Source organism: Triturus cristatus, chromosome 1_1 (genome assembly GCF_964204655.1).
Source record: "Triturus cristatus chromosome 1_1, aTriCri1.1, whole genome shotgun sequence".
Taxonomy (NCBI): Eukaryota; Metazoa; Chordata; class Amphibia; order Caudata; family Salamandridae; genus Triturus; species Triturus cristatus.
The window spans coordinates 998,170,263-998,242,351 of record NC_140579.1 but is presented as its reverse complement, the minus strand read 5'-3'; positions in this window follow the sequence as shown (position 1 = coordinate 998,242,351).

The following is a 72,089-nucleotide window of genomic DNA, read 5'->3' as shown; positions in this document are numbered from 1 at the left end:
TATTCCTCAAAAATCAGCCGAACTACAAATTCCAATTTACTCACCTGTTATCAGGAGAGATCCCAGTGCTGCATCTTCTAGCCCAGCACTGACCCTGAAAAGTTATTCTAAGCATACTTACCTTTACTTGTCTTTCCTTCCATAGGAATCCATTGTGTGGTTTTCAGCTGAAAAGTTTCTAATTCTCCATTTTTGAAACATACAAATATTCCTCTAAAATGAGCCGAACTACTAATTCCGATTAACTCACCTGTTATCAGGAGAGAACCCAGAGCAGCATCTTTTAGCCCAGCACTGACCCTAAAACGTAATTGTGCGCGTACTTACCAGTAACTTGTACTTCATTCCATTGGAATCTATTGTGTGGTTTTCAGCTGAAAAGTTTCTAAGTTTCCATTTTTGAAAGGTACAATTATTCCTCTAAAATCAGCCGAACTACGAATTCCGATTTACTCACCTGTTATCGGGAGAGAACCCTGTGCTGCATCTTTTAGCCCAGCACTGACCCTGGAAAGTAATTCTAAGCGTACTTACCAGTAACTTGTATTTCCTTCCATAGGAATCCATTGTGTGGTTTTCAGCAAAAAAGTTTCTAAGTGTCCATTTTTGAAACGTACAAATATTCCTCTAAAATAAGCCGAACTAGGAATTCTGATTTACTCACCTGTTATCAGGAGAGAACCCAGTGTTGCATCTTTTAGCCCAGCACTGACCCTGGAGAGTAATTCTAAGTGTACTTACCAGTAACTTATATTTCCTTCCATAGGCATCCATTGTGTGGTTTTAACCAGAAACGTTTGTGAGTGTCCATTTTTGAAACGTACAAATATTCCTCTAAAATGAGCCGAACTACTAATTCCGATTAACTCACCTGTTATCAGGAGAGAACCCAGAGCAGCATCTTTTAGCCCAGCACTGACCCTAAAAAGTAATTGTACACATACTTACCAGTAACTTGTACTTCATTCCATTGGAATCTATTGTGTGGTTTTCAGCTGAAAAGTTTCTAAGTTTCCATTTTTGAAAGGTAGAAATATTCCTCTAAAATCAGCCGAACTACGAATTCCGATTTACTCACCTGTTATCGGGAGAGAACCCTGTGCTGCATCTTTTAGCCCAGCACTGACCCTGAAAATTAATTCTAAGCATACTTACCAGTAACTTGTACTTCCTTCCATAGGAATCCACTGTGTGGTTTTCAGCTGAAAAGTTTCTAATTGTCCATTTTTGAAACGTACAAATATTCCTCTAAAATCAGCTGAACTACAAATTCCGATTTACTCACCTGTTATCAGGAGAGAACCCAGTGTTGCATCTTTTAGCCCAGCACTGACCCTGAACAGTAATTGTAAGTGTACTTACCAGTAACTTGTATTTCCTTCCATATGCATCCATTGTGTGGTTTTCACCAGAAATGTTTGTAATTGTCCATTTTTGAAAGGTACAAATATTCCTCTAAAATCAGCCGAACTACAAATTCCAATTTACTCACCTGTTATCAGGAGAGAACCCAGTGCTGCATCTTTTAGCCCAGCACTGACCCTGGAAAGTAATTCTAAGTGTACTTACCAGAAACTTGTATTTCATTTCATAGGAATACATTGTGTGGTTTTCAGCTGAAAAGTTTCTAATTGTCCATTTTCGAAACATACAATTATTCCTCTAAAATAGGCCGAACTACGAATTCCGATTTACTCACCTGGTATCAGGAGAGAACCCAGTGTTGCATCTTTTAGCACAGCACTGACCCTGAAAAGTAATTCTAAGCGTACTTACCAGTAACTTGTATTTCCTTCCATAGGGAACCATTGTGTGGTTTTCAGCAGAAAAGTTTCTAATTGTCCATTTTTGAAACATACAAATATTCCTCTAAAATCATCCGAACTACTCCTTCCGATTTACTCACCTGTTATAAGGAGAGATCCCAGTGCTGCATCTTTTAGCCCAGCACTGACCCTGAAAAGTTATTCTAAGCATACTTACCTTTACTTGTATTTCCTTCCATAGGAATCCATTGTGTGGTTTTCAGCTGAAAAGTTTCTAATTGTCCATTTTTGAAACATACAATTATTCCTCTAAAATAAGCCGAACTATGAATTCCGATTTACTCACCTGGTATCAGGAGAGAACCCAGTGCTGCATCTTTTAGCACAGCACTGACCCTGAAAAGTAATTCTAAGCATACTTACCAGTAACTTGTATTTCCTTCCATAGGGAACCATTGTGTGGTTTTCAGCAGAAAAGTTTCTAATTGTCCATTTTTGAAACATACAAATATTCCTCTAAAATCAGCCGAACTACAAATTCCGATTTACTCACCTGGTATCAGGAGAGAACCGAGTGCTGCATCTTTTAGCACAGCACTGACCCTGAAAAGTAATTCTAAGCGTACTTACCAGTAACTTGTATTTCCTTCCATATGCATCCATTGTGTGGTTTTCACCAGAAATGTTTTGTAATTGTCCATTTTTGAAACGTACAAATATTCCTCTAAGATCAGCCGAACTACGAATTCTGATTTACTCACCTGTTATCAGGAGAGAACCCAGAGCTGCATCTTTTAGCCCAGCACTGACCCTAAAAAGCAATTCTAAGCGTACTTACCAGTAACTTGTATTTCATTCCATAGGAATCCATTGTGTGGTTTTCAGCTGAAAAGTTTCTAAGTGTCCATTTTTGAAACGTAAAAATATTCCTCTAAAATCAGCCGAACTACGAATTCCGATTTACTCACCAGTTATCAGGAGAGAACCCAGTGTTGCATCTTTTAGCCCAGCACTGACCCTGGAAAGTAATTCTAAGTGCACTTACCAGTATCTTGTATTTCCTTCCATAGGAATCCATTGTGTGGTTTTCAGCAAAAAAGTGTCTAAGTTTTCATTTTTGAAACGTACAAATATTCCTCTAAAATCAGACGAACTACGAATTCCGATTTACTCACCTGTTATCAGGAGAAAACCCAGTGCAGCATCTTTTAGCCCAGCACTGACCCTGAAAAGTAATTCTGAGCGTACCCTCCAGTAACTTGTCTTTCCTTTCTTAAGAATCCATTGTGTGGTTTTCACCAGAAAAGTTTCCAAGTGTCCATTTTTGAAACGTAAAAATATTCCTCTTAAATCGGCCATACTGCGAATTCTGATATACTCACCTATTATCAGGAGAGAACCCAGGACTGCATCTTTTAGCCCAGCACTAACCCTGGAAAGTAATTCTAAGCGTACTTACCAGTAACTTGTATTTCCTTCCTTAGGAATCCACTGTGTGGTTTTCAGCAGAAAAGTTTCCAAGTGTCCATTTTTGAAATGTTCAAATATTCCTCTAAAATCAGCCAAACTACTAATTCCGATTTACTCACATGTTATCAGGAGAGAACCCAGTGTTGCATCTTTTAGCCCAGCACTGACCCTGGAAAGTAATTCTAAGTGTACTTACCAGTAACTTTTATTTCCTTCTTTAGGCATCCATTGCGTGGTTTTCACCAGAAACGTTTGTGAGTGTCCATTTTTGAAACTGACCCTGAAAAGTTATTCTAAGCATACTTACCTTTACTTGTATTTCCTTCTATAGGAATCCATTGTGTGGTTTTCAGCTGAAAAGTTTCTAAATTGTCCATTTTTGAAACATACAATTATTCCTCTAAAATAAGCCGAACTACGAATTCCGATTTACTCACCTGGTATCAGGAGAGAACCCAGTGCTGCATCTTTTAGCACAGCACTGACCCTGAAAAGTAATTCTAAGCGTACTTACCAGTAACTTTTATTTACTTCCATAGGGAACCATTGTGTGGTTTTCAGCAGAAAAGTTTCTAATAGTCCATTTTTCAAACGTACAAGAATTCCTCTAAAATCAGCCGAACTACGAATTCCGATTTACTCACCTGTTATCAGGAGAGAACCCAGTGTTGCATCTTTTAGCCCAGCACTGACCCTGGAAAGTAATTCTAAGTGTACTTAACAGTAACTTATATTTCCTTCCATAGGCATCCATTGTTTGGTTTTCACCAGAAACGTTTGTGAGTGTCCATTTTTGAAACGTACAAATATTCCTCTAAAATCAGCCGAACTACTAATTCCGATTAACTCACCTGTTATCAGGAGAGAACCCAGAGCAGCATCTTTTAGCCCAGCACTGACCCTAAAAAGTAATTGTAAGCGTACTTACCAGTAACTTGTACTTCATCCCATTGGAATCCATTGTGTGGTTTTCAGCTGAAAAGTTTCTAAGTTTCCATTTTTGAAAGGTACAAATATTCCTCTAAAATCAGCTGAACTATGAATTCCGATTTACTCACCTGTTATCGGGAGAGAACCCTGTGCTGCATCTATTAGCCCAGCACTGACCCTGGAAAGTAATTCTAAGTGTACTTACCAGTAACTTTTATTTCCTTCCATAGGCATCCATTGTGTGGTTTTCACCAGAAACGTTTGTGAGTGTCCATTTTTGAAACTGACCCTGAAAAGTTATTGTAAGCATACTTACCTTTACTTGTATTTCCTTCCATAGGAATCCATTGTGTGGTTTTCAGCTGAAAAGTTTCTAATTGTCCATTTTTGAAACATACAATTATTCCTCTAAAATAAGCCGAACTACAAATTCCGATTTACTCATCTGGTATCAGGAGAGAACCCAGTGCTGCATCTTTTAGCACAGCACTGACCCTGAAAAGTAATTCTAAGCGTACTTACCAGTAACTTGTATTTCCTTCCATAGGGAACCATTGTGTGGTTTTCAGCAGAAAATTTTGTAATTGTCCATTTTTGAAACATACAAATATTCCTCTAAAATCAGCCGAACTACAAATTCCGATTTACTCACCTGTTATCAGGAGAGATCCCAGTGCTGCATCTTTTAGCCCAGCACTGACCCTGGAAAGTAATTCTAAGCGTACTTACAAGTAACTTGTATTTCCTTCCATATGCATCCATTGTGTGGTTTTCACCAGAAATGTTTGTAATTGTCCATTTTTGAAAGGTACAAATATTCCTCTAAAATCAGCCGAACTATGAATTCCGATTAACTCACCTGTTATCAGGAGAGAACCCAGTGCTGCATCTTTTAGCACAGCACTGACCCTGAAAAGTAATTCTAAGCGTACTTACCAGTAACTTGTATTTCCTTCCATAGGGAACCATTGTGTAGTTTTCAGCAGAAAAGTTTCTAATTGTCCATTTTTGAAACATACAAATATTCCTCTAAAATCAGCCGAACTACAAATTCCGATTTACTCACCTGTTATCAGGAGAGATCCCAGTGCTGCATCTTCTAGCCCAGCACTGACCGTGAAAAGTTATTCTAAGCATACTTACCTTTACTTGTATTTCCTTCCATAGGAATCCATTGTGTGGTTTTCAGCTGAAAAGTTTCTAATTTTCCATTTTTGAAACATACAAATATTCCTCTAAAATAAGCCGAACTACGAATTCCGATTTACTCACCTGGTATCAGGAGAGAACCCAGTGCTGCATCTTTTAGCACAGCACTGACCCTAAAAGGTTATTCTAAGCCTACTTACCAGTAACTTGTATTTCCTTCCATAGGGAACCATTGTGTGGTTTTCAGCAGAAAAGTTTCTAATTGTGCATTTTTGAAACATACAAATATTCCTCTAAAATCATCCGAACTACAAATTCTGATTTACTCACCTGTTATCAGAAGAGATCCCAGTGCTGCATCTTTTAGCCTAGCACTGACCCAGAAAAGTTATTCTAAGCATACTTACCTTTACTTGTATTTCCTTCCATAGGAATCCATTGTGTGGTTTTCAGCTGAAAAGTTTCTAATTGTCCATTTTTAAAACATACAAATATTCCTCTAAAATAAGCCGAACTACGAATTCCGATTTACTCACCTGTTATCAGGAGAGAACCCAGTGCTGCATCTTTTAGCCCAGCACTGACCCTGAAAGTAATTCTAAGCATACCCTCCAGTAACTTGTCTTTCCTTTCTTAAGAATCCATTGTGTGGTTTTCACCAGAAAAGTTTTCAAGTGTCCATTTTTGAAACGTAAAAATATTCCTCTTAAATCGGCCGTACTACGAATTCCGATATACTCACCTGTTATCAGGAGAGAACCCAGTGCTGCATCTTTTAGCCCAGCACTAACCCTGGAAAGTAATTCTAAGCATACTTACCAGTAACTTGCATTTTCTTCCTTAGGAATCCACTGTGTGGTTTTCAGCAGAAAAGTTTCCAAGTGTCCATTTTTGAAATGTTCAAATATTCCTCTAAAATCAGCCAAACTACAAATTCCGATTTACTCACCTGTTATCAGGAGAGATCCCAGTGCTGCATCTTTTAGGCCAGCACTGACCCTGAAAAGTAATTCTAAGCGTTCTTACCCTTAACTTGTATTTCATTACATAGGAATACATAGTGTGGTTTTCACCAGAAACGTTTGTGAGTGTCCATTTTTGAAACTGACCCTGAAAAGTTATTCTAAGCATACTTACCTTTACTTGTATTTCCTTCCATAGGAATCCATTGTGTGGTTTTCAGCTGAAAAGTTTCTAATTGTCCATTTTTGAAACATACAATTATTCCTCTAAAATAAGCCGAACTATGAATTCCGATTTACTCACCTGGTATCAGGAGAGAACCCAGTGCTGCATCTTTTAGCACAGCACTGACCCTGAAAAGTAATTCTAAGCGTACTTACCAGTAACTTGTATTTCCTTCCATAGGGAACCATTGTGTGGTTTTCAGCAGAAAAGTTTCTAATTGTCCATTTTTGAAACATACACATATTCCTCTAAAATCATCCGAACTACAAATTCCGATTTACTCACCTGTTATCAGGAGAGATCCCAATGCTGCATCTTTTAGCCCAGCACTGACCCTGAAAAGTTATTCTAAGCATACTTACCTTTACTTGTATTTCCTTCCATAGGAATCCATTGTGTGGTTTTCAGCTGAAAAGTTTCTAATTGTCCATTTTTAAAACATACAAATATTCCTCTAAAATAAGCCGAACTACGAATTCCGATTTACTCGCCTGTTATCAGGAGAGAACCCAGTGCTGCATCTTTGAGCACAGCACTGACCCTGAAAAGTAATTCTAATCGTACTTACCAGTAACTTGTATTTCCTTCCATAGGCATCCATTGTGTGGTTTTCACCAGAAACGTTTGTAAGTGTCCAGTTTTTGAAACGTACAAATATTTCTCTAAAATCAGCCGAACTGCAAATTCCGATTTACTCACCTGTTATCAGGAGAGAACCCAGTGTTGCATCTTTTAGCCCAGCACTGACCCTGAAAAGTAATTCTAAGTGTACTTACCAGTAACTTGTATTTCCTTCCATATGCATCCATTGTGTGGTTTTCACCAGAAATGTTTGTAATTGTCCATTTTTGAAAGGTACAAATATTCCTCTAAAATCAGCCGAACTACAAATTCCGATTTACTCACCTGTAATCAGGAGAGAACCCAGTGCTGCATCTTTTAGCCCAGCACTGACCCTGGAAAGTAACTCTAAGGGTACTTAACAGAAACTTGTATTTCATTTCATAGGAATACATTGTATGGTTTTCAGCTGAAAAGTTTCTAATTGTCCATTTTTAAAACATACAAATATTCCTCTAAAATAAGCCGAACTACGAATTCCGATTTACTCACCTGTTATCAGGAGAGAACCCAGTGCTGCATCTTTGAGCACAGCACTGACCCTGAAAAGTAATTCTAAGCGTACTTACCAGTAACTTTTATTTGCTTCCATAGACATCCATTGTGTGGTTTTCACCAGAAACGTTTGTAAGTGTCCAGTTTTCGAAACGTACAAATATTCCTCTAAAATCAGCCGAACTACAAATTCCGATTTACTCACCTGTTATCAGGAGAGAACCCATAGCTGCATCTTTTAGCCCAGCACTGACACTGAAAAGTAATTCTAAGCGTTCTTACCAGTAACTTGTATTTCATTCCATAGGAATACATAGTGTGGTTTTCACCAGAAACGTTTGTGAGTGTCCATTTTTGAAACTGACCCTGAAAAGTTATTCTAAGCATACTTACCTTTACTTGTATTTCCTTCCATAGGAATCCATTGTGTGGTTTTCAGCGGAAAAGTTTCTAATTGTCCATTTTTGAAACATACAATTATTCCTCTAAAATAAGCCGAACTATGAATTCCGATTTACTCACCTGGTATCAGGAGAGATCCCAGTGCTGCATCTTTTAGCACAGCACTGACCCTGAAAAGTAATTCTAAGCGTACTTACCAGTAACTTGTATTTCCTTCCATAGGGAACCATTGTGTGGTTTTCAGCAGAAAAGTTTCTAATTGTCCATTTTTGAAACATACAAATATTCCTCTAAAATCAGCCGAACTACAAATTCCGATTTACTCACCTGTTATCAGGAGAGATCCCAGTGTTGCATCTTTTAGCCCAGCACTGACCCTGGAAAGTAATTCTAAGTGTACTTACCAGTAACTTGTATTTCCTTCCATAGGAATCCATTGTGTGGTTTTCAGCAAAAAAGTTTCTAAGTGTCCATTTTTGAAACATACAAATATTCCTCTAAAATCAGCCGAACTACGAATTCCGATGTACTCACCTGTTATCAGGAGAGAACCCAGTGTTGCATCTTTTAGCCCAGCACTGACCCTGGAAAGTAATTCTAAGTGTACTTACCAGTAACTTATATTTCCTTCCTCAGGCATCCATTTTGTGGTTTTCACCAGAAACGTTTGTGAGTGTCCATTTTTGAAACGTACAAATATTCCTCTAAAATCAGCCGAACTACGAATTCCGATTTACTCACCTGTTATCAGGAGAGAACCCAGTGCTGCATCTTTTAGCCCAGCACTGACCCTGGAAAGTAATTCTAAGTGTACTTACCAGAAACTTGTATTTCATTCCATAGGAATACATTGTGTGGTTTTCAGCTGAAAAGTTTCTAATTGTCCATTTTTGAAACATACAATTATTCCTCTAAAATAAGCCGAACTACGAATTCCGATTTACTCACCTGGTATCAGGAGAGAACCCAGTGCTGCATCTTTTAGCACAGCACTGACCCTGAAAAGTAATTCTAAGCGTACTTACCAGTAACTTGTATTTCCTTCCATAGGGAACCATTGTGTAGTTTTCAGCAGAAAAGTTTCTAATTGTCCATTTTTGAAACATACAAATATTCCTCTAAAATCAGCCGAACTACAAATTCCGATTTACTCACCTGTTATCAGGAGAGATCCCAGTGCTGCATCTTGTAGCCCAGCACTGACCCTGAAAAGTTATTCTAAGCATACTTACCTTTACTTGTATTTCCTTCCATAGGAATCCATTGTGTGGTTTTCAGCTGAAAAGTTTCTAATTTTCCATTTTTGAAACATACAAATATTCCTCTAAAATAAGCCGAACTACGAATTGCGATTTACTCACCTGTTATCAGGAGAGAACCCAGTGCTGCATCTTTGAGCCCAGCACTGACACTGAAAATAATTCTAAGCGTACCCTCCAGTAACTTGTCTTTCCTTTCTTAAGAATCCATTGTGTGGTTTTCACCAGAAAAGTTTCCAAGTGTCCATTTTTAAAACGTAAAAATATTCCTCTTAAATCGGCCATACTACGAATTCCGATATACTCACCTGTTATCAGGAGAAAAAACCCAGTGTTTCATCTTTTAGCCCAGCACTGACCCTGGAAAGTTATTCTAAGTGTACTTACCAGTAACTTTTATTTCCTTCCATAGGCATCCATTGTGTGGTTTTCACCAGAAACGTTTGTGAGTGTCCATTTTTGAAACTGACCCTGAAAAGTTATTCTAAGCATACTTACCTTTACTTGTATTTCCTTCCATAGGAATGCATTGTGTGGTTTTCAGCTGAAAAGTTTCTAATTGTCCATTTTTGAAACATACAATTATTCCTCTAAAATAAGCCGAACTACGAATTCCGGTTTACTCACCTGGTATCAGGAGAGAACCCAGTGCTGCATCTTTTAGCACAGCACTGACCCTGAAAAGTAATTCTAAGCGTACTTACCAGTAACTTGTATTTCCTTCCATAGGGAACCATTGTGTGGTTTTCAGCAGAAAAGTTTCTAATTGTCCATTTTTGAAACATACAAATATTCCTCTAAAATCAGCCGAACTACGAATTCCGATTTACTCACCGGTTATCAGGAGAGAATCCAGTGCTGCATCTTTTAGCCCAGCACTGACACTGAAAAGTAATTCTAAGCGTACCCTCCAGTAACTTGTCTTTCCTTTCTTAAGAATCCATTGTGTGGTTTTCACCAGAAAAGTTTCCAAGTGTCCATTTTTGAAACGTAAAAATATTCCTCTTAAATCGGCCGTACTACGAATTCCGATATACTCACCTGTTATCAGGAGAGAACCCAGTGTTGCATCTTTTAGCCCAGCACTAACCCTGGAAAGTAATACTAAGCGTACTTACCAGTAACTTCTATTTCCTTCCTTAGGAATCCACTGTGTGGTTTTCAGCAGAAAAGTTTCCAAGTGTCCATTTTGGAAATGTTCAAATATTCCTCTAAAATCAGCCAAACTACTAATTCCGATTTACTCACCTGTTATCAGGAGAGAACCCAGTGTTGCATCTTTTAGCCCAGCACTGACCCTGGAAAGTAATTCTAAGTGTACTTACCAGTAACTTTTATTTCCTTCCATAGGCATCCATTGTGCGGTTTTTACCAGAAACGTTTGTGAGTGTCCATTTTTGAAACTGACCCTGAAAAGTTATTCTAAGCATACTTACCTTTACTTGTATTTACATCCATAGGAATCCATTGTGTGGTTTTCAGCTGAAAAGTTTCTAATTGTCCATATTTGAAACATACAATTATTCCTCTAAAATAAGCCGAACTACAAATTCCGATTTACTCATCTGGTATCAGGAGAGAACCCAGTGCTGCATCTTTTAGCACAGCACTGACCCTGAAAAGTAATTCTAAGCGTACTTACCAGTAACTTATATTTCCTTCCATAGGGAACAATTGTGTGGTTTTCAGCAGAAAAGTTTCTAATTGTCTATTTTTAAAACATACAAATATTCCTCTAAAATCAGCCGAACTACAAATTCCGATTTACTCACCTGTTATCAGGAGAGATCCCAGTGCTCCATCTTTTAGCCCAGCACTGACCCTGAAAAGTTATTCTAAGCATACTTACCTTTACTTGTCTTTCCTTCCATAGGAATCCATTGTGTGGTTTTCAGCTGAAAAGTTTCTAATTGTCCATTTTTGAAACATACAAATATTCCTCTAAAATAAGCCGAACTACAAATTCCGATTTACTCACCTGTTATCAGGAGAGAACCCAGTGTTGCATCTTTTAGCCCAGCACTGACCCTGGAAAGTAATTCTAAGCGTACTTACCAGTAACTTGTATTTCCTTCCATAGGAATCCATTGTGTGGTTTTCAGCAAAAAAGTTTCTAAGTGTCCATTTTTGAAACGTACAAATATTCCTCTAAAATCAGCCGAACTACGAATTCCGATTTACTCACCTGTTATCAGGAGAGAACCCAGTGTTGCATCTTTTAGCCCAGCACTGACCCTGGAAAGTAATTCTAAGTGTACTTACCAGTAACCTATATTTCCTTCCATAGGCATCCATTGTGTGGTTTTAACCAGAAACGTTTGTGAGTGTCCATTTTTGAAACGTACAAATATTCCTCTAAAATGAGCCGAACTACTAATTCCGATTAACTCACCTGTTATCAGGAGAGAACCCAGAGCAGCATCTTTTAGCCCAGCACTGACCCTAAAAAGTAATTGTACGCATACTTACCAGTAACTTGTACTTCATTTCATTGGAATCTATTGTGTGGTTTTCAGCTGAAAAGTTTCTAAGTTTCCATTTTTGAAAAGTAGAAATATTCCTCTAAAATCAGCCGAACTACGAATTCCGATTTACTCACCTGTTATCGGGAGAGAACCCTGTGCTGCATCTTTTAGCCCAGCACTGACCCTGAAAATGTATTCTAAGCATACTTACCAGTAACTTGTATTTCCTTCCATAGGAATCCACTGTGTGGTTTTCAGCTGAAAAGTTTCTAATTGTCCATTTTTGAAATGTACAAATATTCCTCTAAAATCAGCTGAACTACAAATTCCGATTTACTCACCTGTTATCAGGAGAGAACCCAGTGTTGCATCTCTTAGCCCAGCACTGACCCTGAACAGTAATTCTAAGTGTACTTACCAGTAACTTGTATTTCCTTCCATATGCATCCATTGTGTGGTTTTCACCAGAAATGTTTGTAATTGTCCATTTTTGAAAGGTACAAATATTCCTCTAAAATCAGCCGAACTACAAATTCCAATTTACTCACCTGTTATCAGGAGAGAACCCAGTGCTGCATCTTTTAGCCCAGCACTGACCCTGGAAAGTAATTCTAAGTGTACTTACCAGAAACTTGTATTTCATTCCATAGGAATACATTGTGTGGTTTTCAGCTGAAAAGTTTCTAATTGTCCATTTTTGAAACATACAAATATTCCTCAAAAATCAGCCGAACTACAAATTCCAATTTACTCACCTGTTATCAGGAGAGATCCCAGTGCTGCATCTTCTAGCCCAGCACTGACCCTGAAAAGTTATTCTAAGCATACTTACCTTTACTTGTCTTTCCTTCCATAGGAATCCATTGTGTGGTTTTCAGCTGAAAAGTTTCTAATTCTCCATTTTTGAAACATACAAATATTCCTCTAAAATGAGCCGAACTACTAATTCCGATTAACTCACCTGTTATCAGGAGAGAACCCAGAGCAGCATCTTTTAGCCCAGCACTGACCCTAAAAAGTAATTGTGCGCGTACTTACCAGTAACTTGTACTTCATTCCATTGGAATCTATTGTGTGGTTTTCAGCTGAAAAGTTTCTAAGTTTCCATTTTTGAAAGGTACAATTATTCCTCTAAAATCAGCCGAACTACGAATTCCGATTTACTCACCTGTTATCGGGAGAGAACCCTGTGCTGCATCTTTTAGCCCAGCACTGACCCTGGAAAGTAATTCTAAGCGTACTTACCAGTAACTTGTATTTCCTTCCATAGGAATCCATTGTGTGGTTTTCAGCAAAAAAGTTTCTAAGTGTCCATTTTTGAAACGTACAAATATTCCTCTAAAATCAGCCGAACTAGGAATTCTGATTTACTCACCTGTTATCAGGAGAGAACCCAGTGTTGCATCTTTTAGCCCAGCACTGACCCTGGAGAGTAATTCTAAGTGTACTTACCAGTAACTTATATTTCCTTCCATAGGCATCCATTGTGTGGTTTTAACCAGAAACGTTTGTGAGTGTCCATTTTTGAAACGTACAAATATTCCTCTAAAATGAGCCGAACTACTAATTCCGATTAACTCACCTGTTGTCAGGAGAGAACCCAGAGCAGCATCTTTTAGCCCAGCACTGACCCTAAAAAGTAATTGTACACATACTTACCAGTAACTTGTACTTCATTCCATTGGAATCTATTGTGTGGTTTTCAGCTGAAAAGTTTCTAAGTTTCCATTTTTGAAAGGTAGAAATATTCCTCTAAAATCAGCCGAACTACGAATTCCGATTTACTCACCTGTTATCGGGAGAGAACCCTGTGCTGCATCTTTTAGCCCAGCACTGACCCTGAAAATTAATTCTAAGCATACTTACCAGTAACTTGTACTTCCTTCCATAGGAATCCACTGTGTGGTTTTCAGCTGAAAAGTTTCTAATTGTCCATTTTTGAAACGTACAAATATTCCTCTAAAATCAGCTGAACTACAAATTCCGATTTACTCACCTGTTATCAGGAGAGAACCCAGTGTTGCATCTTTTAGCCCAGCACTGACCCTGAACAGTAATTCTAAGTGTACTTACCAGTAACTTGTATTTCCTTCCATATGCATCCATTGTGTGGTTTTCACCAGAAATGTTTGTAATTGTCCATTTTTGAAAGGTACAAATATTCCTCTAAAATCAGCCGAACTACAAATTCCAATTTACTCACCTGTTATCAGGAGAGAACCCAGTGCTGCATCTTTGAGCCCAGCACTGACCCTGGAAAGTAATTCTAAGTGTACTTACCAGAAACTTGTATTTCATTTCATAGGAATACATTGTGTGGTTTTCAGCTGAAAAGTTTCTAATTGTCCATTTTTGAAACATACAATTATTCCTCTAAAATAGGCCGAACTACGAATTCCGATTTACTCACCTGGTATCAGGAGAGAACCCAGTGTTGCATCTTTTAGCACAGCACTGACCCTGAAAAGTAATTCTAAGCGTACTTACCAGTAACTTGTATTTCCTTCCATAGGGAACCATTGTGTGGTTTTCATCAGAAAAGTTTCTAATTGTCCATTTTTGAAACATACAAATATTCCTCAAAAATCAGCCGAACTACAAATTCCGATTTACTCACCTGTTATCAGGTGAGATCCCAGTGCTGCATCTTCTAGCCCAGCACTGACCCTGAAAAGTTATTCTAAGCATACTTACCTTTACTTGTATTTCCTTACATAGGAATCCATTGTGTGGTTTTCAGCTGAAAAGTTTCTCATTTTCTATTTTTGAAACATACAAATATTCCTCTAAAATAAGCCGAACTGCGAATTCTGATTTACTCACCTGGTATCAGGAGAGAACCCAGTGCTGCATCTTTTAGCACATCATTGACCCTGAAAAGTAATTCTAAGCGTACTTACCAGTAACTTGTATTTCCTTCCATAGGGAACCATTGTGTGGTTTTCAGCAGAAAAGTTTCTAATTGTCCATTTTTGAAACATACAAATATTCCTCTAAAATCATCCGAACTACTCCTTCCGATTTACTCACCTGTTATAAGGAGAGATCCCAGTGCTGCATCTTTTAGCCCAGCACTGACCCTGAAAAGTTATTCTAAGCATACTTACCTTTACTTGTATTTCCTTCCATAGGAATCCATTGTGTGGTTTTCAGCTGAAAAGTTTCTAATTGTCCATTTTTAAAACATACAAATATTCCTCTAAAATAAGCCGAACTACGAATTCCGATTTACTCACCTGTTATCAGGAGAGAACCCAGTGCTGCATCTTTGAGCACAGCACTGACCCTAAAAAGTAATTCTAAGCGTACTTACCAGTAACTTGTATTTCCTTCCATAGGCATCCATTGTGTGGTTTTCACCAGAAACGTTTGTAAGTGTCCAGTTTTTGAAACGTACAAATATTCCTCTAAAATCAGCCGAACTACAAATTCCGATTTACTCACCTGTTTTCAGGAGAGAACCCAGAGCTGCATCTTTTAGCCCAGCACTGACCCTGAAAAGTAATTCTAAGCATTCTTACCAGTAACTTGTATTTCATTCCATAGGAATACATAGTGTGGTTTTCACCAGAAATGTTTGTGAGTGTCCATTTTTGAAGCTGACCCTGAAAAGTTATTCTAAGCATACTTACCTTTACTTGTATTTCCTTCCATAGGAATCCATTGTGTGGTTTTCAGCTGAAAAGTTTCTAATTGTCCATTTTTGAAACATACAATTATTCCTCTAAAATAAGCCGAACTATGAATTCCGATTTACTCACCTGGTATCAGGAGAGAACCCAGTGCTGCATCTTTTAGCACAGCACTGACCCTGAAAAGTAATTCTAAGCATACTTACCTGTAACTTGTATTTCCTTCCATAGGCATCCATTGTGTGGTTTTCACCAGAAACGTTTGTAAGTGTCCATTTTTGAAACGTACAAATATTCCTCTAAAATCAGCCGAACTACGAATTCCGATTTACTCACCTGTTATCAGGAGAGAACCCAGAGCTGCATCTTTTAGCCCAGCACTGACCCTGAAAAGTAATTCTAAGAGTACTTACCAGTAACTTGTATTTCATTCCATAGGAATACATTGTGTGGTTTTCAGCTGAAAAGTTTCTAAGTTTCCATTTTTGAAACGTACAAATATTCCTCTAAAATCAGCCGAACTATGAATTCTGATTTACTCACCTGTCTTCAGGAGAGAACCCAGAGCTGCATCTTTTAGCCCAGCACTGGCCCTGAAAAGTAATTCTAAGCGTACTTACCAGTAACTTGTATTTCATTCCATAGGAATACATAGTGTGGTTTTCACCAGAAACGTTTGTGAGTGTCCATTTTTGAAACTGACCCTGAAAAGTTATTCTAAGCATACTTACCTTTACTTGTATTTCCTTCCATAGGAATCCATTGTGTGGTTTTCAGCTGAAAAGTTTCTAATTGTCCATTTTTGAAATATACAATTATTCCTCTAAAATAAGCCGAACTATGAATTCCGATTTACTCACCTGGTATCAGGAGAGAACCCAGTGCTGCATCTTTTAGCACAGCACTGACCCTGAAAAGTAATTCTAAGCGTACTTACCAGTAACTTGTATTTCCTTCCATAGGGAACCATTGTGTGGTTTTCAGCAGAAAAGTTTCTAATTGTCCATTTTTGAAACATACAAATTTTCTTCTAAAATCAGCCGAACTACAAATTCCGATTTACTCACCTGTTATCAGGAGAGAACCCAGTGCTGCATCTTTTAGCCCAGCACTGACCCTGAAAAGTTATTCTAAGCATACTTACCTTTACTTGTATTTCCTTCCATAGGAATCCATTGTGTGGTTTTCAGCTGAAAAGTTTCTAATTGTCCATTTTTGAAACATTCAAATATTCCTCTAAAATAAGCCGAACTACGAATTCCGATTTACTCATCTGTTATCAGGAGAGAACCGAGTGCTGCATCTTTTAGCACAGCACTGACCCTGAAAAGTAATTCTAAGAGTACTTACCAGTAACTTGTATTTCCTTCCATAGGCATCCATTGTGTGGTTTTCACCAGAAACGTTTGTAAGTGTCCATTTTTGAAACGTACAAATATTCCTCTAAAATCAGCCGAACTACGAATTCCTATTTACTCACCTGTTATCAGGAGAGAACCCAGAGCTGCATCTTTTAGCCCAGCACTGACCCTGAAAAGTAATTCTAAGAGTACTTACCAGTAACTTGTATTTCATTCCATAGGAATACATTGTGTGGTTTTCAGCTGAAAAGTTTCTAAGTTTCCATTTTTGAAACGTACAAATATTCCTCTAAAATCAGACGAACTACGAATTCTGATTTACTCACCTGTTTTCAGGAGAGATCCCAGTGCTTCATCTTTTAGCCAAGCACTGACCCTGAAAAGTTATTCTAAGCATACTTACCAGTAACTTGTATTTCCTTCCATAGGGAACCATAGTGTGGTTTTCAGCAGAAAAGTTTCTAATTGTCCATTTTTGAAACATACAAATATTCCTCTAAAATCAGCCGAACTACAAATTCCGATTTACTCACCTGTTATCAGGAGAGATCCCAGTGCTGCATCTTTTAGCCCAGCACTGACCCTGAAAAGTTATTCTAAGCATACTTACCTTTACTTGTATTTCCTTCCATAGGAATCCATTGTGTGGTTTTCAGCTGAAAAGTTTCTAATTGTTCATTTTTGAAACATACATATATTCCTCTAAAATAAGCCGAACTACGAATTCCAATTTACTCACCTGTTATCAGGAGAGAACCCAGTGCTGCATCTTTTAGCACAGCACTGACCCTGAAAAGTAATTCTAAGCGTACGTACCAGTGACTTGTATTTCCTTCCATAGGCATCCATTGTGTGGTTTTCACCAGAAACGTTTGTAAGTGTCCATTTTTGAAACGTACAAATATTCCTCTAAAATCAGCTGAACTACGAATTCCGATTTACTCACCTGTTATCAGGAGAGAACCCAGAGCTGCATCTTTTAGCCCAGCACTGACCCTGAAAAGTAATTCTAAGCGTACTTACCAGTAACTTGTATTTCATTCCATAGGAATACATTGCGTGGTTTTCACCAGAAACGTTTGTGAGTGTCCATTTTTGAAACTGACCCTGAAAAGTTATTCTAAGCATACTTACCTTTACTTGTATTTCCTTCCATAGGAATCCATTGTGTGGTTTTCAGCTGAAAAGTTTCTAATTGTCCATTTTTGAAACATACAATTATTCCTCTAAAATAAGCCAAACTACGAATTCCGATTTACTCACCTGTTATCAGGAGAGAATCCAGTGCTGCATCTTTTAGCCCAGCACTGACACTGAAAAGTAATTCTAAGCGTACCCTCCAGTAACTTGTCTTTCCTTTCTTAAGAATCCATTGTGTGGTTTTCAGCTGAAAAGTTTCTAATTGTCCATTTTTGAAACATACATATATTCCTCTAAAATGAGCCGAACTACGAATTCCAATTTACTCACCTGTTATCAGGAGAGAACCCAGTGCTGCATCTTTTAGCATAGCACTGACCCTGAAAAGTAATTCTAAGCGTACTTACCAGTAACTTGTATTTCCTTCCATAGGAATACATTGCGTGGTTTTCACCAGAAACGTTTGTGAGTGTCCATTTTTGAAACTGACCCTGGAAAGTAATTCTAAGCGTACTTACCAGTAACTTCTACTTCCTTCCTTAGGAATCCACTGTGTGGTTTTCAGCAGAAAAGTTTCCAAGTGTCCATTTTTGAAATGTTCAAATATTCCTCTAAAATAAGCCGAACTACGAATTCCGATTTACTCACCTGGTATCAGGAGAGAACCCAGTGCTGCATCTTTTAGCACAGCACTGACCCTGAAAAGTAATTCTAAGCGTACTTACCAGTAACTTGTATTTCCTTCCATAGGGAACCATTGTGTGGTTTTCAGCAGAAAAGTTTCTAATTGTCCATTTTTGAAACATACAAATATTCCTCTAAAATCAGCCGAACTACAAATTCCGATTTACTCACCTGTTATCAGGAGAGAATCCAGTGCTGCATCTTTTAGCCCAGCACTGACACTGAAAAGTAATTCTAAGCGTACCCTCCAGTAACTTGTCTTTCCTTTCTTAAGAATCCATTGTGTGGTTTTCACCAGAAAAGTTTCCAAGTCTCCATTTTTGAAACGTAAAAATATTCCTCTTAAATCGGCCGTACTACGAATTCCGATATACTCACCTGTTATCAGGAGAGAACCCAGTGTTGCATCTTTTAGCCCAGCACTAACCCTGGAACGTAATTCTAAGCGTACTTACCAGTAACTTCTACTTCCTTCCTTAGGAATCCACTGTGTGGTTTTCAGCAGAAAAGTTTCCATGTGTCCATTTTTGAAATGTTCAAATATTCCTCTAAAATAAGCCGAACTACGAATTCCGATTTACTCACCTGGTATCAGGAGAGAACCCAGTGCTGCATCTTTTAGCACAGCACAGACCCTGAAAAGTAATTCTAAGCGTACTTACCAGTAACTTGTATTTACTTCCATAGGGAACCATTGTGTGGTTTTCAGCAGAAAAGTTTCTAATTGTCCATTTTTGAAACATACAAATATTCCTCTAAAATCAGCCGAACTACGAATTCCGATTTACTCACCTGTTATCAGGAGAGAATCCAGTGCTGCATCTTTTAGCCCAGCACTGACACTGAAAAGTAATTCTAAGCGTACCCTCCAGTAACGTGTCTTTCCTTTCTTAAGATTCCATTGTGTGGTTTTCACCAGAAAAGTTTCTAATTGTCCATTTTTGAAACATACAAATATTCCTCTAAAATAAGCCGAACTACGAATTCCGATTTACTCATCTGTTATCAGGAGAGAACCGAGTGCTGCATCTTTTAGCACAGCACTGACCCTGAAAAGTAATTCTAAGAGTACTTACCTGTAACTTGTATTTCCTTCCATAGGCATCCATTGTGTGGTTTTCACCAGAAACGTTTGTAAGTGTCCATTTTTGAAACGTACAAATATTCCTCTTAAATCAGCCGAACTACGAATTCCGATTTACTCACCTGTTATCAGGAGAGAACCCAGAGCTGCATCTTTTAGCCCAGCACTGACCCTGAAAAGTAATTCTAAGAGTACTTACCAGTAACTTGTATTTCATTCCATAGGAATACATTGTGTGGTTTTCAGCTGAAAAGTTTCTAAGTTTCCATTTTTGAAACGTACAAATATTCCTCTAAAATCAGCCGAACTACGAATTCTGATTTACTCACCTGTTTTCAGGAGAGATCCCAGTGCTGCATCTTTTAGCCAAGCACTGACCCTGAAAAGTTATTCTAAGCATACTTACCAGTAACTTGTATTTCCTTCCATATTAATCCATTGTGTGGTTTTCAGCTGAAAAGTTTCTAATTGTCCATTTTTGAAACGTACAAATATTCCTCTAAAATCAGCCGAACTACGAATTCCGATTTACTCACCTGTTATCAGGAGAGAACCCAGTGCTGCATCTTTTAGCACAGCGCTGACCCTGAAAAGTAATTCTAAGCATACTTACCAGTAACTTGTATTTCCTTCCATAGGGAACTATAGTGTGGTTTTCAGCAGAAAAGTTTCTAATTGTCCATTTTTGAAACATACAAATATTCCTCTAAAATCAGCCGAACTACAAATTCCGATTTACTCACCTGTTATCAGGAGAGATCACAGTGCTGCATCTTTTAGCCCAGCACTGACCTTGAAAAGTTATTCTAAGCATACTTACCTTTACTTGTATTTTCTTCCATAGGAATCCATTGTGTGGTTTTCAGCTGAAAAGTTTCTAATTGTCCATTTTTGAAACATACAAATATTCCTCTAAAATCAGCCGAACTACGAATTCTGATTTACTCACCTGTCTTCAGGAGAGAACCCAGAGCTGCATCTTTTAGCCCAGCACTGACCCTGAAAAGTAATTCTAAGCGTTCTTACCAGTAACTTGTATTTCATTCCATAGGAATACATAGTGTGGTTTTCACCAGAAACGTTTGTGAGTGTCCATTTTTGAAACTGACCCTGAAAAGTTATTCTAAGCATACTTACCTTTACTTGTATTTCCTTCCATAGAAATCCATTGTGTGGTTTTCAGCTGAAAAGTTTCTAATTGTCTATTTTTTAAACATACAATTATTCCTTTAAAATAAGCCGAACTATGAATTTCGATTTACTCACCTGGTATCAGGAGAGAACCCAGTGCTGCATCTTTTAGCACAGCACTGACCCTGAAAAGTAATTCTAAGCGTACTTACCAGTAACTTGTATTTCCTTCCATAGGGAACCATTGTGTGGTTTTCAGCAGAAAAGTTTCTAATTGTCCATTTTTGAAACATACAAATATTCTTCTAAAATCAGCCGAACTACAAATTCCGATTTACTCACCTGTTATCAGGAGAGAACCCAGTGCTGCATCTTTTAGCCCAGCTCTGACCCTGAAAAGTTATTCTAAGCATACTTACCTTTACTTGTATTTCCTTCGATAGGAATCCATTGTGTGGTTTTCAGCTGAAAAGTTTCTAATTGTCCATTTTTGAAACATACAAATATTCCTCTAAAATAAGCCGAACTACGAATTCCAATTTACTCACCTGTTATCAGGAGAGAATCCAGTGCTGCATCTTTTAGCCCAGCACTGACACTGAAATGTAATTCTAAGCGTACCCTCCAGTAACTTGTCTTTCCTTTCTTAAGAATCCATTGTGTGGTTTTCACCAGAAAAGTTTCCAAGTGTCCATTTTTGAAACGTAAAAATATTCCTCTTAAATCGGCCGTACTACGAATTCCGATATACTCACCTGTTATCAGGAGAGAACCCAGTGTTGCATCTTTTAGCCCAGCACTAACCCTGGAAAGTAATTTTAAGCGTACTTACCAGTAACTTCTACTTCCTTCCTTAGGAATCCACTGTGTGGTTTTCAGCAGAAAAGTTTCCAAGTGTCCATTTTTGAAATGTTCAAATATTCCTCTAAAATAAGCCGAACTACGAATTCCGATTTACTCACCTGGTATCAGGAGAGAACCCAGTGCTGCATCTTTTAGCTCAGCACTGACCCTGAAAAGTAATTCTAAGCGTACTTACCAGTAACTTGTATTTCCTTCCATAGGGAACCATTGTGTGGTTTTCAGCAGAAAAGTTTCTAATTGTCCATTTTTGAAACATACAAATATTCCTCTAAAATCAGCCGAACTACGAATTCCGATTTACTCACCTGTTATCAGGAGAGAATCCAGTGCTGCATCTTTTAGCCCAGCACTGACACTGAAAAGTAATTCTAAGCGTACCCTCCAGTAACGTGTCTTTCCTTTCTTAAGAATCCATTGTGTGGTTTTCACCAGAAAAGTTTCCAAGTGTCCATTTTTGAAACGTAAAAATATTCCTCTTAAATCGGCCGAACTACGAATTCCGATATACTCACCTGTTATCAGGAGAGAACCCAGTGTTGCATCTTTTAGCCCAGCACTAACCCTGGAAAGTAATTCTAAGCGTACTTACCAGTAACTTGTATTTCCTTGCTTAGGAATCCACTGTGTGGTTTTCAGCAGAAAAGTTTCCAAGTGTCCATTTTTGAAATGTTCAAATATTCCTCTAAAATCAGCCGAACTACGAATTCCGATTTACTCACCTGTTATCAGGAGAGAATCCAGTGCTGCATCTTTTAGCCCAGCACTGACACTGAAAAGTAATTCTAAGCGTACCCTCCAGTAAAGTGTCTTTCCTTTCTTAAGAATCCATTGTGTGGTTTTCACCAGAAAAGTTTCCAAGTGTCCATTTTTGAAACGTAAAAATATTCCTCTTAAATCGGCCGAACTACGAATTCCGATTTACTCACCTGTTATCAGGAGAGAACCCAGTGCTGCATCTTTTAGCACAGCACTGACCCTGAAAAGTAATTCTAAGTGTACTTACCAGTAACTTGTATTTACTTCCATAGGGAACCATTGTGTGGTTTTCAGCAGAAAAGTTTCTAATAGTCCATTTTTGAAACATACAAATATTCCTCTAAAATCAGCCGAACTGCAAATTCCGATTTACTCACCTGTTATCAGGAGAGATCCCAGTGCTGCATCTTTTAGCCCAGCACTGACCCTGAAAAGTTATTTTAAGCATACTTACCTTTACTTGTATTTCCTTCCATAGGAATCCATTGTGTGGTTTTCAGCTGAAAAGTTTCTAATAGTCCATTTTTGAAACGTACAAATATTCCTCTAAAATCAGTCGAACTACGAATTCCGATTTACTCACCTGTTATCAGGAGAGAACCCAGTGTTCATTTTTTAGCCCAGCACTGACACTGAAAAGTAATTCTAAGCGTACCCTCCAGTAACTTGTCTTTCCTTTCTTAAGAATCCATTGTGTGGTTTTCACCAGAAAAGTTTCCAAGTGTCCATTTTTGAAATGTAAAAATATTCCTCTTAAATCGGCCGTACTACGAATTCCGATATACTCACCTGTTATCAGGAGAGAACCCAGTGTTGCATCTTTTAGCCCAGCACTAACCCTGGAAAGTAATTCTAAGCGTACTTACCAGTAACTTCTACTTCCTTCCTTAGGAATCCACTGTGTGGTTTTCAGCAGAAAAGATTCCAAGTGTCCATTTTTGAAATGTTCAAATATTCCTCTAAAATAAGCCGAACTACGAATTCCGATTTACTCACCTGGTATCAGGAGAGAACCCAGTGCTGCATCTTTTAGCACAGTACAGACCCTGAAAAGTAATTCTAAGCGTACTTACCAGTAACTTGTATTTACTTCCATAGGGAACCATTGTGTGGTTTTCAGCAGAAAAGTTTCTAATTGTCCATTTTTGAAACATACAAATATTCCTCTAAAATCAGCCGAACTACGAATTCCGATTTACTCACCTGTTATCAGGAGAGAATCCAGTGCTGCATCTTTTAGCCCAGCACTGACACTGAAAAGTAATTCTAAGCGTACTGTTGTAATGGCTTTCTTTTCCTGTAATTACATCTTGTCTATGTTCTTCACTCTGATGATGCTTAGTGTTCTGGAATGTCAGGACTAAGCCAGCTGTGGAATGTGTGTGAGCAGTGAGATCATTATCTTACTGACAGTTGGGTGGATGAGTTGTTTATACCTACTACTGAAAATAAACCTGAGACACCCTACTTCAAGCCTCAGCATCTTTCTTCTTCAAAGAGGTTTACTTTTCAACACTGGCGACGACTGGGATCTCAACTCAACTCCAACTTTCATCTCATTTCTGGCGAACTACAATATTTCATCTCTTCTCTTCAAAGAAGACCTTTTACATCAAGTAAGAACGTTCCTTACTTAATAAATTTTGCTTAGAGACATTTTTTTTAATTATTCCTGTCAACTACTGCTTAGAACGCTCTGCTCGGCATTTGCGCAATCTCTAAAACTCTTCCTAATATCTCTACTAGCATTCAATGACCTTACTTCCCTGAGATAACGAGGTAGCTGTGATAGTTTGTACTAAGAGTGCACTAATCACGCACTTTTCTCATTAACGGTAATTTGGGAAATAATCAAATTACTCACGCGAGCCCTCGCGCTTCTTCACGCGCTCTGGTCGTTATCAACTGCGCGTTCTCCTGCCTGCAGAAGCCATGACTCCTTGAAGTTCTGGATATCCCTCGTCACAGGTTGGAATGCATGGGGGCTGAAACGCATGAAGGGCGTACACTAATTTCAGAACTTCTCCTGGATTGGTGGTTAAGAAGCTGTATCCTGATTGGCTGCTGTGTATTTTAACGTAATCTGACTCGCTCGAAAGCTTGCTGGATGCTATAACAATGGGTTGCTAAGCAAACATCGTCATAAACAGTTGAGGAGTTTTTTTTTTAAGAGAGAGTCTTCGCCGTCTTTGATAACTTTACTACTGAACACATGTTACGTGAACAAACGTGGAAGCTCCTTTCAGTATTCATATTCATTTTTGCGCTGACACGCACAGCACTCTCTTTGCAACCTCCAGCGTGTCAATTGCCTTTATCTAATAGCGCTGACACGCACAGCTTAACGCCCTGATTTAAAGTCTTCCTTTTCAATAGCTGGTGTGTCAATGGTTCTGATCCTAAAAGCGCTGACACGCACAGCTTAATACCGAACAGCGCTGACACGCACAGCTAATTTGTTTGTCTTTTAGCGTGTCAATCATCTTTATTTTTGCAGCGCTGACACGCACAGCCTAACGGCGTTATTCTAGTGTGTCAATCGTCTTGATCCTAACAGCGCTGACACGCACAGCTTAACGCCGAACAGCGCTGACACGCACAGCTAATCTTCTTGCCTTTTGGCGTGTCAGTCATCTTTATTGTTAACAGTGCTGGCACGCTCAGCTCAACGGAATTGCTCTCAGCCTTCTTCTTAACATGTAGTGTGCCAATCATCCTCAACTCAACAGCGCTGACACGCACAGCTCTTTGCTACCAGACACTTGGTTATTGGATCAGTTTTTTTGCACATCTTTATCTCCTCTTAACATGCAAAACGTCACTGCAGCCCCATTTTTTCTACAATCCCCAGGTGACCCTCCCATTAAATGGTCCAAGTGGAAGAAGGTTTTCGAGCGCTACGCTCGTGTCTGTGGTCCTTCTTTAAGTGTGGAGAGGAAGACAGCTTTATTGATGCATTGTCTGGGGTCTGAGGGACAGGATGTCTTTGACCATTTACCGGATGTCCCTAGCAGTTCCAGTTCGGGTCTCAATGAGTATGAACAGTGTATTTATAAACTTGATGCTCACTACTTGCCAAAAGTTAGCACCATCTTGGAAAGATACCATTTTGGCAAACGTGTGCAAAAGGATGAGGAAAATATAGAGAATTATATAACGGAACTTAGACGCTTAGCTTCTGGTTGTAAGTTTGACGCACTAATGGATGAAAGAATACGTGACCAGTTTATGCTTGGTTGTGTATCTGAGAAAGTACGTGATGAACTCTGGATGAAAGATGAACCTTCTTTGGATGAAGTTCTAGTAGTCGCTAAGAGAATAGAACACTCTTTACAATGTGTAAAGGTGATAAAGAAAGATCTTAATAAAGATGTGTCGCTGATTAATACAAATTCGGCGTCTAGGAAAGAAGCGGACAAGGGTGACTCTCACGTAAAGACCCGTGTTAAAGATATGAGTGCAAATAAATCTAGTGAGAATTCTAACAGAGGTGGGAAGTGTTACAGATGCAATAGCACTTCACATTGGGCAAATGATAAGTCATGTCCTGCACTAAATGTTACATGTTCTCATTGTAAGAAGAAGGGTCACTTTGTAAGTGCCTGCAGGTTCAAAAATTTAAAGAAAAAAGTTAGTGAAGTCTCTGATGGCAGCACATCAGATAAACATGATTTTGAGTGTGGACAAATTGTGGTCCAGGTTGGGGCTGAGGGGCCTCTTGATTTCATCTTGGTGGAGGGTCACAGAACCAAGGTTTTGTTTGATTCAGGAGCCAAAATTACTATCATTTCTAGCAGATTCTTTGAGGATAATTTGTGCAAGAAAGTTAAACTATTGAAGCCAGACATTCGTCCAACTGCATATGGAGGTGATCCCATTGAGTTAAGGGGTTACTTTAATGGTCTAATTGAATACGGGGAACGTTTTGCTAGTGGGAAGGTTTATGTTTCAAAGAAAGGTGATAGCATTATTAGCTGGTGGCACCAGAAAGATCTTGGTGTCATGTTAGACCCGAACAGCAATCCTCCTATCATTTTGAGAGAAAAAAAAAGTGTTGAGTCGGTGGTGGATGGTTCTTCACTACAGGCTCTTTTGATAAGCCAATATCCACTGGTTTTTGGTGACAAGCTAGGTTGCCTTAAGGGTTACTGTCATAAGATTAAACTTTTTCCTGGCTCAGCTCCTGTTTCCTGTAAAGTCAGAAATGTTCCGTTCACTGTCAAGGAAGACATGCTTAAGGAGTTAAATAAACTGAAGTCCCAGGGCATAATTGAGGAGGTGGAGGGTACATCTTGGCTTGCTCCGGTGGTGGCCGCAAGGAAACCTGACAACTCTTTGAGGCTCTGTGTGGACCTCAGACAACTCAATAAATGCGTTCAGGTAGATAAATATCCCTTACCTAACATTTCTGAGCTGTTGAGCATGGTAGGTGGGGCAAAGGTATTTAGTACAATTGACCTAACATCGGCGTACCATCAAATCTTACTTGATGAGTCCTCCAGAGATCTTACTGCCTTTATTACTCCGTTTGGGACATTTAGATTTATTAGACTTCCATTTGGCCTGGTTTCTGCTGCCTCAGTTTTTCAACGGGTCATGGAGAAGGTCTTAATTAACATCCCTGGAATTTGTGTGTACCAAGATGACATTTTGGTATATGGATCTACGGTTGCTGAACATGAAAGAAGGGTTAGGCAAGTGCTGGACAAGCTTACCTCTCACAATTTGACTGTAAAGAAGGAAAAGTGTAAGTTTGGTCTCGACAAAATTGACTATTTGGGACACACTATTAGTGCGGAAGGTGTAGTTCCAAAAGCTGACCTTGTGAATACCATTAGAAATCTTGTGGTTCCTTCTTCCAAGGAGGAACTCATGAGATTTTTAGGTATGGCTGAATACTATAATAAATTCATAAAGAATTTTGCTGAGGTCACGTTCAATATGAGAAATTTGTTAAAGAGAGGAGAGAAGTTTAGTTGGAATAGTTTGTGTGACAAGGAATTTAATGACATAAAAATGAAATTACAGAATGCTCCAAATTTAAGGAATTTTGACCCCAGTAAGAGCTCTATTATATCTACTGATGCAAGTCTGAAAGGTATTGGTGCAGTCCTGTATCAAGGGGGTGACCTGCCAGAAAATACCATCATGTTTATATCTAGGTGTTTGAAAGGAGCTGAATGTCGCTATTCTGTAATTGAACGTGAAGCCCTTGCGGTACACTGGGCCATTAAGAAATTAAAAAAGTTTTTGTGGGGCACCTCATTTGTTGTAAGAACTGATCACAAGCCCCTTTGTGAGGTACTAACTAAAAAAGGGATTGACTCGATATCTCCCAGAATTTCAAAATGGGTGGTTGGATTACAGGGGTTTAACTTCATTGTTAAACATGTTCCGGGGTCAGAAAATGTTGTTGCGGATACTCTTTCTAGGTTAGTTCCTGACGAACAACAAGACAAACTGGATCAGGATTCAGATCCATCTTTTAGTCTTCCACAGGACTTTGTCTGTGGAGTAGATTATAAGGTTATTTCTCGTGAGAGGTGGTTGGATGCTTGTAAGTGTGACAACACTATTCAAGAAGTCTCCAAATTAATCTGTGAGGGTTGGAACCATAAAGATCAAGGCAGTGACTCCGTGAGAGATTTTTGGTTGGTAAAAGACCAACTTTCAAGTTGTGAGGGTTTGTTGTTGAGAGGTCACAAATTAGTACCCCCTGTGTCTTTAAGGAAAGAGGTTTTGGATTTGGCACATGAGGCACACTTAGGAATTTCTAAAACTAAGGAGAGGGTGCGTTCTAGCTATTGGTGGCCGGGTTTAGACACACAGATTGAACATTTAGTCAGGGAATGTGTTCAATGTGCTCTTAGTGAAAAGGTTTTGAAAACTAGGACACAGCCCATGGAAAAAAGAGTTCGTCCGTGTGGCCCCTGGAAGGATATTGCTCTTGATATTTTAGGGCCTATTCATGGGGATGGTTCTGACACGTTTGTTATAGTGGTCATGGATTTGTTTTCAAGGTGGCCAGAAGTGATTTTTGTGAAGAATATTAATTCTGCTACGGTTATTCGATGTCTAAGAGATATTATTGCCAAGGAAGGGATTCCTGAGACTTTGCTTACAGACAATGGGGTACAACTTGTTTCGAGTGAGATGGAGAGTTTTCTTGGTGATTGTGGCATTGTTCACAAGAAATGTTCTTTGTATCACCCAGAATCCAATGGAACAGTAGAAAGGTTCAACAGGGTTTTGAAGGAAACGGTGTCTTTAGCAAAGTCCAATGGTCTTAATTGGCAGGAGGAGGTTTTGAAAAGAGTGTCTGTGTATCGGTTTACCCCACATACCACTACAGGGAAGTCTCCTTTTCTTTTATTTCGTGGAAGGGACCCTGTTACTTTTTTAGATCCACCATGGGTAAATAAATTTCTGACTAGCAGATCTCGTGAGGTGGATTCTACATCATGGCAAGAACAGGAAGATTTGAAATGTTCTAAGAGTAAAAAAAACTATGATGTTCGTCATGCTGTTAAGTCAACGAAGGTTAAGGTGGGTGATTGGGTTCGGATCAAGAGACCTGGTTTTGCTGTGTCTGGATCTAAGTTCACCAAACCGGTAAAAGTTGTCAAAGTGTTTAAGAATGCTGTTAGAACTAGTGATCACAGGGTTTGGAATCTAGGTCGTGTTGCTCTTTGCAATACTGATGTGTCATCAAGCTTTCCTCACTCTGCCATGGAAGGGGAAGGTGCTCCGGAGGTTAATATAAGGCCAAGGAGGAATACTTGTTTTCCCTCCCATTTAAAGGACTATGTCATGTAATTAATGTCACATGATGTTAATGTGTTTTGTTTGTGTTTTGTTTAGGGGTAAAGGAGGGAGATATGTTGTAATGGCTTTCTTTTCCTGTAATTACATCTTGTCTATGTTCTTCACTCTGATGATGCTTAGTGTTCTGGAATGTCAGGACTAAGCCAGCTGTGGAATGTGTGTGAGCAGTGAGATCATTATCTTACTGACAGTTGGGTGGATGAGTTGTTTATACCTACTACTGAAAATAAACCTGAGACACCCTACTTCAAGCCTCAGCATCTTTCTTCTTCAAAGAGGTTTACTTTTCAACACGTACCCTCCAGTAACGTGTCTTTCCTTTCTTAAGAATCCATTGTGTGGTTTTCACCAGAAAAGTTTCTAATTGTCCATTTTTGAAACATACAAATATTCCTCTAAAATAAGCCGAACTACGAATTCCGATTTACTCATCTGTTATCAGGAGAGAACCGAGTGCTGCATCTTTTAGCACAGCACTGACCCTGAAAAGTAATTCTAAGAGTACTTACCTGTAACTTGTATTTCCTTCCATAGGCATCCATTGTGTGGTTTTCAGCTGAAAAGTTTCTAATTGTCCATTTTTGAAACATACAAATATTCCTCTAAAATCAGCCGAACTACGAATTCTGATTTACTTACCTGTCTTCAGGAGAGAACCCAGAGCTGCATCTTTTAGCCCAGCACTGACCCTGAAAAGTAATTCTAAGCATACTTACCAGTAACTTGTATTTCCTTCCATAGGGAACCATAGTGTGGTTTTCAGCAGAAAAGTTTCTAATTGTCCATTTTTGAAACATACAAATATTCCTCTAAAATCAGCCGAACTACAAATTCCGATTTACTCACCTGTTATCAGGAGAGATCACAGTGCTGCATCTTTTAGCCCAGCACTGACCCTGAAAAGTTATTCTAAGCATACTTACCTTTACTTGTATTTCCTTCCATAGGAATCCATTGTGTGGTTTTCAGCTGAAAAGTTTCTAGTTGTCCATTTTTGAAACATACAAATATTCCTCTAAAATAAGCCGAACTACGAATTCCAATTTACTCACCTGTTATCAGGAGAGAATCCAGTGCTGCATCTTTTAGCCCAGCACTGACACTGAAATGTAATTCTAAGCGTACCCTCCAGTAACTTGTCTTTCCTTTCTTAAGAATCCATTGTGTGGTTTTCACCAGAAAAGTTTCCAAGTGTCCATTTTTGAAACGTAAAAATATTCCTCTTAAATCGGCCGTACTACGAATTCCGATATACTCACCTGTTATCAGGAGAGAACCCAGTGTTGCATCTTTTAGCCCAGCACTAACCCTGGAAAGTAATTTTAAGCGTACTTACCAGTAACTTCTACTTCCTTCCTTAGGAATCCACTGTGTGGTTTTCAGCAGAAAAGTTTCCAAGTGTCCATTTTTGAAATGTTCAAATATTCCTCTAAAATAAGCCGAACTACGAATTCCGATTTACTCACCTGGTATCAGGAGAGAACCCAGTGCTGCATCTTTTAGCTCAGCACTGACCCTGAAAAGTAATTCTAAGCGTACTTACCAGTAACTTGTATTTCCTTCCATAGGGAACCATTGTGTGGTTTTCAGCAGAAAAGTTTCTAATTGTCCATTTTTGAAACATACAAATATTCCTCTAAAATCAGCCGAACTACGAATTCCGATTTACTCACCTGTTATCAGGAGAGAATCCAGTGCTGCATCTTTTGGCCCAGCACTGACACTGAAAAGTAATTCTAAGCGTACCCTCCAGTAACGTGTCTTTCCTTTCTTAAGAATCCATTGTGTGGTTTTCACCAGAAAAGTTTCCAAGTGTCCATTTTTGAAACGTAAAAATATTCCTCTTAAATCGGCCGAACTACGAATTCCGATATACTCACCTGTTATCAGGAGAGAACCCAGTGTTGCATCTTTTAGCCCAGCACTAACCCTGGAAAGTAATTCTAAGCGTACTTACCAGTAACTTGTATTTCCTTGCTTAGGAATCCACTGTGTGGTTTTCAGCAGAAAAGTTTCCAAGTGTCCATTTTTGAAATGTTCAAATATTCCTCTAAACTGACCCTGAAAAGTTATTCTAAGCATACTTACCTTTACTTGTATTTCCTTCCATAGAAATCCATTGTGTGGTTTTCAGCTGAAAAGTTTCTAATTGTCCATTTTTGAAACATACAATTATTCCTCTAAAATAAGCCGAACTATGAATTTCGATTTACTCACCTGGTATCAGGAGAGAACCCAGTGCTGCATCTTTTAGCACAGCACTGACCCTGAAAAGTAATTCTAAGCGTACTTACCAGTAACTTGTATTTCCTTCCATAGGGAACCATTGTGTGGTTTTCAGCAGAAAAGTTTCTAATTGTCCATTTTTGAAACATACAAATATTCTTCTAAAATCAGCCGAACTACAAATTCCGATTTACTCACCTGTTATCAGGAGAGAACCCAGTGCTGCATCTTTTAGCCCAGCTCTGACCCTGAAAAGTTATTCTAAGCATACTTACCTTTACTTGTATTTCCTTCCATAGGAATCCATTGTGTGGTTTTCAGCTGAAAAGTTTCTAATTGTCCATTTTGAAACATACAAATATTCCTCTAAAATAAGCCGAACTACGAATTCCGATTTACTCATCTGTTATCAGGAGAGAACCGAGTGCTGCATCTTTTAGCACAGCACTGACCCTGAAAAGTAATTCTAAGAGTACTTACCAGTAACTTGTATTTCCTTCCATAGGCATCCATTGTGTGGTTTTCACCAGAAACGTTTGTAAGTGTCCATTTTTGAAACGTACAAATATTCCTCTAAAATCAGCCGAACTACGAATTCCGATTTACTCACCTGTTATCAGGAGAGAACTCAGAGCTGCATCTTTTAGCCCAGCACTGACCCTGAAAAGTAATTCTAAGAGTACTTACCAGTAACTTGTATTTCATTCCATAGGAATACATTGTGTGGTTTTCAGCTGAAAAGTTTCTAAGTTTCCATTTTTGAAACGTACAAATATTCCTCTAAAATCAGCCGAACTACGAATTCTGATTTACTCACCTGTTTTCAGGAGAGATCCCAGTGCTGCATCTTTTAGCCAAGCACTGACCCTGAAAAGTTATTCTAAGCATACTTACCAGTAACTTGTATTTCCTTCCATATTAATCAATTGTGTGGTTTTCAGCTGAAAAGTTTCTAATTGTCCATTTTTGAAACGTACAAATATTCCTCTAAAATCAGCCGAACTACGAATTCCGATTTACTCACCTGTTATCAGGAGAGAACCCAGTGCTGCATCTTTTAGCACAGCACTGACCCTGAAAAGTAATTCTAAGCATACTTACCAGTAACTTGTATTTCCTTCCATAGGGAACCATAGTGTGGTTTTCAGCAGAAAAGTTTCTAATTGTCCATTTTTGAAACATACAAATATTCCTCTAAAATCAGCCGAACTACAAATTCCGATTTACTCACCTGTTATCAGGAGAGATCACAGTGCTGCATCTTTTAGCCCAGCACTGACCCTGAAAAGTTATTCTAAGCATACTTACCTTTACTTGTATTTCCTTCCATAGGAATCCATTGTGTGGTTTTCAGCTGAAAAGTTTCTAATTGTCCATTTTTGAAACATACAAATATTCCTCTAAAATAAGCCGAACTACGAATTCCAATTTACTCACCTGTTATCAGGAGAGAATCTAGTGCTGCATCTTTTAGCCCAGCACTGACACTGAAATGTAATTCTAAGCGTACCCTCCAGTAACTTGTCTTTCCTTTCTTAAGAATCCATTGTGTGGTTTTCACCAGAAAAGTTTCCAAGTGTCCATTTTTGAAACGTAAAAATATTCCTCTTAAATCGGCCGTACTACGAATTCCGATATACTCACCTGTTATCAGGAGAGAACCCAGTGTTGCATCTTTTAGCCCAGCACTAACCCTGCAAAGTAATTTTAAGCGTACTTACCAGTAACTTCTACTTCCTTCCTTAGGAATCCACTGTGTGGTTTTCAGCAGAAAAGTTTCCAAGTGTCCATTTTTGAAATGTTCAAATATTCCTCTAAAATAAGCCGAACTACAAATTCCGATTTACTCACCTGGTATCAGGAGAGAACCCAGTGCTGCATCTTTTAGCTCAGCACTGACCCTGAAAAGTAATTCTAAGCGTACTTACCAGTAACTTGTATTTCCTTCCATAGGGAACCATTGTGTGGTTTTCAGCAGAAAAGTTTCTAATTGTCCATTTTTGAAACATACAAATATTCCTCTAAAATCAGCCGAACTACGAATTCCGATTTACTCACCTGTTATCAGGAGAGAATCCAGTGCTGCATCTTTTAGCCCAGCACTGACACTGAAAAGTAATTCTAAGCGTACCCTCCAGTAACGTGTCTTTCCTTTCTTAAGAATCCATTGTGTGGTTTTCACCAGAAAAGTTTCCAAGTGTCCATTTTTGAAACGTAAAAATATTCCTCTTAAATCGGCCGAACTACGAATTCCGATATACTCACCTGTTATCAGGAGAGAACCCAGTGTTGCATCTTTTAGCCCAGCACTAACCCTGGAAAGTAATTCTAAGCGTACTTACCAGCTTACCAGTAACTTGTATTTCCTTGCTTAGGAATCCACTGTGTGGTTTTCAGCAGAAAAGTTTCCAAGTGTCCATTTTTGAAATGTTCAAATATTCCTCTAAAATCAGCCGAACTACGAATTCCGATTTACTCACCTGTTATCAGGAGAGAATCCAGTGCTGCATCTTTGAGCCCAGCACTGACACTGAAAAGTAATTCTAAGCGTACCCTCCAGTAACGTGTCTTTCCTTTCTTAAGAATCCATTGTGTGGTTTTCACCAGAAAAGTTTCCAAGTGTCCATTTTTGAAACGTAAAAATATTCCTCTTAAATCGGCCGAACTACGAATTCCGATTTACTCACCTGTTATCAGGAGAGAACCCAGTGCTGCATCTTTTAGCACAGCACTGACCCTGAAAAGTAATTCTAAGTGTACTTACCAGTAACTTGTATTTACTTCCATAGGGAACCATTGTGTGGTTTTCAGCAGAAAAGTTTCTAATAGTCCATTTTTGAAACATACAAATATTCCTCTAAAATCAGCCGAACTACAAATTCCGATTTACTCACCTGTTATCAGGAGAGATCCCAGTGCTGCATCTTTTAGCCCAGCACTGACCCTGAAAAGTTATTTTAAGCATACTTACCTTTACTTGTATTTCCTTCCATAGGAATCCATTGTGTGGTTTTCAGCTGAAAAGTTTCTACTAGTCCATTTTTGAAACGTACAAATATTCCTCTAAAATCAGCCGAACTACGAATTCCGATTTACTCACCTGTTATCAGGAGAGAACCCAGTGTTGCATCTTTTAGCCCAGCACTGACACTGAAAAGTAATTCTAAGCGTACCCTCCAGTAACTTGTCTTTCCTTTCTTAAGAATCCATTGTGTGGTTTTCACCAGAAAAGTTTCCAAGTGTCCATTTTTGAAATGTAAAAATATTCCTCTTAAATCGGCCATACTACGAATTCCGATATACTCACCTGTTATCAGGAGAGAACCCAGTGTTGCATCTTTTAGCCCAGCACTAACCCTGGAAAGTAATTCTAAGCGTACTTACCAGTAACTTCTACTTCCTTCCTTAGGAATCCACTGTGTGGTTTTCAGCAGTAAAGTTTCCAAGTGTCCATTTTTGAAATGTTCAAATATTCCTCTAAAATAAGCCGAACTACGAATTCCGATTTACTCACCTGGTATCAGGAGAGAACCCAGTGCTGCATCTTTTAGCACAGCACAGACCCTGAAAAGTAATTCTAAGCGTACTTACCAGTAACTTGTATTTACTTCCATAGGGAACCATTGTGTGGTTTTCAGCAGAAAAGTTTCTAATTGTCCATTTTTGAAACATACAAATATTCCTCTAAAATCAGCCGAACTACGAATTCCGATTTACTCACCTGTTATCAGGAGAGAATCCAGTGCTGCATCTTTTAGCCCAGCACTGACACTGAAAAGTAATTCTAAGCGTACCCTCCAGTAACGTGTCTTTCCTTTCTTAAGAATCCATTGTGTGGTTTTCACCAGAAAAGTTTCTAATTGTCCATTTTTGAAACATACAAATATTCCTCTAAAATAAGCCGAACTACGAATTCCGATTTACTCATCTGTTATCAGGAGAGAACCGAGTGCTGCATCTTTTAGCACAGCACTGACCCTGAAAAGTAATTCTAAGAGTACTTACCTGTAACTTGTATTTCCTTCCATAGGCATCCATTGTGTGGTTTTCACCAGAAACGTTTGTAAGTGTCCATTTTTGAAACGTACAAATATTCCTCTAAAATCAGCCGAACTACGAATTCCGATTTACTCACCTGTTATAAGGAGAGAACCCAGAGCTGCATCTTTTAGCCCAGCACTGACCCTGAAAAGTAATTCTAAGAGTACTTACCAGTAACTTGTATTTCATTCCATAGGAATACATTGTGTGGTTTTCAGCTGAAAAGTTTCTAAATTTCCATTTTTGAAACGTACAAATATTCCTCTAAAATCAGCCGAACTACGAATTCTGATTTACTCACCTGTCTTCAGGAGAGAACCCAGAGCTGCATCTTTTAGCCCAGCACTGACCCTGAAAAGTAATTCTAAGCGTTCTTACCAGTAACTTGTATTTCATTCCATAGGAATACATAGTGTGGTTTTCACCAGAAACGTTTGTGAGTGTCCATTTTTGAAACTGACCATGAAAAGTTATTCTAAGCATACTTACCTTTACTTGTATTTCCTTCCATAGAAATCCATTGTGTGGTTTTCAGCTGAAAAGTTTCTAATTGTCCATTTTTGAAACATACAATTATTCCTCTAAAATAAGCCGAACTATTAATTCCGATTTACTCACCTGGTATCAGGAGAGAACCCAGTGCTGCATCTTTTAGCACAGCACTGACCCTGAAAAGTAATTCTAAGCGTACTTACCAGTAACTTGTATTTCCTTCCATAGGGAACCATTGTGTGGTTTTCAGCAGAAAAGTTTCTAATTGTCCATTTTTGAAACATACAAATATTCTTCTAAAATCAGCCGAACTACAAATTCCGATTTACTCACCTGTTATCAGGAGAGAACCCAGAGCTGCATCTTTTAACCCAGCACTAACCCTGGAAAGTAATTCTAAGTATACTTACCAGTAACTTGTATTCCCTTCCTTAGGAATCCACTGTGTGGTTTTCAGCAGAAAAGTTCCCAAGTGTCCATTTTTGAAATGTTCAAATATTCCTCTAAAATCAGCCAAACTACTAATTCGATTTACTCACCTGTTATCAGGAGAGAACCCAGTGTTGCATCTTTTAGCCCAGCACTGACCCTGGAAAGTAATTCTAAGTGTACATACCAGTAACTTTTATTTCCTTCCATAGGCATCCATTGTGTGGTTTTCACCAGAAACATTTGTGAGTGTCCATTTTTGAAACTGACCTTGAAGAGTTATTCTAAGCATGCATACCTTTACTTGTATTTCCTTTCATAGGAATCCTTTGTGTGGTTTTCAGCTGAAAAGTTTCTAATTGTTCATTTTTGAAACATACAATTATTCCTCTAAAATAAGCCGAACTACGAATTCCGATTTACTCACCTGGTATCAGGAGAGAACCCAGTGCTGCATCTTGTAGCACAGCACTGACCCTGAAAAGTTATTCTAAGCATACTTACCTTTACTTGTATTTCCTTCCATAGGAATCCATTGTGTGGTTTTCAGCTGAAAAGTTTCTAATTGTCCATTTTTGAAACATACAAATATTCCTCTAAAATAAGCCGAACTACAAATTCCGATTTACTCACCTGTTATCAAGAGAGAACCCAGTGCTGCATCTTTTAGCACAGCACTGACCCTGAAAAGTAATTCTAAGCGTACTTACCAGTAACTTGTATTTCCTTCCATAGGCATCCATTGTGTGGTTTTCACCAGAAACGTTTGTAAGTGTCCATTTTTGAAATGTACAAATATTCCTCTAAAATAGGCCGAACTACGAATTCCGATTTACTCACCTATTTTCAGGAGAGATCCCAGTGCTGCATCTTTTAGCCAAGCATTGACCCTGAAAAGTAATTCTAAGTGTACTTACCAGTAACTTGTATTTCCTTCCATAGCCATCCACTGTGCGGTTTTCAGCTGAAAAGTTTCTAATTGTCCATTTTTGAAACGTACAAATATTCCGCTAAAATCAGCCGAACTATGAATTCCGATTTACTCACCTGTTATCGGGAGAGAACCCTGTGCTGCATCTTTTAGCCCAGTACTGACCCTGAAAACTAATTCTAAGCATACTTACCAGTAACTTGTATTTCCTTCCATAGGAATCCACTGTGTGGTTTTCAGCTGAAAAGTTTCTAATTGTCCATTTTTGAAACGTACAAATATTCCTCTAAAATCAGCCGAACTACGAATTCCGATTTACTCACCTGTTATCAGGAGAGAACCCAGTGTTGCATCTTTTAGCCCAGCACTGACCCTGGAAAGTAATTCTAAGCATACTTACCAGTAACTTGTATTTCCTTCCATAGGAATCCACTGTGTGGTTTCCAGCTGAAAAGTTTCTAATTGTCCATTTTTGAAACGTACAAATATTCCTCTAAAACCAGCAGAACTACGAATTCCGATTTACTCACCTGTTATCAGGAGAGATCCCAGTGCTGCATCTTTTAGCCCAGCACTGACCCTGAAAAGTTATTCTAAGCATACTTACCTTTACTTGTATTTCCTTCCATAGGAATCCATTGTGTGGTTTTCAGCTGAAAAGTTTCTAATTGTCCATTTTTGAAACATGCAAATATTCCTCTAAAATAAGCCGAACTACGAATTCCGATTTACTCACCTATTATCAGGAGAGATCCCAGTGCTGCACCTTTTAGCATAGCACTGACACTGAAAAGTAATTCTAAGCGTAATTACCAGTAACTTGTATTTCCTTCCATAGGCATCCATTGTGTGGTTTTCACCAGAAACGTTTGTAATTGTCCATTTTTGAAACGTACAAATATTCCTCTAAAATCAGCAGAACTACGAATTCCGATTTACTCACCTGTTATCAGGAGAGAACCCAGAGCTGCATCTTTTAGCCCAGCACTGACCCTGAAAAGTAATTCTAAGCGTACTTACCAGTAACTTGTACTTCATTCCTTAGGAATCCATTGTGTGGTTTTCAGCTGAAAAGTTTCTAAGTGTCCATTTTTGAAACGTACAAATATTCCTCTAAAATCAGCCGAAATACGAATTCCGATTTACTCACCTGTTATCAGGAGAGAACCCAGTGTTGCATCTTTTAGCCCAGCACTGACCCTGAAAATTAATTCTAAGCGTACTTACCAGTAACTTGTATTTCCGGCCATAGGAATCCATTGTGTGGTTTTCAGCAGAAAGTATTCTAAGTGTCCATTTTTTAAATGTACAAATATTCCTCTAAAATTAGTCGAACTACGAATTCCGATTCACTCACCTGTTATCAGGAGAGAACCCAGAGCTGCATCTTTTAGCCCAGCACTGACCCTGAAAAGTAATTCTAAGCGTACTTACCAGTAACTTGTATTTCATTCCATAGGAATCCATTGTGTGGTTTTCAGCTGAAAAGTTTCTAAGTGTCCATTTTTGAAACGTACAAATATTCCTCTAAAATCAGCCGAACTAAGAATTCCGATTTACTCACCTGTTATCAGGAGAGAACACAGTGTTGCATCTTTTAGCCCAGAACTGACCCTGGAAAGTAATGCTAAGTATACTTACCAGTAACTTGTATTTCCTTCCATAGGAATCTATTGTGTGGTTTTCAGCAAAAAAGTTTTTAATTGTCCATTTTTGAAACGTACAAATATTCCTCTAAAATCAGCTGAACTACGAATTCCGATTTACTCACCTGTTATCAGGAGAGAACCCAGTGCAGCATCTTTTAGCCCCGCACTGACCCTGGAAAGTAATTCTAAGTGTACTTTCCAGAAACTTGTATTTCATTCCATAGGAATACATTGTGTGGTTTTCAGCAGAAAAGTTTCTAAGTGTCCATTTTTGAAACATACAAATATTCCTCTAAAATCAGCCGAACTACGAATTCCGATTTACTCACCTGTTATCAGGAGAGAACCCAGTGCTGCATCTTTTAGCCCAGCACAGACACTGAAAAGTAATTCGAAGCGTACTTACCAGTAACTTGTCTTTCCTTTCTTAAGAATCCATTGTGTGGTTTTCACCAGAAAAGTTTCCAAGTGTCCATTTTTGAAACGTACAAATATTCCTCTTAAATCGGCCGTACTACGAATTCCGATATACTCACCTGTTATCAGGAGAGAACCCAGGGCTGCATCTTTTAGCCCAGCACTAACCCTGGAAAGTAATTCTAAGTGTACTTACCAGTAACTTGTATTCCCTTCCTTAGGAATCCACTGTGTGGTTTTCAGCAGAAAAGTTCCCAAGTGTCCATTTTTGAAATGTTCAAATATTCCTCTAAAATCAGCCAAACTACTAATTCGATTTACTCACCTGTTATTAGGAGAGAACCCAGTGTTGCATCTTTTAGCCCAGCACTGACCCTGGAAAGTAATTCTAAGTGTACATACCAGTAACTTTTATTTCCTTCCATGGGCATCCATTGTGTGGCTTTCACCAGAAACGTTTGTGAGTGTCCATTTTTGAAACTGACCCTGAAAAGTTATTCTAAGCATACATACCTTTACTTGTATTTCCTTCCATAGGAATCCATTGTGTGGTTTTCAGCAAAAAAGTTTCTAAGTTTTCATTTTTGAAACGTACAAATATTCCTCCAAAATCAGCCGAACTACGAATTCCAATTTACTCACCTATTATCAGGAGAGAACCCAGTGCAGCATCTTTTAGCCCAGCACTGACCCTGGAAAGTAATTCTAAGTGTACTTTCCAGAAACTTGTATTTCATTCCATAGGAATACATTGTGTGGTTTTCAGCAGAAAAGTTTCTAAGTGTCCATTTTTGAAACATACAAATATTCCTCTAAAATCAGCCGAACTACGAATTCCGATTTACTCACCTGTTATCAGGAGAGAACCCAGTGCTGCATCTTTTAGCCCAGCACAGACACTGAAAAGTAATTCGAAGCGTACTTACCAGTAACTTGTCTTTCCTTTCTTAAGAATCCATTGTGTGGTTTTCACCAGAAAAGTTTCCAAGTGTCCATTTTTGAAACGTACAAATATTCCTCTTAAATCTGCCGTACTACGAATTCCGATATACTCACCTGTTATCAGGAGAGAACCCAGTGCTGCATCTTTTAGCCCAGCACTAACCCTGGAAAGTAATTCTAAGTGTACTTACCAGTAACTTGTATTCCCTTCCTTAGGAATCCACTGTGTGGTTTTCAGCAGAAAAGTTCCCAAGTGTCCATTTTTGAAATGTTCAAATATTCCTCTAAAATCAGCCAAACTACTAATTCGATTTACTCACCTGTTATCAGGACAGAACCCAGTGTTGCATCTTTTAGCCCAGCACTGACCCTGGAAAGTAATTCTAAGTGTACATACCAGTAACTTTTATTTCCTTCCATAGGGATCCATTGTGTGGTTTTACCAGAAACGTTTGTGAGTGTCCATTTTTGAAACTGACCCTGAAAAGTTATTCTAAGCATACATACCTTTACTTGTATTTCCTTCCATAGGAATCCATTGTGTGGTTTTCAGCTGAAAAGTTTCTAATTGTCCATCTTTGAAACATACAATTATTCCTCTAAAATAAGCCGAACTACGAATTCCGATTTACTCACCTGGTATCAGGAGAGAACCCAGTGCTGCATCTTGTAGCACAGCACTGACCCTGAAAATTAATTCTAAGCGTACTTACCAGTAACTTGTATTTCCTTCCACAGGAAACCATTGTGTGGTTTTCAGCAGAAAATATTCTAAGTGTCCATTTTTGAAATGTACAAATATTCCTCTAAAATTAGCCGAACTACAAATTCCGATTTACTCACCTGTTATCAGGAGAGAACCCAGGACTGCATCTTTTAGCCCAGCACTGACCCTGGAAAGTAATTCTAAGCGTACGTTCCAGTAACTTGTATTTCCTTCCATAGGCATCCATTGTGTGGTTTTCACCAGAAACGTTTCTAAGTTTTCATTTTTGAAACGTACAAATATTCCTCTAAAATCAGCCGAACTACGAATTCCGATTTACTCACCTTTTATCAGGAGAGAACCCAGTGCTGCATCTTTTAGCCCAGCACTGACCCTGAAAAGTAATTCTGAGCGTACTTACCAGTAACTTGTATTTCATTCCATAGGAAACCATTGTTTGGTTTTCAGCAGAAAATATTCCAAGTGTCCATTTTTGATATGTACAAATATTCCTCTAAAATTAGTCGAACTACGAATTCCGATTTACTCACCTGTTATCAGGAGAGAACCCAGTGCTGCATCTTTTAGCCCAGCACTGACCCTGAAAAGTAATTCTAAGCGCACTTACCAGTAACTTGTATTTCCTTCCATAGGAAACCATTGTTTGGTTTTCAGCAGAAAATATTCCAAGTGTCCATTTTTGATATGTACAAATATTCCTCTAAAATTAGTCGAACTACGAATTCCGATTTACTCACCTGTTATCAGGAGAGAACCCAGTGCTGCATCTTTTAGCCCAGCACTGACCCTGGAAAGTAATTCTAAGTGTACTTACCAGAAACTTGTATTTCCTTCCATAGGAATCCATTGTGTGGTTTTCAGCAGAAAAGTTTCTAAGTGTCCATTTTTGAAACATACAAATATTCATCTAAAATCAGCCGAACTACGAATTCCGATTTACTCACCTGTTATCAGGAGAGAACCCAGTGCTGCATCTTTCAGCCCAGCACTGACACTGAAAAGTAATTCTAAGCGTACTTACCAGTAACTTGTCTTTCCTTTCTTAAGAATCCATTGTGTGATTTTCACTAGGCCTGGGCCAAAATTCCGTTCCGTTCGCGGATATTGAGATATTTTGGCATTTTCGCGTTCCGCGGAAAGTGTGAAAATGTCAAAATTTCCGCATTCCGCAGCTTAGCGATAATTTGTTTCTTGCTCGCTCTGTAAAAAAATACATTCTCGCGTTGCGCGATCACCTTACCTGAATCCCCACGTTCGCCGACAACTTTTCCCGACCCGGTCGCGTTCTCCACGAGATGTAGGATTGTTGGTAGCCATTTTGCGCTGTCTCGCGGCCGCATTAACGTCATTTGTCGCGCGATCACGTCATTTGTCGCGCGATCACGTCTTTCTTCTCGCGAGTATGAGAAGATAGAGATCTCGAACACGTCATTCTACATCGCGAGCCAGAGGATGAGGACGCGGGCACGTCTAATCGAACGCGAACAGGAGAAAGAGACCCCGAACACGTCATATCCAACGCGACAGGGACAAAGAGAACGCGATCATGTCGTTTTCGACACGCCGGCGGAAGTAATGTGAAGCTCGAGAACTCAACAACGTAAAATTTTCAATTTGGAGAGGAATATCAGCTCTAGCAGCATGAAACCTCCTGCAAATGCTGATTTTGGATGAAAACAACTCCTTACATTGACAGTTGGCTTTCCTTTTTTGTGCAAGGAGTCATTTTTTTAAAAGGTGGAGAGAGGGAGAAAGTGACACAGAATCTCCAACTTCCTGTTCCTGTCCAGCAGGATCCTCCCAGTGCTTTGTCCATCTCCTGCTCATTCTGCCTTTGGATTTGGAGCTGGAAAGATCACTCTTTTTGTCTGCTGCATCATTGCAATTGGATTTGAGGATTTTTGGAATAGGATATTTTACAAGTAAGTGGTTGTTGTGTTTGTTTGATTGTGGGCATTGCAGTTGTTGTAACTACAATTTATTTTTGATAATTAATTAGCATCATTCCTTTTATTTTTTTTATTTTGTGGGTAGTAGTGGTAGTAGGCCCGAGCTAGCCATGGGCATGGCATCATGGGTGTGTGTGTGCATGATGAAGCAACTGTTCCTTTTGTTGTTTTTTGAATGTATTTCATTTTCAAGCACATTTAGGGCATGGATGGCATTGGATTGAGTTGGGGAAGTGTGCTTTTTGGGGGTGGCCTTTGTGATGTTGTTGGGCCTGGCCATGTGGCTGGTGGCCATTTTGAAGCCTAGGCCTGCAAGCTTGCCTGTCCTTGTCTGCCAACAGGCCTGCTTTTTCATCCACTAGGATCAGAGCAGGTAGCCACAGCTTTATTAATCAAGTGTTTTCTGAGTGATCTGTTGAATTTAGACATCATTTACGGCATGGATGGCATTGGATTGAGTTGGGGAAGTGTGTTTTTTGGGGTGGCCTTTGTGATGTTGTTGGGCCTGGCCATGTGGCTGGTGGCTATTTTGAAGCCTAGGCCTGCAATCTTGCCTGGCCTTGTCTGCCAACAGGCCTGCTTTTTCATCCACTAGGATCAGAGCAGGTAGCCACAGCTTTATTAATCAAGTGTTTTCTGAGTGATCTGTTGAATTTAGACATCATTTAGGGCATGGATGGCATTGGATTGAGTTGGGGAAGTGTGTTTTTTGGGGTGGCCTTTGTGATGTTGTTGGGCCTGGCCATGTGGCTGGTGGCCATTTTGAAGCCTAGGCCTGCAAGCTTGCCTGGCCTTGTCTGCCAACAGGCCTGCTTTTTCATCCACTAGGATCAGAGCAGGTAGCCACAGCTTTATTAATCAAGTGTTTTCTGTGTGATCTGTTGAATTTAGACATCATTTAGGGCATGGATGGCATTGGATTGAGTTGGGGAAGTGTGTTTTTTGGGGTGGCCTTTGTGATGTTGTTGGGCCTGGCCATGTGGCTGGAGGCCATTTTGAAGCCTAGGCCTGCAAGCTTGCCTGGCATTGTCTGCCAACAGGCCTGCTTTCATCCAGTAGGATCAGAGCAGGTAGCCACAGCTTTATTAATCAAGTGTTTTCTGTGTGGTCTGTTGAATTTAGACATCATTTAGGGCATGGATGGCATTGGATTGAGTTGGGGAAGTGTGTTTTTTGGAGGTGGCCTTTGTGATGTTGTTGGGCCTGGCCATGTGGCTGGTGGCCATTTTGAAGCCTAGGCCTGCAAGCTTGCCTGGCCTTGTCTGCCAACAGGCCTGCTTTTTCATCCACTAGGATCAGAGCAGGTAGCCACAGCTTTATTAATCAAGTGTTTTCTGTGTGGTCTGTTGAATTTAGACATCATTTAGGGCATGGATGGCATTGGATTGAGTTGGGGAAGTGTGCTTTTTGGGGGTGGCCTTTGTGATGTTGTTGGGCCTGGCCATGTGGCTGGTGGCCATTTTGAAGCCTAGGCCTGCAAGCTTGCCTGTCCTTGTCTGCCAACAGGCCTGCTTTTTCATCCACTAGGATCAGAGCAGGTAGCCACAGCTTTATTAATCACGTGTTTTCTGAGTGATCTGTTGAATTTAGACATCATTTAGGGCATGGGTGGCATTGGATTGAGTTGGGGAAGTGTGTTTTTTGGGGTGGCCTTTGTGATGTTGTTGGGCCTGGCCATGTGGCTGGTGGCTATTTTGAAGCCTAGGCCTGCAAGCTTGCCTGGCCTTGTCTGCCAACAGGCCTGCTTTTTCATCCACTAGGATCAGAGCAGGTAGCCACAGCTTTATTAATCAAGTGTTTTCTGAGTGATCTGTTGAATTTAGACATCATTTAGGGCATGGATGGCATTGGATTGAGTTGGGGAAGTGTGTTTTTTGGGGTGGCCTTTGTGATGTTGTTGGGCCTGGCCATGTGGCTGGTGGCCATTTTGAAGCCTAGGCCTGCAAGCTTGCCTGGCCTTGTCTGCCAACAGGCCTGCTTTTTCATCCACTAGGATCAGAGCAGGTAGCCCCAGCTTTATTAATCAAGTGTTTTCTGTGTGATCTGTTGAATTTAGACATCATTTAGGGCATGGATGGCATTGGATTGAGTTGGGGAAGTGTGTTTTTTGGGGTGGCCTTTGTGATGTTGTTGGGCTTGGCCATGTGGCTGGTGGCCATTTTGAAGCCTAGGCCTGCAAGCTTGCCTGGCCTTGTCTGCCAACAGGCCTGCTTTTTCATCCACTAGGATCAGAACAGGTAGCCACAGCTTTATTAATCAAGTGCTTTCTGTGTGATCTGTTGAATTTAGACATCATTTAGGGCATGGATGGCATTGGATTGAGTTGGGGAAGTGTGTTTTTTGGGGTGGCCTTTGTGATGTTGTTGGGCCTGGCCATGTGGCTGGTGGCCATTTTGAAGCCTAGGCCTGCAAGCTTGCCTGGCCTTGTCTGCCAACAGGCCTGCTTTTTCATCCACTAGGATCAGAGCAGGTAGCCACAGCTTTATTAATCAAGTGTTTTCTGTGTGATCTGTTGAATTTAGACATCTTTTAGGGCATGGATGGCATTGGATTGAGTTGGGGAAGTGTGTTTTTTGGGGTGGCCTTTGTGATGTTGTTGGGCCTGGCCATGTGGCTGGAGGCCATTTTGAAGCCTAGGCCTGCAAGCTTGCCTGGCGTTGTCTGCCAACAGGCCTGCTTTCATCCAGTAGGATCAGAGCAGGTAGCCACAGCTTTATTAATCAAGTGTTTTCTGTGTGGTCTGTTGAATTTAGACATCATTTAGGGCATGGATGGCATTGGATTGAGTTGGGGAAGTGTGTTTTTTGGGGGTGGCCTTTGTGATGTTGTTGGGCCTGGCCATGTGGCTGGTGGCCATTTTGAAGCCTAGGCCTGCAAGCTTGCCTGGCCTTGTCTGCCAACAGGCCTGCTTTTTCATCCACTAGGATCAGAGCAGGTAGCCACAGCTTTATTAATCAAGTGTTTTCTGTGTGGTCTGTTGAATTTAGACATCATTTAGGGCATGGATGGCATTGGATTGAGTTGGGGAAGTGTGTTTTTTGGGGGTGGCCTTTGTGATGTTGTTGGGCCTGGCCATGTGGCTGGTGGCCATTTTGAAGCCCAGGCCTGCAAGCTTGCCTGGCCTTGTCTGCCAACAGGCCTGCTTTCATCCAGTAGGATCAGAGCAGGTAGCCACAGCTTTATTAATGAAGTGTTTTCTGTGTGGTCTGTTGAATTTAGACATCATTTAGGGCATGGATGGAATTGGATTGAGTTGGGGAAGTGTGTATTTTGGGGGTGGCCTTTGTGATGTTTTTGGGCCTGGCCATGTTGCTGGTGGCCATTTTGAAGCCTAGGCCTGCAAGTTTGCCTGGCCTTGTCTGCCAACAGGCCTGCTTTCATCCAGTAGGATCAGAACAGGTAGCCACATCTTTATTAATCAAGTGTTTTCTGTGTGGTCTGTTGAATTTAGACATCATTTAGGGCATGGGTGGCATTGGATTGAGTTGGGGAAGTGTGTTTATTGGGGGTGGGCTTTCTGATGTTGTTGGGCCTGGCCATGTGGCTGGTGGCCATTGTGAAGCCTAGGCCTGCAAGCTTGTCTGGCCTTGTCTGCCAACAGGCCTGCTTTCATCCAGTAGGATCAGAGCAGGTAGCCACAGCTTTATTAATCAAGTGTTTTCTGTGTGGTCTGTTGAATTTAGACATCATTTAGGGCATGGATGGCATTGGATTGAGTTGGGGAAGTGTGTTTTTTGGGGGTGGCCTTTGTGATGTTGTTGGGCCTGGCCATGCGGCTGGTAGCCATTTTGAAGCCTAGGCCTGCAAGCTTGCCTGGCCTTGTCTGCCAACAGGCCTGCTTTCATCCAGTAGGATCAGAGCTGGTAGCCACAGCTTTATTAATCAAGTGTTTTCTGAGTGGTCTGTTGAATTTAGACATCATTTAGGGCATGGATGGCATTGGATTGAGTTGGGGAAGTGTGTTTTTTGGGGGTGGCCTTTCTGATGTTTTTGGGCCTGGCCATGTGGCTGGTGGCCATTGTGAAGCCTAGGCCTGCACGCTTGTCTGGCCTTGTCTGCCAACAGGCCTGCTTTCATCCAGTAGGATCAGAGCAGGTAGCCACAGCTTTATTAATCAAGTGTTTTCTGAGTGGTCTGTTGAATTTAGACATCATTTAATGCATGGATGGCATTGGATTGAGTTGGGGAAGTGTGTTTTTTTGGGGTGGGCTTTCTGATGTTTTTGGGCCTGGCCATGTGGCTGGTGGCCATTGTGAAGCCTAGGCCTGCGCGCTTGTCTGGCCTTGTCTGCCAACAGGCCTGCTTTCATCCAGTAGGATCAGAGCAGGTAGCCACAGCTTTATTAATCAAGTGTTTTGTTTTCTGTGTGGTCTGTTGAGTTTAGACATCATTTAGGGCATGGATGGCATTGGATTGAGTTGGGGGAAGTGTGTTTTTTGGGGTGTCCTTTCTGATGTTGGTTGTCTTAAAGACATGCTTTTGTTGTATGTGTCTGGTGTGTTGGTGTGCAATGCATGCACCCTGCAGACCTTTTTGGGGCCTGTGAATGTTCGTATTTCCATTTTGTTGCATTAAAAAGGCAGAGCAGTGTGCTTTAGCATGCATTCTTTACCTGGCTTTTATAGGCCTTTTGTCAGCTCCTGGTGTTTCACAGGCCCCCGGCTTGTTTGTGATTTATGAGTGTCCATGTGGGTGGTGGCCTTTTTGGGTGTTTTTTTGACTGTGAGTTATTAGTGTCCTGCTTTTGCCATAGGCATGCATGGTTTTCCTATTGGCTATTTGGCTTACTGCTTCCATCCATCCACCCCCTTTGCCAGCAGCTGCCCCATGGATGCTGAGATGCTCAAATAATTTAATGGTCCACCCCACTTTCATTACATTGTTATTTTGGTGGTTATTATTAACTTTCCTATCCTTCCTGAGAGTGTAGTATGTGGCTGTACTCAGCAGTATAACGTAGCTCTAGTGAAAAAGTCATAAATGGCTAGACTATCTTTTGTTTGCACTAGTACAGTACTAAGTAACTGAACCACAACAACAAATGCAACATTTCACTGAGGTTCTTCTCCTGTCTTATTTGCTTTTAGGTGCATAAAAGACAGAGTAGGAGGTGACATCAGCATCACCCGGCTACCCGTTGTACTGCCAGCCAGACAGAAGTCCTGCTGCGCATCACTTCCACGTGTGACCAGAACTTGTTGTGCATCTGCATCCTGCCTGACATCTGAAGAAGATGGCCCCAAAGAAAGGTACCAGGTCCAGTACCAAGAAAGTTGCCGGTGAGAAGAAGGAACAGAAAAAGGAAGTGCCATTAACCACGACTGGTGGTGTGCCGGCCAATGTTTTTTTTGGCACCAAAGCGTTGTCCGGGAACCAAGCTGGGAGCAGCACAGCGGTCCAACCGCACCAACCTAGGCCCAAGGGCTTTAGTGTCGCAGAGGTAGCCAGTCTACTAACGAGCAGCGATGTTGAAGAAATGTCATTACCGCAAAGTAGTACACAATCAAGCAGATCAGTGTGCAGCCGCCGCAACAAGAACAGCAGCAGCCGCCGCAACAAGAACAGCAGCAGCCGCCGCAACAAGAACAGCAGCACAGCAGCACCCGCTGCAACAAGAACAGCAGCACCCGCCGCAACAAGAACAGCAGCACCCGCCGCAACAAGAACAGCAGCATCCGCCGCAACAAGAACTGCAGCAGCTGCCGCAACAGCCCACCATAGTAGTTGTTGCTCCTGACGTAGGGGCATTTCAGGAAATCGAGCTTCCTGCAGACAAAGTGGAGCAAAGTCAAACCACTGTTTCAGAATATCTATTGTCTTCCAGACCACCAGCAAAGAAAAGGAGGCTTAGTCCATCATCTTCTTCTTCAAGCCCCGCTTCTGCTGATCGTGATGACACTTGGGTCCCACCAGCTCGGTCTGAGAGTGATATACGCCACAAGACAATGCTTCTGAAAAGGAAGGTCCCAGAAAAACTTGGAGTTATGGAGGTAGATGTAGAAGAGGGGGCTTATGATGTTGATGAAGACGAGCCAGTCATCACGCACATTACTCCCGCCCCAAAGGGATTGGAGACCAACATTCTCACCCTATCCAGAAAGGCTGCTACTGAGCGGGATGTAGCACGGATCTCACCAGCACAGGTTACACCACCACTACCTCCAGCTGCCATATTTTCCAAGGCCCGGCAGGGACCTACATCCAGCTCAACCATCTCAGTAGGTAGTGGTAGTAAATGTCACAGTGTAGGTGCACAGGGGCACACATTTTCAAACACCCCCTCTAGTTCATCTGGTGTTGAAAGTGGCACATCCAGCAGTGCCAGAAAGTTCTCCTCCCCAGTTTGGGACTTCTTTTCTGTTAGCGCCAAGGAGGAGAACGTTGCTATATGCTCAATTTGTCGGCAAGGTGTTCGGCGTGGTAAGCTTGGTACAAACTATGGTACCGGAGGACAAGCAAGTCATCTAAAAATACACCACACTATCGTGTGGGAGGATCACCTACTTAAGGATGAATCAGAGAGCGATATTATTGTGGTGGCAGGTGAAGAAGAGGGAGGCATTTCTAGCCCTGTCCCCAGTAGTGCAGTATTGCCCACATCCTCCTCAGTAACATCAGAGTGGCACTGCAGTAAGAGCCATACTCAGAGTCTGGGTGAGACACCAAGGCGACCGGCGAGTACCTCAATGAGACAATCTGTGTCGTTGAGCCGTAGTGGGTTAATGAAAACAGCACCACTAAGGAAAGTAAGCCAGCCTACCATTGAGAGCATGTTTAGGTTGCAGGGGCAGTTCCAACGCAACCACTCAACGGCACGATTGTACAATGCGAAGCTGGCTAAATTGTTAGCGCTGGACCTTCTTCCTTTTTCATTTGTGGAAGGAGTGGGTTTCCTTGAATTTGTGTCTGCCATCTGCCCGAAATGGAAAGTTCCCAGCCGGTCCTATTTCGCAAGAATTGCTGTTCCGGCACTACATCATGATGTGCTGGAATTGGTTGGACACGCTTTGCAGAAGAGTGCTGTGCACAATATCCACCTGACAACAGACATGTGGAGCAGTTGCCAAGCCACAGATTACATGTGCATCACTGCACACTGGATCTCTTTTGTGGGGGTTAAAGATAAACTATCTGCACGAGGTGTTGTTGACACAGCTGCGATTTTTGAAGGTACTCGGAAACATGCAACTGTAGCCATGTTCGCCATGGAGAAATCTCATACGGCTCAAAACATTTTACACGAGTTTCGCATCAAGGTTTTGGAATGGCTGCAGCCCAGAGGGCTTCGTATTGGTTTTGTTGCCACAGACAATGGCAGTAATGTACTTAAGGCCATGCAACTTGGTTCCTATTTCAGGGTTCCGTGTTTTGCGCACTGCATAAACATTATAGTTCAAGACATTCTGAAAAAAGAACCCATAGTCAGCAATTTACTGGCCATCTGCCGAAGAATATGCACTCATTTCAGCCATTCTTTTAAAGCTCGGAAGCAGCTGAGGATCATCCAACGTGAACTTAGGATGCCAGTCAAGGCACTCATCCAGGAGGTGGCAACACGTTGGAACTCAACGTATTACATGCTTGATCGTCTGTCCGAACAGCACATGTCACTCCATGAATATGTCTGGAAAAGAAGAGGGGGTGCTGCTAGTGCTACTGTTAAAGGCATGATCCTTGACATGGAGCAATGGAGCCTAATTAAATGCCTGACTGAGATGCTTTCTCCTTTTGAGGTCTTCACACGTGAATTCAGCAAGGAGGACTGTACAATGGGCCAAGCTATCCCATTATTGCAAATGCTAGAGTATGAGCTGAATAATGTGCCTGAATCATACAAAGGTGTAGAGGACAGAAGGCAAGCCCATGACTTGGTGGAGAGCTTATCCCGGCGCTTAACTGAAAATGTAAAGTTACAAAATAAAATTTTGTCACAATAACATTACATTTGTGCCACAATTCTGGATCCACGTGCAAAATTGGGACTACTGAAGACATTCCTTGCTTTTTCCGACAATGATGTTGCCCGCTACAAAAGTTGTGTAGCTGAAGCAGCCAGTAAGTTGGAAAACGAATGGCTGCTAATTAAAAGCCCGCAAGATCAACCCACAAGAAGTACTGATACTGAAGCAGGCCATGCAGAATCAAGTGCAACTTCTTCGGCTGAGGGCAGTGCGGTTGGCTCACAATCACAACACTCACCATCACTATCGACAACAGAAACAATAACTGGATCATTAGGCCGAGTACAATCATTATCATTAAAGGATTGGTATGTAAAGATGGGCTATTGTAAGCACAGTGCTGATGCACAGAAAAAACAGCACAAAAGCTTACCAGCAGCAACCCTGAACATTGAGCGGATGGTCCAGGCCTATCTGGACGACCCAACAGAGGTGTACGTTGATCAAAACCCATTGCAGTATTGGTATAGGAAAAGGTCTGAATGGCCACAGCTCAGCAGGCTGGCGATAAGCTATCTGGCTTGCCCTGTCGCAAGGGTCTCTTCCGAACGTGTTTTCAGTGTTGCTGGTTCCATTGTAACATTGAGAAGGACCAGTCTATCTCCAAAAAACGTGGAGAGGTTAACAATGATCGAAATGAATCAGCACTTCATACCACCGAATTACACAATACATGAATCAACGGAGGAAGATGAGGACAGCGGCTCAGGTGATGGAAGTATTTTGTCAGATGATTACCTACTACTGGCTGAACCCCCAGAGTTTGAGGACGAGCTATACTTCCCTGACAATTAGGCTCGCACTTACTGTCTTCCTCCCTTTTTTCCCCCTTTGTTTGTGTCTGTTGTTCCGGTTATAAACTTGTGAATCACAACCAATCCATTACCACCGTCTTCTTCTCTTCTAATTTAATATACAAGTTTCAGGTGTCTGCTATTTGACAGTACAGTCTTCCGAATCCATCTCCTCCGCTCCATCATACTGAATCTCCTGCGCAAATCTATTTCCCTCATGAATGATGATTGGATGATGGTAACAACAAATTCAAACTTTCCTAGTCCTTCCAAAAGAAGTGGACCATGAATCAGATGACTACTATAGCTATCCTCCTTTCAGAGCCGAGAGAGACTGGCCATTAACTGAAAATAAGATGGAACAGGTAATGATTGATGCCATGCATTGGACGCAGAGTCGCAGACTGAATGATTTAGATTTTGTTGTGTTTGTTGTGCATGAATTTATGTAATTGTGCACTGCCACTAATCAACTTTCTACAGAACACACTAATTTCCCCCTTCTTGCAAATAAGAAATTGGTACTTCTCCTGCAGCTTGGTGACCCATTGCTTTTAATTCAATACAGGAAGGGGACACACTCAATCTGCGCAATGAGTATGAGTGACACAACAGCACCGTCCATCATGATGATGGCGAAATAGACGTCCCGTTAACTTAAGATGAGAAGGAACAGGTAATTAATGGCATGCATTGGACACCTGACTCTAAGCTATTGGTCTGTGTTTGCGTTGTTTGTTTGTTGTGCACAAAGTGATGTCAAAGTGTACTAGTAATCTATCTTTCTGTACACAATAAAGAATGACTCAAGTCAGTAATATTTATATTTCTACTCTTGTTGTGTCATAAAATTTTTACTTATACTGCAGGCCGATCTTCACAGTCAGTCAGTAAAAGTATCAGAGATGATGATGATTAAGTCAGGACTCAGGAGGAAGTTTCATGAGTGGCATAAACGGAAAAGCCAAAAGGTAAACACGTCAACAACAACAACCACAGCAGACCCAAATGTTTGTGTAGAAGTTGAATAGAGTGTAGTGGTGGGATGACTGCAGTGCATTGATTTTACTAACTTAAACTGTAAAATGCTATGTTTGGAATGGATAATGTGCTTTCCGTTTGTCCAACTCTTTGAGAGAAAAAAAAAGAATTTTAAGTGTTAACGTAGGATGTGCTAAATGCTAAGCACTGTGGGCCTGCTCTCTCCTGTTACTGTTGAAGGTCAATGCTGGAAACAGACTAGAGTAGAGATGATGCATAGATGCCACCTCGGAAAGTGTTCTTGTTGCACTACACCATCACTTGTGCATTTGTTTTAACTTTCTTTCTCAATATCCCCTTTGGTTTTCAATCTACAATTACAGGCCAGGCCTTGCCCAAACTTTGTAAAACATTACAATGCATATTAATTAACTTACCAATCAATCACCTATTTTTTTCCAGCCGGGCAGTGGCGAGTGGTGAGGCGACACACCCAAGATTGATGGACGAGAGTAGCAAGAGGAATGCCGAGATGCAAAAATCCAGTCCACATTTTTGACCAGGATAAGACAGTAACAGTATCCACTTTTATCTTCTTTTAAATAATTTGATTAATATCTTGTATACAATCTTTACAACAGTGTGTTCTTGGAGTTGTTATTATCAATCATCATTAGGTTTGCTCTGTGTAATTAGGATTCTTCCCTACCAATATTTAAAATTTCTATTTGCTATCTGTTAAAGTATTAAGGCTGGCACAACAGAACAAGAACTAGAAGTGTATGTAATACGGGTCTCTCATCATCATGCATGCATTGCCTTTTTCTCCCTTAACATATGGATATGGTAGTCTTCAATGATTGTCGTTTGTTTGTCTATGTATGCATACTGTTTTTCTATGTCAAACCTTTCCCAAAAACCCCTTCCCATCCATTCAACAAACCCTAACCCTCTTCCCCCGGGCTGTGTGACTTTTTGTCGAGGTGTAACTAAATTAAATGTACACCAATACTTAATCACACACTTGCTGGGGCGGATGTGGTGAAAGCAACAAATCTTCAATTTCATGGCAGAGCGATGATCTTCTTCTGCTTGGCCACCCATGAGTAGGATATTTCAGAGGTTATTTTTTTTAACAAAGGAACATATACCTCAGCATGAATTGCCGCCATTGATTGGATTTGTTTCTTGTCATTCCTCATATACAGCACTAACTGTTAGGCTGTAGGCCTAGTCAAGTGACTCGACACAACTATAGTTTGTAACTCTGTCTAGTAGGCTATCCTCCTAACCACCATTCTGTCTTTTTGTCAAATATTTGAGCATATTATTGTTGCTCGGTAAGTTCTGTACTGTACTTCATTCAACTACTCCTAACAGTCTCTCAAAGGCGATTGACTGTCTCCTTCTCTTTTTTTGCAAATGCTGCCGCCCTGCCAGTGTCTACTACTACTACTATGCTGCTACCACCACCACCACCACCCCAATCATGGCATGTATGAAAAAGGAAACCATCTTCACCATGCAGCCAGTGCTGTGCCACAGTTGGACATAAACATCAAGCACCGGTAAGAGAGAAGTTTGGGGGAGGCAGAATTAATAATGCACATGTTGTCAATGATTTCATTTTCACACACCACTCCAAGGAATGCATAGACTACAGGACAGACTGAAAGTACTAGAAGGACCAGTCAATGAGTGAGGTGTGTTGCATCTATCTGTTTGTGTCTTATACAGTCAGCCAATTATTGAAATCAAACACAGGCTATGGGCGGCCATGCACCAGCAAGGAAACAGTGTGATGTAAAACAGTTACCCCACCTACAAAACATTAACAACATTGCATGTAACATAGAAAAATATATTTAATTTACCCTAACAAAAATAAACTAAACCCACAAAAGCTGACCCACCCCCCTCCCTAACCCCAACCAATGTCCATAGAAGTCCGTAACACCCTAACAAGTTCCCACCCACCCACCCAAACAAGAATTAAAAAAGGGGCAGAACAGGATGACAGGGACTAAGTGGTGGGGCGGGACTGAAGGAGGACACGCATCTGGCGCATCTCGTCCTCTAAACGGGCGACGCGGCATCTAAGGCCGTTGCAGTTGCAGCCACAGTGGCGGGGGGCACCGGAGATGGCACGGTGGTGGCGGGCAGCCGCCAGATGGTGGCGCCGTACCGCTGGAGGGCGGTGGCTGGTGCCCGGGGCACTGGAGGAGGCTTGAACAATTGCTGCCGCAGTCTCCTCCTCCTCCTCGGCTAGGACCACCAGCCGCCGGTATTCCTGCTGGATTGCCTCCAGCTTCCTGTGCCGTGCCTTGGCGGCCAACTCCTTCCGGTCGAGTTTCGGAGTAGCTGTGTATCAAAAAGAAAAAAAAAAGACAATTGTAAAATGTACGCTTAGAAAAACAGTAGGACAAGGTAATTATTTATACACATAGTGGCATGGTAGAGTAGCACTATAAAATAAAGCACAGTAGTACATAACATTTTAAATGTCGCCCGTCCTTCTTCCTTCCACCCGTCTTTCACTTTTTAGTTGAACAGTGCACCAGGTGCTCTTCTCCATAAAACTTTCAAAGTGGAGTTGAAATCAGATAGATGAGGCCATTGGTTACTCAATACTCTGGCTCCTAGTCCTATGCCAATTAAAGGGAATTCTAGTCTTCTAGTTCACTCTTCAAACGTCCCCAACAACTCATACTCATACTCATACGACATCGGATAGCGGGCGGACTTTGTACGCCCGCCATCCTCATGCTAAAAAGGGTGGGGGTCCCGTGGGGACAATTAATTAGGATGATGCGCCCGGCACGGTGGCGGGCGCATCCTGTTTTTTTTTTTTACATTCTGGTTGGCTTTGCTGAAAGCGATGCTAAAATGTTGTGCTGCTTTTCCAAGCACAACATGACGGGCCCCGCACGGAGCCTGTCACGTTTTGCTTTGAAAGGCGGGGGGTACCATAGCATAGGTAGGTATCCTCCATGGGGGCCCCCAAGCATACTCTGCAATGTCTGCATGCCTTTCCGTGGCAGACGGCAATGCCGCCACGCAAAGGCATTCCAAAATGCAGATTATATGGCTGGCGGTGTGTTCAGAGAGACACCACCGCCATATTGAACCCTTTTCCGCCTGGTCGACATGTGGGGGGTCTGAATATTTTCTACAGGGATGGCGGGAGGTTTGCCCCTGCGGTGTCGGCCGTGTATTCCAGCCGGCCAGGCAGGGGCAATACGCCCACCATCCTAATGGGGCCCTAAGTCACAACTGTACAGTATACATATACATACAGTATACTCTTGCAGTGAGCGTACTGTCAAGTTCAACAATAGTTAAGGATTATGAATCTAACTTACCACCGCCTGCCACTGGTGCTGCCACTCCCCCTACCTCTCCGTTGCTATCTGCAGCAACTGCCGCATCCTCGCCCTCCACGTCGCCTTCGCTGGCCCCGGCAATGGTGGTCAGTAGTGCGCCTAGAAACCATTACACATTTATTAGGCGTTATATACACCTCCCCCCTATTGATCAGTAGCAAGGTTGAAAAATGAGTTAATACTAACATACATCACTAGTACAAATCAGGTAGTAGTAGAGTAGACACTAATAGTTATATATGATCATTGTAGCCTTTGCTTAATTAGCCCTAGCCATGCTACCATTTTACCTTTGTGTCTTTTATTTTTGCACATGTGACGTTACCTTGCAGCTTCTTGTATAAGACACCTTTGAGCCCACATGACCTGCCTCACACTGCTACTGTCTAGTCTACGTGCTGCGTACAAGCGGTCAACAAACATTAACAAGCCACTTTTTTAGGAAGTACTGGTGTACTACTGTTACTGTTAGTCCATATTGCTTATCCATAAATGCTACACTTTTTGGCACGACTGAGAAATGCTTGCAGGTTGCAATATACTAACGCACACCATTTCATTTTTCGCATTACAGACGTGAGATTCCCTTCTACGAACCAGAGCTTCTGAATGATGCAACAACTACCAGTACTAGGTTCTTCTAAGGTGAGGGGTCCCTTCACTCACATCTTCATTTATGAATTTATATAAACTAAATTGCTATGGGATGGTGGTGCTGCCTTCCACCACTGTTCAGTTATCATGACTTAATTCCCAACTGTATAAGTGTAACAATGTATATTGTTTTAATGTTATTGATTTTCCGGTTGGTGCTGCATTTATAAGAAAACAGTGTACAGACCTTCTCAAATTGAAATAAACATTTTGAACTTACATAGACTTGGTGGTATTTGGTGTGGACTAACTTACACGAGTGAGCAAATTAAAGTAAGGGTGTGCATGTGAATTGCTTCCACGACTGAGAGGTAGGGTGTGTTATGTTCTGGGTTGTCTACTTGTTGGGTATCTTGGGGGGAGGGTTCCGAGACCTAATAGTTATGACAAGACAGTACTATAGTCAAGCATTGGAATTGTGGTGGGTGCGAAATTTCTGATTGAGGTGTGCAAGGAAGGTCCAACCTACCATCACCAACATCCTATTTTCTGGTGCAAATGTCTGTGTATGTGCAAGATCCCTACAACAGTAGTATGTCCTATAGGGTATCATATCAAAATAGGAATAAATCTGGTAGGGCTGTTGCTGTGAATTTTCAAAGCCTCAAGATCTATAAGAGTAAAAGTAGTACAAGACAACGACCCAACGGATTGGACTCAATGGTTCGAGCTACTGGTGAATATGAGTTTTATATTACAACCTTTAACAAAGAGTGGCACTGGCCAACTGTGCAAGACTAGCTACTACAGTACAGACAGACTGATAGTATGTAGTAGTACTCAGAGTAATCATAGCGGAGGCAGGGATAAGATTTTTGAAACCGTACAGATCGAAGGATAATTGGTGGTAAAAAATAGCATTTGGAAACAAACAATAGTTCGGGAAAAATATGGGGCAGTACAAGTTATGGAATGAGAAATATTATTAAAAACAAGAAGACTTATTGGGGCCAGCAGAGGAGCCCTCAGCGGTGTCCTCCTGGTGGTGTTCTTCTGTGTGTCCCGCCCACTGCCCAGTCCCTGTCGGTCTGCCCCTGGGTGCTGATGAACAGGAAAGATATAAGAAAGAGACAAACATTGATGGATGGTGTCAAACAAATACAATATTTTTCAACAACGCTCAAAAAACACTTATATAAACCACAATTGCAATAACTAAATTGACCGATCTCATCTGATCAACAAGTAATATCGGGGGATTCGCAGTTCGACTACTAAAGGTAGTATTTATCAACAGTAATCCAGTCTTCCATTCTGATTCCAGAATACCAAGTTACAACTAAGCCTAAGTACAACGTACCACCCAACCTAGCCCACCTATTCCAGGCATGCCAATTGTACATTAACCCCTTCAGCGCTGCGCCGATTCCCCCGCGGTGCTGAAGGGTTCGAGCGCGGGCGGGGCCATGACGGAACGGTTCCGTCATGAGCACAGCTCAACCGATGCTCATGACGGAACCGTTCCGTCATGAGCATGGAAGGGGTTAAGTATTAATTTCCACTGTATTCCTCAACAATGCATATGGTCAAATCATGGAGGACACATGAACATGACTACATGTTTTGTATACACCAAATTTGGGTTTGATTGGTTGATGCTGATCTGCTAGTGCTAAGTAACTGCTAAGCCTACCACCACTCATTGAACAAACTAGAAAAGGTTCTAATAAAGTCAGCCGTACTACCAGCACGTCACGTAACTGAGTGAGGGGGCATCACGCATACCACTAACCAATTAGAAGCCCATACAAAGTACCTAAACCGAAGTATCAATCCGCCCCTATCTATTAGTGACAGGACAAAGTAAGGAGTGGACTAGAGTCACTGTAGCATTACGTAACTTAATTTCTCTAAAATAAACTCGTAAAGAATCACGCTAAGCAAGCGCAAACGCAAAGCTGCAAACAAGTAAGATTAGCGCAGAAGAGCACCTGTGTCAAAAAAATCACAGAATTTTAAACGTAATTCACCTGGAATGTAAGCAGCAACATTCTAGCTGGTTGGAAGAAAAAAAAGATATTCGCAATATATAACACAGAGCAGAAGAACAGACACAAAGTAGTAATAATTAAATAGGTACTCACCAAGCCCCGGGACCTCCAATCCCAGCAGGTCAGCAGGTCCTGCTCACGGTCCAAGATGTCGGACCACCGGTGCGTCAGCTGCGCCTGGGTGCGCCGAAAACCAGAGAAGTGTTACACTGCCCGGCGTACCTTCCCCCACCGCTGCCGCCGCTCCCGGAGGCCGTACCCGGACCAAGGCCTGCCACCTGCTGCCAGGGTTGAGGGGAGGTGGCGCTGCACAAAGAAAATTAGTGCAGCCAACTCCGCCTCCCCAAATAAGGCCCGTGCCTGCACCCCTTGTGGGCTCCGCCTTCCGCAAGGAAGGCGGTCGCGGCTCTGGCTGCGCCAGCGAACAGCCCTACCCTTGGACATGGTTCTGGGGACGGGGCGGGAAAGAAAAGGTAAAATAAATAAAGGAGTAAAGGAAATAAATAGCAGGCAATAGAAAGAGAAAAAGAAGCTAAAAAACAAAAAAAAAGTAGACAAAAACAAAAAATATAGAGGCAGGAAAATAGTTAGAGAAATAATAAGTAATAAAGATCCAAAAAAGTGGCTATAAACAAAGGATTGAAAAGATTTTGGGAGGATTCAAAATCAGGCCCCAGAACCATGCAATAGAGTGAAAAACAAGATGGCCGCGCACATTGCGACCATGTGCGCAAGTTCGCGCGATATTTACTCCCGAGCAAGCAAAAAGCATCGCGATCAAGTAAAAGCGGTCGCGAACAGGAAATATCGAACGGGCACGAACATGCATTGCGCGACCCGGAACAGGAAGTAAGCATCGTGAGAGGGCGGGACAAGTGAAAACAAGATGGCCGCGCCCGTGAGCAACCGCATGGGTAAGTTGGCGACTCGCGATCACGCAAAAATTACCGCGAACAAGCGGGAAAAAAACTTCCGCATCTTCACGATATTTTTGGCGTGTTTGCGGTGATTTTTAGCATTTTCGCGATAGTTTGTGACAGTTAATTTCGCAAATTCCGCCCACCCCTAGTTTTCACCAGAAAAGTTTCCAAGTGTCCATTTTTGAAACGTAAAAATATTCCTCTTAAATCGGCCCTACCATGAATTCCGATATACTCACCTGTTATCAGGAGAGAACCCAGTGCTGCATCTTTTAGCCCAGCACTGACCCTTAAAAGTAATTTTAAGCGTACTTACCAGTAACTTGTATTTCCTTCCATAGGCATCCATTGTGTGGTTTTCACCAGAAAAGTTTGTAAGTGTCCATTTTTGAAACGTACAAATATTCCTCCAAAATCAGCCAAACTACGAATTCCGATTTACTCACCTGTTATCAGGAGAGAACCCAGTGCTGCATCTTTTAGCCAGGCACTGACCCTGGAAAGTAATTCTAAGTGTACGTACCAGAAACTTGTATTTCCTTTCATAGGAATCCATTGTGTGGTTTTCAGCAGAAAAGTTTCTAAGTGTCCATTTTTGAAACGTACAAATATTCCTCCAAAATCAGCCGAACTACGAATTCCGATTTACTCAACTGTTATCAGGAGAGAACCCAGGACTGCATCTTTTAACCCAGCACTGACCCTGAAAAGAAATTTGTAGCGTACTTACCAGTAACTTGTATTTCCTTCCATAGGCATCCATTGTGTGGTTTTCACCAGAAACGTTTGTAAGTGTCCATTTTTGAAACGTAGAAATATTCCTCCAAAATCAGCCGAACTATGAATTCTGATTTACTCACCTGTTATCAGGAGAGAACCCAGGACTGCATCTTTTAGCCCAGCACTGACCCTGGAAAGTAATTCTAAGCGTACGTACCAGTAACTTGTATTTCCTTCCATAGGCATCCATTGTGTGGTTTTCACCAGAAACGTTTCTAAGTGTCCATTTTTGATATGTACAAATATTCATCTAAAATTAGTCGAACTACAAATTCCGATTTACTCACCTGTTATCAGGAGAGAACCCAGTGCTGCATCTTTTAGCCCAGCACTGACCCTGGAAAGTAATTCTAAGCGTAATTACCAGTAACTTGTCTTTCCTTTCTTAAAAATCCATTGTGTGGTTTTCACCTGAAAAGTTTCCAAGTGTCCATTTTTGAAACGTAAAAATATTCCTCTTAAATCGGCCGTACTACGAATTTCGATATACTCACCTGTTATCAGGAGAGAACCCAGTGCTGCATCTTTTAGCCCAGCACTGACCCAGAAAAGTAATTCTAATCGTACTTACCAGTACCTTGTATTTCCTTGCATTGGAATCCATTGTGTGGTTTTCAGCAGAAAAGTTTCTAAGTGTCCATTTTTGAAACGTACAAATATTCCTCCAAAATCAGTCGAACTGCGAATTCCGATTTACTCACCTGTTATCAGGAGAGAATCCAGGGCTGCATCTTTTAGCCCAGCACTGACCCTGGAAAGTAATTCTAAGCGTACTTACCAGTAACTTGTATTTCCTTCCATAGGAATCCATTGTATGGTTTTCACCAGAAACGTTTCTAAGTGTCCATTTTTGAAACGTACAAATATTCCTCTAGAATCAGCCAAACTACGAATTCCGATTTACTCACCTGTTATCAGGAGAGAATCCAGTGCTGCATCTTTTAGCCCAGCACTGAACTTGAAAACTAATTCTAAGCGTACTTACCAGTAACTTGTATTTCCTTCCATAGGCATCCATTGTGTGGTTTTCACCAGAAAAGTTTCCAAGTGTCCATTTTTGAAACGTACAAATATTCCTCTAAAATCAGCCGAACTACGAATTCCGATTTACTCACCTGCTATCAGGAGAGAACCCAGAGCTCCATCTTTTAGCCCAGCACTGACCCTAAAATGTCATTCTAAGCGTACTTACCAGTAACTTGTATTTCATTCCATAGGAATCCATTGTGTGGTTTTCAGCTGAAATGTTTCTAAGTGTCCATTTTTGAAACGTACAAATATTCCTCCAAAATCAGCCGAACTATGAATTCCGATTTACTCACCTGTTATCAGGAGAGAACCCAGGACTGCATCTTTTAGCCTAGCACTGACCCTGGAAAGTAATTCTAAGCGTACGTACCAGTAACTTGTATTTCCTTCCATAGGCATCCATTGTGTGGTTTTCACCAGAAATGTTTCTAAGTGTCCATTTTTGATATGTACAAATATTCCTCTAAAATTAGTCGAACTACAAATTCCGATTTACTCACCTGTTATCAGGAGAGAACCCAGTGCTGCATCTTTTAGCCCAGCACTGACCCTGGAAAGTAATTCTAAGCGTAATTACCAGTAACTTGTCTTTCCTTTCTTAAGAATCCATTGTGTGGTTTTCACCTGAAAAGTTTCCAAGTGTCCATTTTTGAAACGTAAAAATATTCCTCTTAAATCGGCCGTACTACGAATTTCGATATACTCACCTGTTATCAGGAGAGAACCCAGTGCTGCATCTTTTAGCCCAGCACTGACCCAGAAAAGTAATTCTAATCGTACTTACCAGTACCTTGTATTTCCTTGCATTGGAATCCATTGTGTGGTTTTCAGCAGAAAAGTTTCTAAGTGTCCATTTTTGAAACGTACAAATATTCCTCCAAAATCAGTCGAACTACGAATTCCGATTTACTCACCTGTTATCAGGAGAGAATCCAGGGCTGCATCTTTTAGCCCAGCACTGACCCTGGAAAGTAATTCTAAGCATACTTACCAGTAACTTGTATTTCCTTCCATAGTAATCCATTGTATGGTTTTCACCAGAAACGTTTCTAAGTGTCCATTTTTGAAACGTACAAATATTCCTCTAGAATCAGCCAAACTACGAATTCCGATTTACTCGCCTGTTATCAGGAGAGAATCCAGTGCTGCATCTTTTAGCCCAGCACTGAACTTGAAAACTAATTCTAAGCGTACTTACCAGTAACTTGTATTTCCTTCCATAGGCATCCATTGTATGGTTTTCACCAGAAACGTTTCTAAGTGTCCATTTTTGAAACGTACAAATATTCCTCTAGAATCAGCCAAACTACGAATTCCGATTTACTCACCTGTTATCAGGAGAGAATCCAGTGCTGCATCTTTTAGCCCAGCACTGAACTTGAAAACTAATTCTAAGCGTACTTACCAGTAACTTGTATTTCCTTCCATAGGCATCCATTGTGTGGTTTTCACCAGAAAAGTTTCCAAGTGTCCATTTTTGAAACGTACAAATATTCCTCTAAAATCAGCCGAACTACGAATTCCGATTTACTCACCTGCTATCAGGAGACAACCCAGAGCTCCATCTTTTAGCCCAGCACTGACCCTAAAATGTCATTCTAAGCGTACTTACCAGTAACTTGTATTTCATTCCATAGGAATCCATTGTGTGGTTTTCAGCTGAAATGTTTCTAAGTGTCCATTTTTGAAACGTACAAATATTCCTCTAAAATCAGCCGAACTACGAATTCCGATTTACTCACCTGTTATCAGGAGAGTTCCCAGTGCTGCAACTTATAGCCAAGCACTGACCCTGAATAGTTATTCTACGCATACTTACCAGTAACTTGTATTTCCTTCCATATTAATCCATTGTGTGGTTTTCAGCTGAAAAGTTTCTAATTGTCCATTTTTGAAACGTACAAATATTCCTCTAAAATCAGCCGAACTTCGAATTCCGATTTACTCATCTGTTAACAAGAGAGAACCCAGGGATGCATCTTTTAACCTAGCACTGACCCTGGAAAGTAATTCTAAGCGTACTTACCATTAACTTGCATTTCCATCCTTAGGAATCCATTGTGTGATTTTCACCAGAAACGTTTCTAAGTGTACATTTTTTAAACGTATAAATATTCCTCTAAAATCAGACAAACTACAAATTCCAATTTACTCACCTGTTTTCAGGAGAGATCCCAGTGCTGCATCTTTTAACCAAGCACTGACCCTGAAAAGTTATTCTAAGCATACTTACCAGTAACTTGTATTTCCTTCCATAGGCATCCATTGTGTGATTTTCACCAGAAAAGTTTCCATGTGTCCATTTTTGAAACGTTCAAAAATTCCTCTAAAATCAGCCAAACTACTAATTCCGATTTACTCAGCTGTTATCAGGAGAGAACCCGGTGCTGCATCTTTTAGCCCAGCACTGACCCTGAAAAGTAAATCTAAGCGTACTTACCAGTAACTTGCATTTCCTTCCATGGGCATCCATTGTGTGGTTTTCACCAGAAACGTTTGTAAGTGTCCATTTTTGAAACGTACAAATATTCCTCTAAAATCAGACAAACTACAAATTCCAATTTACTCACCTGTTTTCAGGAGAGATCCCAGTGCTGCATCTTTTAACCAAGCACTGACCCTGAAAAGTTATTCTAAGCATACTTACCAGTAACTTGTATTTCCTTCCATATTAATTCATTGTGTGGTTTTCAGCTGAAAAGTTTCTAACTGTCCATTTTTGAAACGTACAAATATTCCTTTAAAATTAGTCGTACTACGAATTCCGATTTACTTACCTGTTATCAGGAGAGAACCCAGGGCTGCATCTCTTAGCCCAGCAGTGAGCCTGGAAAGTAATTCTAAGCGTACTTACCATTAACTTTTATTTCCTTCCATAGGAATCCATTGTGTGGTTTTCACCAGAAACGTTTGTAAGTGTCCATTTTTTAAACGTAGAAATATTCCTCTAAAATCAGCCGAACTACGAATTCCGATTTACTCACCTGCTATCAGGAGAGAACCCAGAGCTCCATCTTTTAGCCCAGCACTGACCCTAAAATGTAATTCTAAGCGTACTTACCAGTAACTTGTATTTCATTCCATAGGAATCCATTGTGTGGTTTTCAGCTGAAATGTTTCTAAGTGTCCATTTTTGAAACGTACAAATATTCCTCTAAAATCAGCCGAACTACGAATACCGATTTACTCACCTGTTATCAGGAGAGTTCCCGGTGCTGCAACTTATAGCCAAGCACTGACCCTGAATAGTTATTCTAAGCATACTTACCAGTAACTTGTATTTCCTTCCATATTAATCCATTGTGTGGTTTTCAGCTGAAAATGTCTAATTGTCCATTTTTGAAACGTACAAAATATTCCTCTAAAATCAGCCGAACTGCGAATTCCGATTTACTCATCTGTTAACAAGAGAGAACCCAGGGCTGCATCTTTTAACCCAGCACTGACCCTGGAAAGTAATTCTAAGCGTACTTACCAGTAACTTGTATTTCCTTCCATAGGCATCCATTGTGTGGTTTTCACCAGAAACGTTTCTAAGTGTCCATTTTTGAAAGTACAAATATTCCTCTTAAATCGGCCGTACTACGAATTCCGATATACTCACCTGTTATCAGGAGAGAACCCAGTGCTGCATCTTTTAGCCCAGCACTGACCTTGAAAACTAATTCTAAGCGTACTTACCAGTAACTTGTACTTCCTTCCATAGGCATCCATTGTGTGGTTTTCAGCAGAAAAGTTTCAAAGTGTCCATTTTTGAAACATACAAATATTCCTCTAAAATCAGCCGAACTAGGAATTTCGATTTACTCACTTGTTATAAGGAGAGAACCCAGTGCTGCATCTTTTAGCCCAGCACTGACCCTGAAAAGTAATTCTAAGTGTACTTACCAGTAACTTGTCTTTCCTTTCTTAACAATCCATTGTGTGGTTTTCACCAGAAAAGTTTCCAAGTGTCCATTTTTGAAATGTAAAAATATTCCTCTTAAATCGGCCGTACTACGAATTCCGATATACTCACCTGTTATCAGGAGAGAACCCAGTGCTGCATCTTTTAGCCCAGCACTGACCCTGAAAAGTAATTCTAAGCGTACTTACAAGTAACTTGTATTTCCTTCCATAGGAATCCATTGTGTGGTTTTCAGAAGAAAAGTTTCTAAGTGTCCATTTTTGAAACGTAAAAATATTGTTCTAAAATCAGCCGAACTACGAATCCCAATGTACTCACCTGTTATCATTAAAGAACCCAGTGCTGCATCTTTAATCCCAGCACTGACCCTGAAAAGTAATTCTAAGCGTACTTACCAGTAACTTGTATTTCCTTCTATAGGAATCCATTGTGTGGTTTTTGTGGTTTTCACCAGAGAAGTTTCCAAGTGTCCATTTTTGAAACGTACACATATTCCTCTAAAATTAGTCGAACTACGAATTCCGATTTACTCACCTGTTATCAGCAGAGAACCCAGTGCTGCATCGTTTAGCCCAGCACTGACCCTGGAAAGTAATTCTAAGTGTACTTACCAGAAACTTGTATTTCCTTTCATAGGATTCCATTGTGTGGTTTTCAGCAGAAAAGTTTCCAAGTGTCCATTTTTGAAACGTAAAAATATTAATCTTAAATCGGCCGTACTACAAATTCCGATTTACTCACCTGTTATCAGGATAGAACCCAGTGCTGCATCTTTTAGCCCAGCACTAACCCTAAAAAGTAATTCTAAGCGTACTTACCATTAACTTGTATTTCCATCCTTAGGAATCCATTGTGTGGTTTTCACCAGAAAAGTTTCTAAGTGTCCATTTTTGAAACGTTCAAATATTCCTCTAAAATCAGCCTAACTACTAATTCCGATTTACTCACCTGTTATCAGGAGAGAACCCAGTGCTGCATCTTTTAGCCCAGCACTGACCCTGAAAAGTAATTCTAAGCGTACTTACCAGTAACTTGTATTTCCTTCCATAGGAATCCATTGTGTGGTTTTCAGAAGAAAAGTTTCTAAGTTTCCATTTTTGAAACGTACAAATATTCCTCTAAAATCAGCCGAACTATGAATTCTGATTTACTCACCTGTTTTCAGGAGAGATCCCAGTGCTGCATCTTTTAGCCAAGCACTGACCCTGAAAAGGTATTCTAAGCATACTTACCAAGAACTTGTATTTCCTTCCATATGAATCCATTGTGTGGTTTTCAGCTGAAAAGTTTCTAATTGTCCATTTTTGAAACGTACAAATATTCCTCTAAAATCAGCCGAACTGCGAATTCCGATTTACTCACCTGTAATCAAGAGAGAACCCAGGGCTGCATCTTTTAACCCAGCACTGACCCTGGAAAGTAATTCTAAGCGTACTTACCAGTAACTTGTATTTCCTTCCATAGGCATCCATTGTGTGGTTTTCACCAGAAACTTTTCTAAGTGTCCATTTTTGAAAGTACAAATATTCCTCTAAAATCAGCCGAACTACGAATTCCGATTTACTCACCTGTTATCAGGAGAGAACCCAGTGCTGCACCTTTTAGCCCAGCACTAACCCTAAAAAGTAATTCTAAGCGTACTTCCCATTAACTTGCATTTCCATCCTTAGGAATCCATTGTGTGGTTTTTACCAGAAAAGTTTCCAAGTGTCCATTTTTGAAACATTCAAATATTTCTCTAAAATCAGCCAAACTACTAATTCTGATTTACTCACCTGTTATCAGGAGAGAACCCGGTGCTGCATCTTTTAGCCCAGCACTGACCCTGAAAAGTAATTCTAAGCGTACTTACCAGTAACTTGCATTTCCTTCCATAGGAATCCATTGTGTGGTTTTCACCAGAAACGTTTGTAAGTGTCCATTCTTGAAACTTACAAATATTCCTCTAAAATCAGCCGAATTACAAATTCCGATTTACTCACCTGTTATCAGGAGAGAACCCAGAGCTGCATCTTTTAGCCCAGCACTGACCCTGAAAAGTAATTCTAAGCGTACTTACCAGTAACTTGTATTTCATTCCATAGGAATACATTGTGTGGTTTTCAGCTGAAAAGTTTCTAAGTTTCCAGTTTTGAAACGTACAAATTTTCCTCTAAAATCAACCGAACTACGAATTCCAATTTACTCACATGTTTTCAGGAGAGATCCAAGTGCTGCATCTTTTAACCAAGCACTGACCCTGAAAAGTTATTCTAAGCGTACTTACAAGTAACTTGTATTTCCTTCCTTAGGAATCCATTGTGTGGTTTTCAGTAGAAAAATGTCTAAGTGTCCATTTTGGAAATGTAAAAATATTCCTGTAAAATCAGCCGAACTACGAATTCCGATTTACTCAAGTGGTATCAGGAGAGAACCCAGTGCTGCATCTTTTAGCCTAGCACTGACCCTGAAAAGTAATTCTGAGCGTACTTACCAGTAACTTGTATTTCCTTCCATAGGAATCCATTGTGTGGTTTTCAGAAGAAAAATTTCTAAGTGTCCATTTTTGAAACGTAAAAATATTTTTCTAAAATCAGCCAAACTACGAATCCCAATGTACTCACCTGTTATCATTAAAGAACCCAGTGCTGCATCTTTAATCCCAGCACTGACCCTGAAAAGTAATTCTAAGCGTACTCACCAGTAACTTGTATTTCCTTCTATAGGAATCCATTGTGTGGTTTTCACCAGAAAAGTTTCCAAGTGTCCATTTTTGAAACGTACAAATATTCCTCTAAAATTAGTCGAACTACGAATTCCGATTTACTCACCTGTTATCAGCAGAGAACCCAGTGCTGCATCGTTTAGCCCAGCACTGACCCTGGAAAGTAATTCTAAGTGTACTTACCAGAAACTTGTATTTCCTTTCATAGGATTCCATTGAGTGGTTTTCAGCAGAAAAGTTTCTAAGTGTCCATTTTTGAAACGTAAAAATATTAATCTTAAATCGGCCGTACTACAATTTCCGATTTACTCACCTGTTATCAGGATAGAACCCAGTGCTGCATCTTTTAGCCCAGCACTAACCCTAAAAAGTAATTCTAAGTGTACTTACCATTAACTTGTATTTCCATCCTTAGGAATCCATTGTGTGGTTTTCACCAGAAAAGTTTCCAAGTGTCCATTTTGAAACGTTCAAATATTCCTCTAAAATCAGCCTAACTACTAATTCCGATTTACTCACCTGTTATCAGGAGAGAACCCAGTGCTGCATCTTTTAGCCCAGCACTGACCCTGAAAAGTAATTCTAAGCATACTTACCAGTAACTTGTATTTCCTTCCATAGGAATCCATTGTGTGGTTTTCAGAAGAAAAGTTTCTAAGTTTCCATTTTTGAAACGTACAAATATTCCTCTAAAATCAGCCGAACTATGAATTCTGATTTACTCACCTGTTTTCAGGAGAGATCCCAGTGCTGCATCTTTTAGCCAAGCACTGACCCTGAAAAGGTATTCTAAGCATACTTACCAAGAACTTGTATTTCCTTCCATATGAATCCATTGTGTGGTTTTCAGCTGAAAAGTTTCTAATTGTCCATTTTTGAAACGTACAAATATTCCTCTAAAATCAGCCGAACTGCGATTTCCGATTTACTCACCTGTTATCAAGAGAGAACCCAGGGCTGCATCTTTTAACCCAGCACTGACCCTGGAAAGTAATTCTAAGCGTACTTACCAGTAACTTGTTTTTCCTTCCATAGGCATCCATTGTGTGGTTTTCACCAGAAACGTTTCTAAGTGTCCATTTTTGAAAGTACAAATATTCCTCTAAAATCAGCCGAACTACGAATTCCGATTTACTCACCTGTTATCAGGAGAGAACCCAGTGCTGCACCTTTTAGCCCAGCACTAACCCTAAAAAGTAATTCTAAGCGTACTTACCATTAACTTGCATTTCCATCCTTAGGAATCCATTGTGTGGTTTTCACCAGAAAAGTTTCCAAGTGTCCATTTTTGAAACGTTCAAATATTTCTCTAAAATCAGCCAAACTACTAATTCTGATTTACTCACCTGTTATCAGGAGAGAACCCGGTGCTGCATCTTTTAGCCCAGCATTGACCCTGAAAAGTAATTCTAAGCGTACTTACCAGTAACTTGCATTTCCTTCCATAGGAATCCATTGTGTGGTTTTCACCAGAAACGTTTGTAAGTGTCCATTCTTGAAACTTACAAATATTCCTCTAAAATCAGCCGAATTACAAATTCCGATTTACTCACCTGTTATCAGGAGAGAACCCAGAGCTGCATCTTTTAGCCCAGCACTGACCCTGAAAAGTAATTCTAAGCATACTTACCAGTAACTTGTATTTCATTCCATAGGAATACATTGTGTGGTTTTCAGCTGAAAAGTTTCTAAGTTTCCAGTTTTGAAACGTACAAATTTTCCTCTAAAATCAGCCGAACTACGAATTCCAATTTACTCACCTGTTTTCAGGAGAGATCCAAGTGCTGCATCTTTTAACCAAGCACTGACCCTGAAAAGTTATTCTAAGCATACTTACCAGTAACTTGTTTTTCCTTCCATATTAATTCATTGTGTGGTTTTCACCAGAAAAGTATCCAAGTGTCCATTTTTGAAACGTAAAAATATTCCTCTTAAATCGGCCGTACTACGAATTCCGATATACTCACCTGTTATCAGGAGAGAACCCAGTGCTGAATCTTTTAGCCCAGCACTGACCTTGAAAACTAATTCTAAGCGTACTTACCAGTAACTTGTATTTCCTTCCATAGGCATCCATTGTGTCTTTTTCACCAGAAACGTTTCTAAGTGTCCATTTTTGAAATGTACAAATATTCCTCTAAAATCCACCAAACTATGAATTCCGATTTACTCGCCTGTTATCAGGATAGAACCCAGTGCTGCATCTTTTAGCCCAGCAATAACCCTAAAAAGTAATTCTAAGCGTACTTACCATTAACTTGTATTTCCATCCTTAGGAGTCCATTGTGTGGTTTTCACCAGAAAAGTTTCCAAGTGTTCATTTTTTAAACGTTCAAATATTCCTCTAAAATCAGCCAAACTACTAATTCTGATTTACTCACCTGTTATCAGGAGAGAACCCAGTGCTGCATCTTTTAGCCCAGCACTGACCCTGAAAAGTAATTCTAAGCGTACTTACCAGTAACTTGTATTTCCTTCCATAGGAATCCATTGTGTGGTTTTCAGAAGAAAAGTTTCTAATTGTCCATTTTTGAAACGTACAAATATTCCTCTAAAATCAGCCGAACTACGAATTCCAATGTACTCACCTGTTTTCAGGAGAGATCCAAGTGCTGCATCTTTTAACCAAGCACTGACCCTGAAAAGTTATTCTAAGCATACTTACCAGTAACTTGTTTTTCCGTCCATATTAATTCATTGTTTGGTTTTCAGCTGAAAAGTTTCTAATTGTCCATTTTTGAAACGTACAAATATTCCTCTAAAATAAGCTGAACTACGAATTCCGATTTACTCACCTGTTATCAGGAGAGAACCCAGTGTTGCATATTTTAGCCCAGCACTGACCCTGGAAAGTAATTCTAAGCGTACTCACCAGTAACTTGTATTTCCTTCCATAGGAATCCATTGTGTGGTTTTCATCAAAAAAGTTCCTAAGTGTCCATTTTTGAAACGTACAAATATTCCTCAAAAATCAGCCGAACTACGAATTCCGATTCATTCACCTGTTATCAGGAGAGAACCCAGTGCTACATCTTTAAGCCCAGCACTGACCCTGAAAAGTAATTCTAAGCGTACTTACCAGTAACTTGTATATCCTTTCATAGGAATCCATTGTGTGATTTTCACCAGAAAAGTTTCCAAGTGTCCATTTTTGAAACGTAAAAATATTCCTCTTAAATCGGCCGTACTACGAATTCCGATTTACTCACCTGTTATCAGGATAGAACCCAGTGCTGCATCTTTTAGCCCAGCAATAACCCTAAAAAGTAATTCTAAGCGTACTTACCATTAACTTGTATTTCCATCCTTAGGAATCCATTGTGTGGTTTTCACCATTAAAGTTTCCAAGTGTCCATTTTTGAAACGTTCAAATATTCCTCTAAAATCAGCCAAACTACTAATTCCGATTTACTCACCTGTTATCAGGAGAGAACCCAGTGCTGCATCTTTTAGCCCAGCACTGACCCTGAAAAGTAATTCTAAGCGTACTTACCAGTAACTTGTATTTCCTTCTATAGGAATCCATTGTGTGGTTTTCAGAAGAAAAGTTTCTAATTGTCCATTTTTGAAACGTTCAAATATTCCTCTAAAATAAGCTGAACTACAAATTCTGATTTACTCACCTGTTATCAGGAGAGAACCCAGTGTTGCATCTTTTAGCCCAGCACTGACCCTGGAAAGTAATTCTAAGCGTACTTACCAGTAACTTGTATTTCCTTCTATAGGAATCCATTGTGTGGTTTTCAGCTGAAAAGTTTCTAATTGTCCATTTTTGAAACGTACAAATATTCCTCTAAAATAAGCTGAACTACGAATTCCGATTTACTCACCTGTTATCAGGAGAGAACCCAGTGTTGCATATTTTAGCCCAGCACTGACCCTGGAAAGTAATTCTAAGAGTACTTACCAGTAACTTGTATTTCCTTCCATAGGAATCCATTGTGTGGTTTTCATCAAAAA